Consider the following 72,089-nt stretch of genomic DNA (forward strand, 5'->3'; position numbering starts at 1 on the left):
ACAGCCACTTAAAAGCATAAGAGTGACTTCAAGCTAAAGACAAAAAATCTCTCCAGCACCAAAGACTCATCAAAAACTAGTGTGTTCTAGTTATTCGTGAACAGCACAACAGCTTTCACATGCCTTATTGACTCATCAGGAAGGACATGTAAACGTGACTGACTCATTTCTGTCCAGAAAAAAAAAGAGACTGTTGTTCTTGGATGTCACGCTACCTTTTAAGCTGAATGCTAACTAGCAGGAACAACTGCTCTGACCTTGTAGCTACGTTAAACCATTGCTGAAAAATGTAACAGCTACAGTAAAAACTTTAGGACCCAAAAGGGAGAGTATAATTGATTGACCCTACATGATGTAGTGTAGACCATCATTGTGGTTTCTGAACGATGCATAGCGTTAGCTTTAATATCATCAACCAGACAGCTACCATTATCATTATAAACTAAACTGCCATTATTGATCACAGGCCCTTCTTAGAAAATGTATTTTAGGTTGCAGTATTTTGTAATTTATTTTATACTACAGTGCTGTAGAATGCTAGGATTCTGATTGGTCAGAAGGTCGTTTTTTGGTCTTATTATCTTCAAGAAGAGCAAAGAAGAGACGCTGGTGAGGAAAAGACTGTTTATAAATGCTATAACAGGAACATGTTTCACAGACGTTCCTCAAGCTTATATAACTATAAATGGATAAAAATATAATGTGTTCTTCTGTAATAAATTAAATAAAGTATTAGCATTGGCAAGTTGCTCTGATACAAGAGGAATAAAACACTTCATAATGTCAAGTTATTGAAAAATAATCAACTTCAGGGTGGTAACAGTAACTATGCCTTACAATAGGATGCATCACTTCACCATATCGTTGATGATTTTCCTGTAACAGCACTCCGTATAGTGTTTTATTCCTTCCTTATTTCACTAACATCTGCATTTTGGGTGGTTTATCCTCTGTATCAAAATACACTTTAACATTTTTGGCCAATATTAATGTCTGGATCTGAAGTGCAGCATATGCAAAGTGAGGAAAATGTAAAACGTATTTAAAATTCCTTTCAGTTTTAAATTGTCCTTCTTTAAATCCATGTCATCCATTCCCTTCCTCCTAGTTTCACTGTGTGACTTCGATCTGTCCGTGCAGTCACCTGGAAATTGAGGATGCCATCTGCATGACCTGCACAGATACCATCGGCACGATGCCCCTGCTTGGCCCGGTGCACATATTTGTGGCAGACTAGCAGAGTTCAGCTCTAGGTTGACGTGCAGTCATTGAGCTCCGTGCAAGCGTTCGCCTGAGGACAGTATTAACAGTATTAACCTCAGCTTCCATCAGAAGCCATGTGCTCTGAGGGATTATGCTATCTTTCCTGTCCTTCACACTACAAAGTGGTGCTTCAACTTAAGCAGGCTAAGATGAAGCTGAGGATGCAGAACTGTCGTGCGTAAATAAGCTGCATTTAAGGTTAAGCTCAGAAAGACAGGTGAGAAGGTCATCTCTGACACCGTCAGCTCCTTAACCTCATGACTGGTGTCACTTGGAAGGTGTGGAATTTTTTTTTTTTTGAAGACTGATGTTAACTTCATAAGGTTTGCATTCCAGTTGTCAAGTAAATATTAAAAATATTTACATTTTTTTTAGATATGACATCGGTGTCTAAAACACAGAAGCACGTTCTGCTTGCTGTATATTTACAATGCCAGATGAGTCTAATTTAATAGTCTCGTGTAATATTTTGCGAATTCTAATCTTGAGCAAATTGCCTGCAATTTACACTGTCAGAAGCTCCCACTCGAAGCCGAGCTGCAGGAGTTTGGGTCGCCAGTTCAGGTTCTTGTCACCTGAAATAGTGCTCTTCGCTGAGCTGTTGTGTCAGGTGCTGTCATGCCACCCTTGCTCCGATCGGTTCCGAGCTAACCTGAAACGTGTTGGCGTCGGCCTGCCAGGATAACGGCAGTGCTGTGAAAGCAGGTAGAGTGGTGAGTCAGGGGGAGACGAGAGGAAGAGTGGGAAGGGAGGGGAGAAAAATGAGAGGAGACGTGGGGGTGAAAGAGGAGAGGAAGGAAGGGGAAAAGAGGGAAAGGATTTAAGTCATAGGTCTACATGCCTGCACTCTTAATACATAACGGTGCCAGGAAAGGTTCTTAAGAGTGACACCACAGGCGAATATGTCAAATATTTATTTATATTTTTAACATGTCAAACATTAGGCTCATTATTTAAATGTGTAATAATATTTTGGTTATTTATTAGATCCATAGAGCATTTTATTCCTGAAATTTCTGCTGGCAGAACACATTAGGCCCAAGTTGGCATTATTTATAGTCTAATTCGTTTTTCAGGTTTGGATTAAATTCCTTCAATTTAAGTGACCTGTCAAACAAGCTAATAACTATAAGAACTTAATAATACATGTAATAGCTTTGATAATGATGATTTGTGATTTCCACCACTGTCACTAAAAACAAAAGAAATACCCTCTGGCTATGCTTCACAGACCCCTGGTTTTGTAAAGATACTTTCAGTCCATGACTCACTCACCTTCAGTAAATGTTATCCTGGGAACACTGTAATCCATTGCAGGGCATCATGCACACATTCACAGCTGAGGGAAATTTAGAAGAGCCAGTTCACCTACTGGTATGTATCAGAAGTGGGAGAAAACCAGATAACCCAGAGGAAGCCCACATGGAGAACATGCACAGAAACTTTACACTGACAGTAGCCACAGCTCAGGATCGAACTGGCGACCCCACAGCTGTGAAGCTGCAACGCTACCCAGTGTACCACCATGCTGCCAGTCCAGACCTCTTAAACCATTTTTAGTTTTGCCTCAATAGAGTGATTGGTCTGCCAATTATTCACTAACGAAATCCATCCACATATCAGTAACAATTATCGTAGGATTTTGTTTTGTTTTATTTTGTTTTTTGTGGCATCAACCAAAATGGTTAAAGATCCATCGATTAGCAGGTTCTTTAGGAAAATAAAAGTGCTTGTTGTATTCACTCTAAAAAGTTTTCTGCCCTTTTAAGATGGCAGGGGTGTAACCAGGCTTGCTTCTCATTCAGATAATGATTATAGATACATTTCCTATTTCAGGTGGTTAAAGTGGTGTTCAGGTGGTTGATGATCTCATCTGGGCTTGTATGAATTGACTCAAGACCTCCTACTGTATTAATTGAAGACTTATTCAGATTTTTTTGCATACATTTAAATTAAATAAATTATACATTTAGCTTCAACTCCACACCTGATTTAATTAACATATGCTTCACCTAAAGATTTGAAGATTGAAGTGTATTAAAATACTTTATTGTAGTGGTTATATTAAAATCAGTTATGATAAAATACATTTGTTTCTATTTCTCAAGCGACTTTCCATCATCTTTTACTAATATATACAAAAAATGTGTTGTTAATGATTGAAATATTTTTATGTATACTAAATCAAATCGATTGTTGTCACATGCAGAGATTAATCAGTACTTGTCAGATATTCCTGCAGCTCCTTTAACATTACCGTAGATCTCTTGGCAGCCTCCCTGGTAAGTTTTTGTCTTGTCCTTTCGTAAATTTTGGAGGGATCTCCTGTTCTTGGTAATGTCACTGTGGTACCCCATTTTCTCCACTTGTTGATGATGGTGTTCACAGTGTTCCAGCTAATGTTTTGGAAAGTCTTTTATACCCCTGTCTTGATCTATACCTTTCGATAAGTGAGATAGTGTACGTGCTTTGTAAGCTCTTTGCGGACCATAGCTTCAGCAGTCGGATGAAACCAAGAAGATGTGAAGAAAATCCTACAGAAACAGCTGATCTTTATTTGGGGTTAATCAGAATAATTTCATTGATGACAGCTATATGATAATTACTTTTGGACATGAGCTTGAATGTGATTGGTTCATTCTGAACACAGCCACACCCCCAGTTATAAAAGGGTGAGCAAGCTTATGCAACCAGGTTATTGTAACTTTTTTTTTATTTTTCCTATTTTCCCTAAAATGTTTCTGATTGTTTTTCACTTAATTTTTAAATGTTGAGGGTGGAAAAAGTTCTGACATGATTTATCTTGGTTTCATTTTTTTACATCACAAAAACCTGCCATTTTAACTGGAGTGAGTAGACTTTTTATATCCATTGTATGTATATACTCGTGTCTGATGGAGGGTTAGATATTATTTTGTCTGAATCCTGCCCGGACTAACTGCTAATCTCTGCTCCGTATTCAGAGGGGGGAAGTCCAGAGGTTGGCGTTTTGATCCGGACCCATAGAGCGGCGTAGCCAGGAGCGATTCCTGCTTTGTCTCCGCTGGCATTCCTCTTAAAAATAACTTTCCCACAGCTCGTGTCCTGGCCAAGGCCTTGTCTGTTTTTGTTGAGCAAGAGATTTGGAGCTGAGTCGGGGTGTTCGGGGACGTGGAGCGGTGATAGCATCATCTCATAGGAATGTGAAGAGAAATGTTGGCAAATTAGTCAGATTGACTGGTTGAGGGTTTTTCTGCCTGTAAGTCTGAAAAAAGATGTGTTTGATTCTCTTGACTTTCATTTAACCTGGAAGGATTTTATCAGATTTTATGTATGACAGTTAAATTTAGAGAATATCAGGCCTATCACTCCTATCACTGTGATATTATCTAATTACTAAGTATCTATAAAATGGAGTGTTGTCACAATCACAGCAAAGACCAGCTAAACACTAGGCTTCAATTTATTTGCCTATACAGTGTATCTATAAAAATGTGCGAATTAACAAAGTGCTGAATTTCACAAATGGGTTAAAAGATGTCATTTTATAATACAAGCATAAATGTTTACTCTATTTTTATCATTTTATTCTGGTGTCCAATTCATTCAGTATCTAAAAATACTGTAAATCATTTAATCAGTTCTACTCATTTAATTGGTTGTAACTGGAATAAGTTTTAATCAGCAGCTTTTACTAGCAATAATAATAATAATAATAATAATAATAATAATAATAATAATAATTCTACATTTTGCAATTTTTGTTTAATATCTCTAAGTGTGTTACATGTAAGAAGATCAGAAGGTCAAAAAATTATTTAGAATTAACTACATTTATACATATTAATGAACTCACTAGTACACTACAGCTGTTGAGTATAGAGCATTTCTAATGGTCTCTGGAACACTATTTCCCAATTTAGGGACAAATTAATTAGAGGAAAAGTTATTATAATCTCTATAATATGTCTGTTTTCGTTGTCCTTCTATTATCACACAGCAGAAATAATGCTAATTCACACTTATTTTTGATGTGCAAAGAAAAAAAAAACACACTCGAGGTTGACTCCATTATGTTTGCACAACACAGTTTACCAGACTTTAATTAAAGCCCCTGCCATTACAGAAACATCAGGGGCTCCAGTGAAGGACGTGGTATAGATCCCATCGCCTCGTCCTTCTGCCTCACAGGTAGTCATTCAGCTCAGCTTCATAGAGACGTAGTAGAGCACAGATAACACGTATTGATCACCAAAGAATGTACTTTATTGTCATGAAAAGATTGTTCTTGGTCGGGGGCATAAAGAGTAACACTACTTCAAAAAAGAGCGCCTATGTAAGTAGATCCGCCTTCCATTTTGTGGCAGATTTTTGAGCTCCATTGTAAGCAGAGGATGATTTTAAATGTGTGGCTAAGATAAACTTTCCCATTGTCATTAATGAGACGAGCTAATGCTGAGTGACAAGTGCATTGGGAGAGGGAGAAAAAAAGAGCTGTTAAATTTGTCAAAGCAGATCATTTCTGCTGAGCAAACTCAGGGCCTTTTTTTTTCCAGAAAAGGCGATTTGTTTTTTATTGGCATGAGTTTTAGCCTAGAACCATGAAGATAAATAAATAAATAAATAAATAAAAGCTATAGCCTGGTTTACTTATATATAAAATAATAAGAATGTAATTTTCAAATAATAAAATATTATGCCCATAATAATATTATGGGAAATATATATTTTTTATTTGAAAATTACATTCTTATTATTTTATAATAAGAATACTGGCACTAAATCAATGTACACACACCTTATTATCAGTATTTTGACTGTATAAACTGCAACTTGGCCAAATGCTAAAATAATAATAATAATAACATTTAAAGCAATAGTTTGGCAAAAAAAAATAATTTTTACCTGGTCCATTAACCAAGACACAATTCATATGTGCTTCTTTTGCTTTGTACTGAAGTTACTAGGCTAACATACTTAACATGTACACATATGGGTTCTTAAAGTGGTTCTAGTTCAACTGGTTCTAAGGGTTCTTAGCTTCCCAAAAAGAGTTCTTTGTGGATATTAAGGATTCACTCTTTTGTTCTATGTAAAGTTCTACATACAAATGTTAAGGATTCCCCCAGAGGGTCAATCGATGATCCATATAAGTGTTCTAGAAAAGAGATCGTGAGTTTGAATCTGGATGATGCCACAGCCATCCTTGCCTGGGAGCCAAGAGAGTAAAATTGGCTGTGATCTCTGGGTGGTGGGGTGTTTGTTGGGGGGTGGAACTCTCTCGCTCTCTCTATCTCCTGCCAGTAGGAGCGGCACTAGCCAATCACGGGTGTCTATGAACTCATGTATGTGGAAGAGGGTAGATAGTGCTTTCCTCCAAGTGTGTTGGGCCTTTCAGACAGGCCTACAAGGTGGAACCATACCAAACTGCACTAAGGAAGAAAAGATTCTTGTTTCCAAGATGGCTGCATCCATACAATATCATGGCTGATCAACTAGATTTGGGGTTAACTGAGTCAATTTCTTTTTTTTGCTAAACTATTCATCTAATGTGAACAGGGGATTTCATCACAAGGTCATGATGTAATTCTTATTCTTGTGCTCTTGAACTACCCAGTGTTCATACCCCCCCCAGTTCCTCTTATGTTAATTATGATGTATGAACTCACTGTACATTATTTTTCCTCATGGCTGCTCACTTTTTTTCACCACAGACATGTACAGAGCGGATTCTTAATATTAAGACACATTCATTACTGCTGTGCTTACGGCCATAACCTTGCACATACAAGTCTTTTTTTAAACACCACAGCCTTTTAGACGAGAGCACACACACACTTAGATGGCAGTCTGTAACACAGACACACCACAATTCCTGTCAGATGCTGCTTGTAAAAAATTCATCCAACCAGCATTGTACATTTGTGCTCTCGCCTCATGCTTCACACACCTGCAGCGACACAAACCAATGAATACCAAACAGATCCTCCTAATGGAGAAAACTTCCACTGTCCGAGTCATTTCTGATCTGGCTGGAGTTTAAATGAACGCCCAGAGAGAGTTAAATTCACTCCTGTAGAGCTGAATTTCACTTTGACCTCAGCAGGGGGCCATTCAGCCCCAGTGATTTTGACTATGAGGCACTAGTCTTCAATGCCATCCAAAAAGCAAGCTTTCGAGTATTATTTTGTTGTTTGCAAAGACTGTATTGCATCCAGTGGTGTGTATTTTACTCAGATATGCCTTAAGCAGACACCTATCAACTTTATACCTTATTTGTGACTAATCATTCTCTTACTAGTCATTTAGCTGCCAGCCCGAGTTCATCTTATACAGCTGACCAAGTCCCAAAAATAAAGACAAGCAAAGGCAGGTGTTGAAATTTCACCTAGTCTTCTTGAAATTTTTTAATTTACACTGTTTTTAGACATTAGCAAATGATAAGAAATTAAAAGAAAACCTAAATAAATAAATAAATAAGCAGCAGCTCAAGTACAGGTTTGGGATTTAAGACATTTTCTATAGTAAGCAAGGATAAAACATGAGTAATGTGACTCAACGTGATTTAGTTACCACCCTAAAGTTAACTATTTTCCTATAACAGCACATCCCCAAAGTGTTTCATTCCTCATATACGACAGAAATTTGCTACTGATTACAAGTTTCTATTCATAAACAAATAACACATTCTACATTATAACCATTTATAGTTATGTTTAATGTTATGGAACGTCAGTGAAACGAGTTAGTTCCTGTTATCACTTTCGTTACAACAGCTATAAACAGGTTCAGCTCCTGTTTCTTTCCATGTGGAAGTTTGCATTTTCTCGCTGTGTCCACAGGGAATTCGGTTTCCTCTCACCTCCCAAAAACATGCCGGAAGGTAGATTGGCTACTCTAAATTGCCCCTAGGTGTGTATGAAATGGACTGGCGTCCCATCCAGGGTGTATTCCCGCCTTACTCCCCAGCGTTCCTGGAATAGACTCCAGTTTCACAATGACTGTGAGCAGGATAAAGTGCTTCCTGAAGATGAATGAATACATTTCTTTTTTGTTCTGGTTATTTTCCCCTTTTTTCACCACTTAAAGAAAAACATGTGGTTTGGTGTGTGTGAGCCCATCAACTGCTGTTCTGTGAGTATTCTAAAGAACGGGCAACAAGATCATCTTGTCAAAACAGCACAAAGCAATCAGATAAAGTTATGGAGAAACAGGAACCCACACTCTCCACGTCATCAATTATTCAAATAATCTGTTTTCTGATATTGTGTGATGGTGGTGCAGTAGATACACTGCTGCCTTACAGTCCAGAGTCCCTAGTTTGAACCTGTGCTCAGGTTAATGGCTGTGTGGAGTTTTGCATGTTCTCCATATCTGTGTGGGTTTTCTCTGGGCTCTCCATTTTCCTCCCAACTCTCAAAAATGGTAGGTGGATTGGTGACTCCAGATTGCCCCTGCTATGAAAGAGTGTGTGCATGGATCCCCTATGATTTGTTTTTAATCTTACCATTAATTTCTAAATTTGTTCAAGTTCAAACCCTGCATAAAAAAGCAGATGAACAGAAATAAACTTATGAGCAACTCTCACTTCTTAAACACTGTGTCTTCCAACCAGTCCCTTCTTTCTCCCTGTCCACTCTGTGCTCTGTCTCATGGCTCTCGGCCTGATGCTTCCCGCTGACACTATTGGCTAGTTTACCCCAGTCGAACCGAAACAGATGCTAATGCGAAAGCCGCCGAGACGCTTCCAGTCTCCCTCTGTCACATTTCAGCAGCTCCCGAGTGTCTTTTCTCCACGTCTGTGCTGTCCTCGCATGCCAAATCCTTTATGCGACTTCTGTCTCAAGGCGTTGAGCAGTGAGAGAGCTGCTGCAAGGCATCATGTTTCGCATGGCGTTAATCAGTTCCTCCTGTCTAAACGAATAAACAAACAATGACAGGCACAAAAACAAAAATAAACAAAAAAAACCCATTGTTTTGTCTGGATTTTAGAAAGTGAACTGAAATGAACAAACCAGTTCATAGCACCAAACCAGCACCCTTATTCATAGTTACAACTTATCTATTTTCTTTGGATTTAAATCATATATAGCATGTAAAAAAAAATCTGTATTACCTGTGAAAAAAAAAAAAAAAAAAAAAAATATATATATATATATATATATATATATATATATATATATATATATATATATATATTCTTCTGCTCTCACATAGAGGACAATTTCATAGAATCAAATAAGGCTTAGTCTTAAAAATCCCAAATATGTTAATAACCTCCACTTGTAATTTAGACCAGAGACTAGGATTAATGTGTCCTGTTGTGCTTTATGATCTTTATGCCACTTCCTTCACATTCTCCAGGCCTTCCATTTCTCAGCGCAGTAAATTGATGCTTGTTTTATGGCAGATGCCAAAGCTCTTAGCCGACACATTGTGCAGGGTAATATGACAGGTCTTAATTAACAGTAATGAAGCAAGAATAAGCTGCTCACTTAGATATAATATGCTAAACGACCTTTTGGGGGCTAGGAGCGATGATTAAAGGTATCCGTTTCATGAATCATGCCTCATTTAGCCGCTAGTCTTTTGTGCGAGCTAATGTTTGGAGGATGAGTTTTAAATTTAGACGCATAAATGGTCGGCGAGTGTATTAAACTGATTTACAATCTTGGGCGCCAGGGAAACATTATTTTAGTGCTAGCGACGTTTGCTAGCTGTCTCTTATCTGAGGGTTCGTATTAGGGTAGATAAGAAGGAATGGAGTGCCGCCGCTGCTGCTAACAGACTAGGATTAGCATGCTAGTGCACCTGCAAAAGCTTCCTGTGATGACCTGCTTTGTGCTTATTTAATGTCATTATTCAAAGATAAAAGATTTTTGAAAGTGATTCACTTTCTGTGCTATTTTTTTCTCAAAGCTATGGAGTTTTAAAGATCATGATGGGTGTTATGTTAGCAAACATGAAATCTATACTATTTGACCAAAAATGGCAAATTGATGTCTTCTCAGTTACAGACATTCTAGCCAATCAAAAATTAAACACATTAATGTGACAGAAGTACCACATGCCCATTAAAAAAAAGGATGTGTTTTGCAGTGAGGATCTGCCTTTATGGTGCACTAGTAAAGGTAAGAGGATCTTGTGTGAATCTAAAATGGCTGAAATGCTGAAATGGAGAAACACTGTACATGTTTGTGGAAGGAATGATCTGATGGAGGAAGTTTGTTCCATGACGGAGGAACCATGACTGAAGCAGCAAGATCATGCTCAAAGACTTGAAGACTTGAGCTGGCCTGAGAATATGTAACTCTGAATCAAAGTATGTAGGAAATGTATGTAGGAAACTCTGAATCAAAGTATGTAGGTGGTTCTTTCAGGCCTGGAATGCAAGAAGTCTGTGACCCAGCGGAAATCTCATGAGAAAACATTGGAGGTTACAAACCAAAGGATTGTGGACAGCTGACCATCACAGCCATACATTATGTGGTTCTTCCCCAAACTGTTGGCACAAAGTTGGAAGCACACAATTGTACAGAATGTCTTCGTATGCTGTGGCATTCCAATTTCCCTTCACTGGAATTAAGGGACCCAAATATATGGCAATGCATGACAGTGTATGACAATGCCCATGTGCACAAAGCGAGCTCCATGAAGACATGGTGTAAAAAGGGTGGAGTGGAAAAACTCGAGTATCCTACACAGAGCCCTGACCTCAACCCCACTGAGCACCTTCGAAGAACTGGAACACCAACTGCACCAGATCTGCCTGTGGGTAATAAAAAAATCTTTCAGTACTGAAAAGACCTGGCTACTCATATAACCGCATACTGAGTTATAAACATATAACCGCATACTGAGTACCGGCCCACTTCACGAACTGACTGACATTAAAAAAAGAGCTTATGGCAGATCTTGTATATCTGTAGCACTGCATGGTTCTTTGTTTTCATGCCCTTAAACCACTCATTCAACCTTTTATTAAATAAATCATTTCTTTTATAGCAGGTGAAACACCTTGTCATGGTTTATCACTGGAACTGAGGACTTCTTTCTTTGTTTGCTTTCGGTTTTGGCAGGGAATCACATTTTAAAATGCTCCTTAGGCATGGTGTTTCTTTAAACTGTTCTTCATATTATGATTTCTATAAGATTTTTTACGTTAATGCAATGTTGATGCTCATTTAATGTCATTCAGTGCCACTATTTCTTACACTGTGTGAATAATTTCCATTTGTATCTGGTGAATATTTACAATGCTTGGATTTTAAACCTAAAAAAGAAACAACCAAGTAACTTTTCTCCAGATAACTCAAGTATATTTTCCTTTTGAATTCCCAACATTTCATTCCCCACTCAAACTTCCACATATTGCTTTGACGCCTACTCATAATAGGATGGCTTGATTAGATCCCCCAGTTGTTGGCTCTGCAGTGATATTCACTGCATTTAAACAACGCACACAAGCGCAAACAATGAGGGCCGCTTTGATTAAGATGTAAATTCTCTTTAATTAGAATGTAAATTCTTACATTTATATGAAGACATCAACTGTCAGCTGGCCATGTGATATCTGTTTTTTTCAGTCTGGCGCATGAATGAAGCCTTCATCATTCATTTGTGGCGCTAAAACAATTTTGCTCCAGCTTTTGTTGTGTGATTCCGGTAATATTCCCTCCCCATGTTCCCTTTTCATATTCACTTTTGTTTGTGTTGCGTGCCTGGGGACTCGGAGGAAACTCGGAATGAAAATTGAGTTCATTCAGTGCGCACCAATTACTTCAGCTGAATTTTCCTCAATGCAAATCAAGCTGGCGCTCATAAAGGGTCCACGTGTATTTGAAATAATTAATTTTCTCCTCTGTGAAAAGCTAGACGTTGTTTTATGGTGTTCCCCCCCTCCACCCAGCCCCTATCCGCCTCAAACACTCTTTGGCAGCAATTTAAATACTGCCCTTGTCCGTCTACTTCATTTCCATTTTTAATTGAGGCTGCAGCTCATACACTAAACATTAAACACCGAGGTGAAATTGGCCTGAGCCGTGTCCGAGCTGGCCTGCTTTATCCTCAACTGCTGCATGTGTGCTGTATGTGGGTGAGTTCACTGATGATGTTTGGCCCAGGCCGAGCTTTGTGTGCGTGTGCGTGTGTGTGTTTGTGTGTGAGGAGTGTGTGTGTACTCACTCTCTTGTTGAACTCTTCATGCTGGAGGAGCAGAGCTGACGGGTCCATCAGGGTTAATCTGGGCCTTCTAGCATCCTAGAGCTGACAGGCTGAACGCTAAATAGTTTCCCTCTCTTGTTTACTCTTCATTGCTTTCTTTTTTTTTCTCTTTTGAACATGTAGGTTTTTTCTTTTTCTTTTTTTTGGTGTTTGTATATTTGAGCAGTTGTAATACTACAGTCAGTATGTCAGTCCTTTAGTAACGTTTGATATTATTACAGTATTATTATGTATGCTGTATATAAAATTGTGATACTGTGATATAACGTTGCTTTTTGATGTGTCAGTCATGAAGGAATTTGAGTGACAAGATGGTGTGATGTGGACCGACACGAAGAGGAGTTATTTAAGGTGTTACCATGCCTAAGTTGATTATTTTCTTATGACAGCACATATATATATTTTAAATATTTTAAACCTCGCCAGAAATTTGCACTAACATTTTTAGCTCTTAAATTATGATGTTATTCTTTTTATCCTTTTTTAAGTAACTTTTAATGCTGTGGAATGTCCATGAAACGAGTTAGTTCATGTTATCACTTACATTATAGCACCTATAAACAGTCGTTCCCTCACCAGTTTCTCTTTTTTCTCTCTCTTCATGTTAATAAGACAAAAAAGATGCAGCTTGCCATGTTACAGAGAAAATGCTAAGCCCTCCATCATGTTTCAGAAAACTTACAGTTTTACTTCTGACTGTTACAAAGCACTGACACTGGAGACTCCTTCCAAAAATGTTAAATAAACATGTCCTCATAGAAAAACTTCAACGATTAGAGATCGTGAAGGTTGTAACTACAGAAATGATTATGTATTAGAACTTGTGATCTGAACTACAGTCAGAACTACTGTCTGAGCAGCTGTTATAGAAAATGAATCAACACCTACTGACCAATCAGAATTGAGAATTCAGCAGCACTTTTGTGTAATAATAATTAAATAAACTCCTGGGTTATAATTCTGTTATTTATTTTAAACCAATGAATCAGTAAGAATAATGAAACAAGATAGGTTAAGGTCTAGATCACTCAGTGTGTGTGTGTGTGTGTGTGTGTGTGTGTGTGTGTGTGTGTGTGTGTTCAACACAATCCCCTCTCCCCACATCCTCTCAAGATCCCCGGTCCTCAGAGCTAACTTGTTGACTAACACGTTGTGGCTCTTTTCTCCACTCGGCACTTGGTGCAATACAGCTACTTCATTCGAGAGGGGGACATTTATCCTGGAGGCCTCTTGAAGCTACTCGAGCAGAAAGACACAACCCCTGTCTCACTTTCTCTCTCTCTCTCTCTCTCTCTCTCTATCTCTCTCTCTGTGTCCTGTTCCACATTTTTAATGAGCTCCCTCTCAGTCAGTCTAGGCTGGCCAGCTCTGTCCTCTCTGCTGGCTGAAAGGGGATTTGTCCTCATTAAGAGGCCGCTGAGCTGTATGATAGTCCACTCAGGGTATGTATTAGATTTTAATCACTTTGCACAGGAGCAAAAATCTAAGACCGGGTCAAGATGTGGTGAAGTGGTGGAGACGGAAATAAAAGAAATGTCTCACACTTATCCTATTTCCACTAACCTAAGAATAACATAAGCCTAAATCCCTGTTGCATGGGAGTTAGTGTGGATTACAGTCTGTGTGGAGTTTCATGTGTTCTCACAGTGTCAACATGGGTTTTCTTCAGGGTTCTCCAGTTTCCTCCAACCTGCCAACATGCATGTATGTGGATTGGCACCTCTAAATAGCATTTGAAGACGATGGTGATGGAGTGGTTACTGAAGAGGAATGAATGAATAATGAGTCATAATGAGTGAAATGTAGGTGATTTTTTCCCATAAGGTTACTTTTGGCTCAAAACTATAACTCAGTGCAAACTTTAAACGCAGTTAAAGTAAAAACTTTAAACATGGCTGCTGACTGTTTGGTCACTTGCTATATCTTACCCTAGACCCTAAATCCTCTGCTATCTAGTGTCCTATATTCTCTCTCTCGTCCCTTCAGACACACTCTGAAACACGCTCATTCTTAAGATTTCATGTGCATGTTTCCAAAAGCTGTCCATTCTTTCTACAGATCAGTGCGTGATCATACACGGACGTTGTCCTTGTTCCGTCTTTGTTCTCCGCTCCAGCATTCAAAGTGTTGAGGGTTTTTTGTTGTTGTTGTTTGTGTTTTGAAGGCTACTGAAGTAAGACACGGGCCCTTGTTTGTATTCGTCTGTCTCCGTCTCACTCTTTTTCTGCTTCTCCCTCGCTCACTTCTCTCTTCATCATGAAAAGAAGCGACTCCTCCTCTGTCCTCAGCCCCCTTTGCAATTACCCCTTCGCTGCTTCTGTATGCGTTCAAGCGCCTCTGAAAAGGGCCCACTTTTCTTCTCCTTTCAAGCTATATTTCATTGTTGATGCCAGTGGGCTGTGTCTATTTATTCGGAGGGTAATTGGGGAGAGAAACAAGTAGCTGCTGAAGTGCATCCACTTATCTCACTCCTCTTTTTCGAGCGCGCCCGAGCATCTCGGTGGGCTGGACAAAATGCCCATAATGTCTATTTTATACCCAGGTACACAAACACAATGTGGGTGCTGGTTGCGCATTGTGCGTGCCGCTGTTCGAACCCGTCTCCAAACGCGGAGTTTCGCGCCAGGGCTGGCCGAGGGCCCTCTTTTTTTTTCTCTTTTCTTCACTCTTTTTTTTTTTTCTTGAAAAGCCCACCCCTCCCTCGTTTAGCACAGTATAATCTAATGATTTCTCTTACACCTCTCTTATTTAACACTGTCACAGAAAAGCAAAGAATCGGCCATTTATAATTTACATGTCATTTGCTGCCTCATATTGTGTGAAATTTAATTACAGGGCCGGAGGCTCACAATGCGGCATTGATGTGAGCCGGGCGACCGCTCCTCTTGCCGCCTTCCCTTTTTCATCTCTTCACCTTCTGCTGTACCCATCAATCCCCCCTCCTTTTTCTCCTTCTTTCACGCCTTTGTGAGGAAAATGAGAGAAGTTGACCCCTCATTTTCATTGAAAAATCTAAAAGGGGGGACATCATATAAAAGATTCCCTTCCTTTAGAGGCCATTTCATTCAGCGCTTTTATCTCAATAGAATAAACTGATATTTTTTTGGGGCTGGGTTAGCGAATTGGAAAAAGTGAATATTTCTGCTTACCACCAAGACATAGTTTATAAAAACTGAAAAAGAAAGCATTAGCATTAGCACTAATAGTCACAGGTGGTTCAGCTGCGGATCTTGTTTTTTGTGGCCCTTGATCACTAAACATCTATTGCATCGTAGAAAACGACCGTGTGTGTGTGTGTGTGTGTGTGTGTGTGTGTGTGCATGTGTGTGTATATAGGCAGGGGAGGGGGAATTTCTAAAAAGGGAGGGTTTCTTTTCAGCACCGGCCTACAGAATCTCTAATGGCGTATTATTCAACATTTTAGTCAGTTTCTGAAAGTTTCCTTTAAATCAAAGGCGCCGCCGCGGCGTAATTGCAGGCTGCTGTGCCTCCTGTGGCGCGAATCGCAGGACTGTAATCCTCCTGACAACGGCGGCTCGGCTCTCAGCCCGGCACCGGAGTCGGAATTAAGAGGATGAAGAGGATAATTATTAGATTCTGAAACAGTTTCACAGCAAAAAAAAAAAAACTGTTGTTATTCACAGCTACAAGACGTGCTTATGACTCTCGTTTAAGACCTGCCTCTGATTAATGAGTTTCTTCTGCTTTTTTTATACTGCGCTGACTAAAAGATGACAGAAAATATCAACCTGGAGTTCAGAGAGATAAGGATAAGACATTTTGATTACATCGTGTAATGTTGATGAGGAAGCACACCATTCTGTAGATTTTCTCAGACCATGACGAGACATCTGGCAGAGTGAAGGCCTGGTTTGAACAAATGTACTCACTCGGTGAGCAAAAGATTTTGTTCACTGGCCTTATGTAGCAGTGGTGTAGAACACTCGAATCTGATTGGTCAGAAGGCATTGATTCATTTTCTATAAAAGCAGCTCTGAAAGTAGTTCCAGCTGCAAGGCAAATCACAAGTTTATATTAATGTGCTCATTCTAATATGTTATTATCTCAATAATAACAATGTACACAAGGACTTCTATGGCCAGCGTGCCACATGAACAGATTAAAAAGCATGAATAATCTATCTGTATAATATGGTGAAGTGCATGTATAATCTATCATGTATAATATCTGTAAATTATGAAGTATGAAGTGTTTTGTAAGATGTTTATTTAGCATTTTTGGAAGGAGTCTCCAGTGTCAGTGCTTCATAACAGTCTCAGGTAAAGCTGTAACTTAAAAGTCTTCAGGATGGAAAGCGTTGCAATTTCTCAGTAACGTGACAAGCCGCATTTTTTAAGCTTATTAACTTCAAGAGAATGAAAAAGAAAGAGGCCGGTGAGAGGGAACAACTATTTATAGCTGTTATAACATAAGTGATAACAGGAACTAACTTGTTTTGCAATTTAGTTCCACATTAATAAATCTAAATGAATAAAAAGTTCAACATGTCGTTCTTTAGTCAATATAAAGATTGTTGGCGTTTTCAAGTTGCTGTGGTACAAGAGGAAAAAACTTGGGAATGAGGAAAACAGTCATTCATGGTGGTAAAAATAAGATAGCACTCTTTGTTGTGTTTATCCCTATTTTATAATTATGATACATGTGATATGATACATCAGTGTACGTGTTCTATAAACTTAAATATTCTTTGAGATGATTCCTGTTTACACTGTACATTAGAATGCAGAATTTCTGATTCCTCGACTGTCCGCTTCTACTCATCCTCCTCATACCTCTGTGTTGTGTGTCTCAGTCTCAATCCAAACCACTTACACACACACACACACACACACACACACAATCACACACACACACACATACAAGCATGTCACCAGCAGCTGTAGGCAACAGTCAAGAGCTACTTAGCATAACACTTGATCCTTTTGGAGAGCATGTGAAATTAACGCTGCTCTCACCAGAGCGTCCGTCTTTAAAGCTAGCAGGACGGAAGAAAGAAATTCTGGGCGTTCCACCATTTCAGACCAAGTTTCACTGTATTTTAAGGTACATTTGAGATTGATTAAAGACACATTTACGTACAGAGTTACGTAAAGGTGACCAATTTAAAAAGGCACACACGAGCCAAAGAAAACAAAAGTTTTATTCTTAGAAAACAATATTTGAATTGAGAGCATTTAGCTCCTTTCGAAAATGTCTATTAAGGTCTGAATTAATGCCAATACGTCAATCTTCCTGTGATATTTCATATATTTCATTTGTGTCTCCTTTTTTCTGATTTCTTAACCCTTCGTTATACGTATATATATATATATATATATATATATATAAATATCTCACCCCAAACCATACACTATACATCTTTTAGGCATTTGGATTATTATACCAGTCAGATGTGTGCTCCTGATTCAAATAAAAATTATTCTAATAATGGTAAACAAAAAAGTTTCCTCGGGTTACTCTAAAGCCATGGAGCTTTTGTGCACCACTTTGTGCTTTAGCTTGAAATATGAGCGTTCTTCAGTTGGCCTACTTGTTAATTACTGGCCTGTATGTGCTGCAGCTTACTCATCAACCCCTGAAATCCCCCTCATACTGCCGAGCAGCATGTGGGCAGAGTGTTTTTTGAGTCATCAATATGAACAATAAGGTTACTATCTCAAATCCGAAGGAGTCAAACTTTAAAATAAAATAAAGCCTAAAAAAGAAACATTCTTACAGAAAGTTAGGATGACAAACAGTTTCAGCATCCATGCTGTTGCTTTCATCAGGTCATGACCAATGTTTCAGCATGTCATGACCTATTTCTATTGGGCAGACCCTTCTGCCATTTGAGCAGAAATACTTCATGAACTGCACAGATTGTGACTGCAGTGCCCCTGCTAGTCTGGGAAGACGACTGTCAGCAGTACCGCTATGCTAACGAGATTTAATGGATGGTCGTCAAAGGTGTCGAGCAATTAAAATGGCTTGCTAAACTCATGTAACTAGTTATGCACAGTGGTTTACAGTGGAGTAGTGTGCAGAGTGTTTGTGCTGCCTCTTAAAATCTTAAAATGTGCGCCCTCATCCCAGCGATTAGCATGAATTCATTTCTTTCTCACAAGCATATCAGTGAGAAATGCGTGAAAGCTCAAGTACAGATGTTTGCTTGAGTTAGTTGGGCCTTTGGGGATTATTTGTGCTGCTCACCAGAACTTTTGAAACACTACTAGGTATACACCTGCATTCATAATACGCAAGTATGAAAAAGATCCATTGGCTAACATTTTTATACACAATTTTTTGCCTGCATTCTGTGTGTAGTTTAGAGGGAACAATGGTTGTGATCTTAGGGTTATAAGGTTCTATTTAGTTTAAGAATGAATGGGAGAGCTTTATAACAGTAATGTCATAGAGGTGGAATGCAATGACAGTATCGGTATCTGTATCTGTTTAGCACTCAAAATATCTGTATCTGGAGTCGGATTTAAACCTGAAGTGGGTGTGGCCTGAACCATTTTTTTTTTATAAACCCTAACAATACGTCTTCTGTAACACTGGACAATACTGGAAAATCCCAGAGGTAGAAATACCTGGTTTGTGAATTCTGGCTCTGGTAGTTCCTCAGTTTCCTGTACCTGCCTGCAATATTTTCTATTTAGTTCTATTTCCCAAAATTTAAACAAACTAGTAGTCTAATTTAAATCACAGTAGCCCTGACCAGGCAGTTACTAAGGATGAATGAACGAAAGCTGTATGTTCATGTAAATTAATGTGGTCTTTCTTTATCTAACAAGCTTCATATCTGACCGCTCATGCTCGCGTGGCATTTTTCTTGCATCCCGTGGATTCCCAGTCCTGATACACACCCCCAATCTCAACCAGATGTCCTGTGAACATTTATGACAGGCTTTCTAAAAAATATTCCTAGGTCATATTGTGTAGGTCTCGCATTGGAGCCTGAAGTGATGTTGTGAAGGACAAGATGAAGATTGCATGATGACAGTCGACCCTGCAGACAATATGGTGCTAATTGAGTAAAATGGCTGGTTGTCTCTAATGGATTCCAGTTGTTATAATTTTTTTTTATTTAATTTGATTATTATTATTATTATTATTATTATTATTTTAAAAAGACATTTTACCAAAATTTTGGTTTGTGGATAGATTGTGTGTGTTATCCCAGTGATAGCTTACAGAAAACTAAACACCTTCTGACCAATCAGATTAGAGAATTCAACATTGCCGTGGTTTGTAATTAAGCTAATTTTGGAATTGTAGTTCACCTAGCTAGCTTTCTTCTCCAGCCTAGCTAAATACAACATTGTTACTTATAGACCACGTTGTTATTTATAATATTTGTAAACAAGTACAATTATTTTGTTACCATACTTTTTAAGAATCGGTACTTTACTCAAGTTTTTCTTTCAACTAATAGTGTTAAAATTTGCTTACTACATTTCAAAGGAAAAAATCTCTACTTTCTACACGCTACATTTTCTGGAATCACTACATGACATCAAGTCATAAGGTGAATTTTTAGCATAGGTCAGCTTCCAGGAGTCAATCTAAATTCCTAACAAATGTAAACTTTAATAGATCTTACAGAATGAGACCTAGTCTCCATCACTGTAATCTAGCTGCTGCTGTATTCACTTTGCATTTATCATAACAGTTTGCATCAGTTTGACAGCTAGCTATAAGCGTTCAGCTAGTTGATATCATCAGAGTTATTATCTTGCTAGCTAACATTTCAGAGATTAGGAATAATGCTGTTGTTAGTTATTTAGCTTTTTCATGTTTGTTGGTTGCTTGGTGAAAGAGGCACTAATTTACCCTCAGTAACTAAAACCAGTGTGTGATTAGTGGCAGACGTCTTTATACTTTATAACTTTACTACTTAATGTAAATTTAAAGTTTTACTTTCTATTTTAGCTTGTGTGAAAAATTTGAAACTTCAACATTTACCATGATTTATTTGGATTTATTTAGATGCACAATTGCACTTTTACTTGAGTAAACAATTTGGTTAATTTTAATACTGGCGAAATGTAAGGTTTTGTGCTTTCTACCTGTACTTCCAGAGTAATTTTTAGATCAAGATTTGTACTTTAACTTGAGCACAGAATTGATGTTCCTCTGCCATCTCTGTGTCTGCGAGACAAGATCCTAATTTTGGTTACACACTTAACATGAATATTGTGTAAACGCAGCTACAATAGCCTTTGTGTAGCGTTCAAGTGGCGGATCAACTGCTTGCATAAACAAACATGCTTTTGCACCTTAAAGGCAGCCTCTATAGGTCTCTCTGTGTAGAAGCACTGTAACCAAACAAGCTTAGCGCGCCTCACGTCTCGTCTTGCTCTTGTGTCACTCTCAGGTCGTCAGAGCTCAGCGGCGACCTCATAAACATTAGATTAGCATTGTGTTTTACGCCCAATTAACCCCAGGCTCAAGTCTGCAGTTTTCAGATACACACACACACACACACACACACACACACACACGGTTTGTGGCTTGGGCTTTTACAACTTAGCAGCGCTGTCATTAAAAGCTGTGTTCCTGTTGCTTTCGCATGTTTAACATACATTAGCATTTATGCACACTTCTGCATCAGTGTTCATAGGACAGGCTGCCAAGTAGGACTGGTTGAAGTAATGAATATTCATTTTCCATAAACGGATGCTTGTTAATATTCATGTATTCCATTGAGTATTGGCCATTTTGTGCACCTGTTAAGCCTCATTGACATCCTGCATAAAGTGTCGCATGATTATTTACTATGCATTAATAACTATTTGCTAGTTTAATAACTATATTAATGACTCGATATTTTACACTTTTTTAAAAAATTAACTGTAGCTAGCTAGCCAGCATCCCAGAACTATTTTGGTGTTGTTATAGGAGAATAATCAACAACAGGGTGGTGTGAGGAGGAATTACTGTTACTGCAATTTGCCAACAATTATATTTTTATAAAGACTTTTAACATTTATGGTTGTGGAACATCCACAAGACACATTAGTTCCTGTTATCACTTATCTTATAGCAGCTATAAACAGTCGTTCCTGCAGTAGTGACCCTTTTTTTCCCTCTCTCTTTAAATTAATAATAAAAAAGCAGCTTGTCATGTTACTGAGAAATCCTGCCCCTCCCCCAAAATTATGGTGGTTCAGCTAGAGTTAGCATTAGCAAGGACTGTCAGAACATCACTTTTAAGCATACTCAGACATGCTTGAAAGACAAGTTACAACTCTATAAACATGCAACTTCTCTTCATAATGATTTAGGAGGATGTGAAGGAGCATTGGGGGCGTGTCTATAAAATGATTGACAAGAGGCCAATCCAAATACGAACAAACTTTCTGGACTGAAAGGCAGGTTTCCAAATTATTGTTTTTTCCCAGCTATGTAATACACTTGTTTTGAGAAAATGGCTAAAAAACTATTGATTTTTATCATTTCTACATAAATTTCCACATTATTTGTACTAGTAAGAAATGAAAATATGAAAATATTTACTATTGCACCTTTAATGAAAACTTCACCATATCAATGATTAGATGTTTTTTCTTTATTAAATAAAAAACACATTTTTTATTGTTTATTATTAAATTTAGATTATGTATTTAGATTATTAGATATAGATTGTGTAAGCTGTTGCTATAGAAAAGATATAAGCACTGTTAGAGCTGCTGCTATAGAAAAATAATTAACATCTTTTGACCAATCAGATTCAAGGATTTGAAAGAAGCTGTGTTTTGGGCTACAGTTTAACTAGCAGTGGTTAGCTACAGTCAGTTTTGTTTATTTCCATTTATTAAGGAAATCTGTGTATTTAGTTGCTAGCAGTTAGTAGAAAATTAGGCTTTAATTTCTGTGTTTGTTGTTTTGGAAACTACTTTGAGATTTGTGGAAGTAAAATGAACCGTTTTTGAATAACACTAGTAGTACTTGTGTGCTCAGTCTGTGTGTGTTTCACTGTGTGTTAGAGTGTGTGTGACAGCAGGAGTGTAATCCCCCTTCAGATATGTTGTCGTAGTACATTGTGTGTAGCATTTGTGAGGCCAGGATATTGAATGTGAAGGCACCATTTAAACAAGCTTCCCTCTGCAGTGTTTTTTTTGCATGTGTGTGCATGTGTGTGTGTGTGTGTGTGTGTGTGTGTGTGTGTGTGCACAGACCTTCTGGGGACATCTGGCTCATTCCCACTAAAAAGCTTATTTTTCATTTTGAAAAAATATATTTGAAAAAGTAATAATAATTAAGCACTTTTTGAATTGCATATAGTATATGTATATAAAATATTTTTTATTAAATTATTAAAATTATTTACTTACTTATCCAAATACCAAGCTGACCAATGCTATTAACCCCCCCAAAACCTTTGCATGCTCATTGTGTGTGTGTGTGTGTGTGTGTGTGAGCAATCCCCCAGGGCCAGGCCACACTCTCCTCAAATATTTATCACACACTGGCCTTTCTGTACCCAGGCGCACCCCAACACATCAACCATACACACAAACACACACATGCGCACACACTGTATAACACACAGACTCATATAATCACAGATACACAGATTTTGCTGATTATATTAATACTTAGTATTTACTTAGCACTACAGTTAGTCATTTCTCACTGTTGATCATTTCCTGTTTTGGGGTGTTGCATTAAGAGACCAAATGTGTGAGTTGTTAAAATTCAGTTCATAAAGTCACATTACTTGTAACATTTGGTGAGATTGTGGCCTTTACGTTTGACAAAAGCAGGTTGCTTGGTAATACTACACAAAATCCAGACTACATTAATTTTCTAGACTTTTACAATGCACTTTTGCAATTAAAAAGCACTTTCTCTCTTTCTCTCTCTCTCTCTCTCTCTCTCTCACACACACACACACACACACACACATCATTGTTACTTTTGTTGGAAATGTTGTTGTGTTGGTTTCTTTGCAAACTTCCTTTCAGTTTCATTTAAACCTTAGATAACACCCTGAGGTCGAGCCCTTGTTCAGAAAGGTTTCGAGTTACGGAATATAGAAAACCAATATCAAAACAGAGACGGAACCAAAGAAAAGAATTTAAAGCTTAGAAATTAAAACATGCAAATAGTCTGATACTAAATAACATGTATAGCTTTATGGTAATTTGCCATGTTTGACGGGCTTTTAACAAAATAATTATGTAGAACATACACAGGGTGATTCCATGATTGGGGTAATGCCTTTGTATCTCATAAAATATCAACTTTTCTCTCTTTTGTAATTTCATCTACACTTTAACCATTCAAATATTTAACCATTCAGACATGTTAACCCATCTCAGACAACAATATCTATTTTTTACAAGGTTTTCTTTGTGGACAGGCTGCATTTTGCACTTAAATTGTTTGTTTGTGTGTGTGTGTGTGTGTGCGTGTGTGTATAATCAGCAAATGCACAAAATGTGGAGACATTCTAATGATTTACTTTTTTATCTATAATTTAGGTAAGAGAGTTGTACTTCCAAAGTAACTTCATCTGACAATATCACAATATCAGTGAAAAAAAAAAAAGTAAGCTCATATGAGAGCCCGTACTTTTCTTCTTCCCATGATCTTCAGGAAATTCGACATGACGCAACATTCCTGTTAAACACGTGACTTTTAGTGGAATATTCTTAATTTTGTAGGAGTGAATGTGTTCAGGTAAGAGAGCTGAGTGAATGCCCTTAAATACATTTTTAACCTGTAATGGGTGTGTTGTGGAAAATGATCTTTCACGGAAATGTATTGACACAATAATGCAGAAATAATACAAATCTTGAAGCATTTTAATGATTTTGAGGTAAAAATGTAGTGTAGTTACAGTATAGTAGGCTGGGACAGGCAAAAAATGCTGTAGGTTTTCTTAAAGTTTTAAATTATTTGTCTTCATATAGGTTGTTGTGAAGGATACTTCCTGTATTTGAATGTATTGTAACTTTATTTTACATATACAGTTGTAATGTAATGTAATATCTGGGACACGTAACCAGGTTTATAATGAGATATTTAAATACTTATACATACATATACTGTATATGAATGGAAGATTTTGCTGTCTTTCTCGTTCACCTGAACTGTATAGTTTAGCTCAGACTTGTGTAAAAGTGTAAACGTGTAAACAACTGTAGATCCATCGGGTGCTCCTCCAAAACAGCTGCTGTGACCAGAGCGTGGGTGAAGGGGACAAATCCGTTGAAAAGTCCCAGAACAATGCGCCGTAACCTTAGATGACCGGGCCTTTACACAGAAGGAGTGATTTTGAGTTCTTTAACAGCGGGGTTGAATTTCACTCGGGGATAATTAACAGATAGAAGCAGTCGGTTTAGGTGCAGGGGTAGGATTGCTGAGAAGCTGAGAAACAAGTTTCCCCCGTCCTTCAAAGGAAATCTAAGGTGTTGTGCAGATGTCCTGAAGAATTTAGCATAACGTAGAGCACAGGAAGGCTAAACTAAACCCAGATTCAGACCTGGTATGAAAATTGCCCTTTCTTTGCCCTCAGTTTCAAGTCCTGGCTTGCTTTAGTGACAGCTTTACCAATCAGATCCTTCTGAACTGGAAACGAAACTTACGTACCTTCACCTTTGAGCTTGTTGTCAGCAAATGAATTGACCTTGTCATTTTCCTTATCTGTTTTTTTTTTCTTTCACAGAACAATTTCTGCACTTCCTTGGTTCCTGTAGCTCTTTCCCAGCTTGCTTATTGAAAATGTGTGTGGAAAAAAAAGCTCCCAGGAAAAAAGTGTCAAGTTGAATTAGCACCTAATGCTTGTGTCATTAGCAGTCCTCAACAGAGCGCTGGAATTCCTTTCATGCCTTTCTTATAGCGAGGGCTACTTAGCTAATCTTTGTTTGGGGAAATGATGGTTTTTCGGTCACAAAATATTCCCTCACGCTAACGATATAAACCTAGCTAAAGCTGGGTAAAGATGGATCTCGCTCTCTCTCTACCGTCGCCGCATTGCTTACTTGTGAGATTGCAGGGGTTTTCACAGTGTTTGAGCTTAGTTATATGATGAAAATGTAAATATCATAATATTTGAAAACAGGATAATATCATGATACATGCGTGGAGATACAGTATGCATTGTGTTTGCTGTTTTGCTTAGGTTTGATAAAAAGTTACAAAGGGCAGAATACACCACAAATAAACCAATAGACCAGTAGACCAGCAGCACGACATTTTTTTTAAAATAATAAAGCTATTTTAAAACTATTTGAGAACAAAATGATTAAAATTGGTATTAAAAAAAGAGACTTAATGATATAATGGGTGAATATCAAGACAGTTATTGTGCAGTTTAATTTAAATTAACTAAATTTTATAGAATGTGTTGAATTTTTAATATTTTCTTGGGGAAAATGTATCTTTTTTTCCATTGTGCAGACTGCAAAACAAGTGAAAAAGAATCTGAAAATCTCACAGGAAAATCTCAGTTAGAGTTGAAAATGGTGGTAGCTCAGTGGTTAAGATGTCGGATTGGAAGGTTGAGAGTTCAAATCCCAGCACCACCAAGCTGCTCACTGCTGGGCCCTTGAGCAAGGCCCTTAACCCTCAACTGCTCAGTTATATAAATGAGATAATTATAAGTCGCTCTGGATAAGGGTGTCTGCCAAATGATGTAAATGTGACTAAGTGTTATTGCATCATAAAATATAAGAGCCAATCATGTTCCACTATGTAAATACAAGCTATGCAACACCAGTTTACCAAGGAAAAAGGGGGTGGTGAGTATAGGTTTTTGGGGCGTTTCCAATTTACATATGCATAGAATTTCTTGATAAGGGTAAACACAGTAGCATCTGTGCATTTTTTATGTTCTCCCAACTTTTTTTTTTTTTTTAATTTCTAATTCAACATTGTTGTTAAACAAGGTCTCAGTGAATTTATCATCACTTTTGGTTAATGATAATTGTATGATGCTCATTATTTGCTCTCATGATGTCATTTATCATAATAACAATAGCGTATTTGTCAAGCTGTCCACTTCTAGGCATGAACAGGACACATGCTCATGTTACTGTACTCATTAATCCTAGCAGTCAGAAATACACACACAGTAAATGAGACAGAGACGAACCCAAAAACGTGACCAGAACTGAAAAGGAAGATGAATTTTGATCCCAAAAACACAGATTGATGCACATTATTCGATATTTGCATTGATTTTCAGCTACATAAAATAACAGAACTAATTTAAACTTCTCTGAATTGGTGAACTTTATAAATCAGTTACTGGTGATGGGTTTCACGTAGTATTTGGTGTCAGGGTGTGTGTGTGTGTGTGTGTGCGTTTCAGGGCGTGTGAGGCGAGTGAGAGAGGTTGGGGGTGTTTGGGATGTGGAGAGGGCACGCTGGCACGCTGCCTGCTCTCCGGTGAGCTCTGGCTCTGAGGACTGTGCTCGCTCTCTGTCTGTCTCTCCACAGAGGGAGTCCACACACGCTCCAAAAAACGAGGAGATGGAGGTGAGGTGAGCAGGCTACATCGCTTCTCCATCTGCTGTGTGCACACGTTTTTTTGTGTCTCTGAATCTCCACAGTAGACTTTGTTGGTTGTGGTTCTGTTTTATATTTGTGTGTTTGTGTCTATAACACATATGCATCACTGTGTTTTGTGTATTCATATATTTTATTATGGTTTATTATGGGATATGTATGCATGCAAGCTCTATTTCCAGTTTTCAGTCCTGCTATCTGCTAAAACCTGGCCTTACTGTCTCATTTATAAATTAAAGATTAAAAACTATGATTAAACACCATCACTACTCCGCCTCTAGGATATTACCCAAATCCTCACGCTTCTTCCATAATGAAATCATCATGGATGGGACAACATTGGCCAAGGTCACTGTTTTACAAAGTGTAGCCACTGTTTCAACACATTTCGACCACAGGACCACAGAACTGAAAAAATCATCACTGTTCCAACACACTGAATGTCGTTAAATCTGTTAAACTGCATTGACTTACATGGTTGAACCAGAAAAAAAACACCAGCCTAGCTAATAGCGAATGCTATCAGAACATTCAGGAATGCAAAAACAACATTACTAACATTAAAGGAAGGTTTTGTCAATGTTTCTACAGTTAAAACTGTTAACATTATGTAAAAATATTCATACAGCATGCAGAAAACATTCTGTTAACTTCAAATTGTTAGCTAGGTGATTCTCAGAAGGTTTGGCTATAACATAGGAATTAAAACCCTTAGGACTTGCTATTATAGGAAAATAATCAACGATGGAGTGGTGTGATGTGGCCCAGCATGAAGTGGAGTTACCTTTGCCACCAGAAAGTTGATTGAAGTGTTTTTCCCTCTTATACAAAAGCAATTTGTCAACTATTAATTTTTTTTATTTATAAAACACTGATGCATCATACTTTTTGTCTGTTTATAGTTACATTTAATATTATTAAATCTTCTCAAAACATTACTTCCTGTTTTTTCTTATGTTAAAACAGCTATAAAATGATTCCCTCAGCTGTCTCAATTTTTATTTCTCTCTTAAAGTTAATAAGACAAAAAAACACAGCTTGTTACCAAACCATAAAAAAAACCAAAATTCTCTGTCCTGAAGACTTTCTTGTGACAGAAAACTTAGAAAACTATTATAAAGCACTGCCACTGCAGACTCCTTCCATAAATGTTCAATAACGACACAATTTTTAACCCATTTTTTTGTAATCAGGACTAGAGTATATGAAGAGCCTGCCATACAAGTCCTTGTATGCCATACAAGTATAATGTGTTACTATAGAAACGATAACATGTTAGAACAAGTGCAAATGCTTTTGGAACCTGAGAAAAGAATTTGACAAATGCGCATTACATTTTGATATGTTAGTGGACTCAGATGTTTGAGACCTACTGTAGATATAATATATCTTAGATATATCTTTAGGCTGCCATTAATTAGCCTGTTTCTTTAAACTCTCTTTATATTAGCCCATTTTTGTGATATTTTATCTGCTTTCAGTTCACACCCTTGTAGATGATCTCTCATGAACATCAACAGTCATGAGGTTGGGAGTCTGTACATTCACGACTAGACAATCAGATGCTTAGTTCAAGCACGTGGAAGCTGAAGTGCACGCTTTCATCTCTTGACTGGAAACTGAAGTGCGTTTTAAGCTCTCGACTTTCTCCTGCGTTAGATTTCAGTCCTGCTGGGTCATTAGGGCACAGAGCACCATCAGCACGTGGACTCAAGGGCTCTTCTGGAATGGGAAGGATGGATCAAGAGGCCCTTACTGCAAATTAGGCCCCTCTGAGTGAAGTGCTGGAGGGCAGGGAGCACACACACACACACACACACACACACATATACACACACACTCTTCACTTCCTCTCGTATCTCTCAATCTCTTCCTCTATTTATCTGGCTGTCCCTCATTCTCTATCACTTTCTCTCACTCTGTCATGCTCTCAGTTGGCTACTTCTCCTATAAAGCATTGTTCACCAAGTACCACTCAAAGTCTTAACCCCATTTAACACGTCATAATAGCAGCTTTTTGGAAACGTTCGCACTGTGAAAATTAACTATCGCTGTAAACCTCAGAAGAGAAATAAGTGTGAATCTTATAGGGATACTTGGCCACAATTAAAAAAAATGTCTTCAAAGTGAAATTTCTCACTTGAGCAACAGGAACAGGAGGTGAACGTGAAGTCTGAAGGACTACAAACGCTTTGAGGATGAGCTGTTTGGAGGTTTTTTTAATTTATTTGTTTTTTTTTTATTTGAGAACCTTCAAGAACATAATAATAAATTAAACCTAAAGGTTCACGTATTCTCTATAATGATCTTGTGGTGATATTAGAAACATTGGTGATTTTTAGAAAGTTCTACAAACAGTAATGTACTTTGTAATTTGTACGAAATTTGCATGGATTTGAACAGGTGAGGGTGATGTACAGTAGGTAGATTTGTTCAGTTTCATACGAACATCACAATTTCATACTTTCATACTTAGCATAGTTTTCTTTCAAACTGAATCATATAAATTTTTCTATGTAAGATTATGTTGCAAAGTGACAAATGAATTATTGTCTGCACACTTTAATATATACAGTGTAAATATTTTTTCTTCAGTCTATTAACATCCTATCTAATAGCTGCTAACTACTATTTTCAATAGAGAAATATACAGACAACGAACTTAGTTTGCACCTTCTTGACACACCAGTCACATCACTTCACAGTCAGTCTACAATTCAGTTTTTATACTGTGATAAATTAAATCATTATCTTGTTCCAGTGGCCTAGGTTATTACTGAGCTATACCATAGTGCTAAGTCATAGAGAATATATTGCTATGGAGATTCCCACTTATTGCACAACATTTTAGCCCAATGCAGCTAGGTAGTTTATTAACAAAAACGTGATGGATAAATAGGATATTGCGAATTATTTCAAAATCCTGAGAGACGTAATACTGTACTACAGAATATGTATGTAATAAACACGATGGAGAGTGCTGTTATATGAAATTAATCAACAACACAGTGGTGTGATGAGGCCCAAACCCAAAGCGGAGTTAGTGTTACCACTCCAAAGTTGATTATTTTCCAATAACAGCACATCTTTGAGTGTTTTATTCCTCAAGTACTACAGCAATGTACCAATTCTAACTATAACCGGATAAAAGAAAGACATGGTTCTTTAATAAATAAGATTTGTTATAATGTTTTGGAATATCTCAAAACAAGTCACTTCCTATCATCACTTAAGTTATAGCAGCTCACCAGGCTCTGGCTGTCCATGTCAGGAAACTTACAGCTGTTACAAAAACTGACACTGGAGACTCCTTCCATAAATGTTAAGTAAACATCTCCTCACAGAAAACATCACCATTTTAACAATTTTTAACAGTTTTTAAACTCATCTACGTGTCACATCATACAAGTCCCGGTGTAAGTTGGTACAATAGAAACTATAACATATAGACATATATATATATATATATATCAGAACGAGTGCAATAATATAAACCTGTCATTTGCCTTGCAGCTGGAACTATCTTTAGAAAATTATTCAACACCTTCTGGCCAATCAGAATCGATAATTCAACAGCACTGTGGTATAATACATAACATGGCATAACATATTAAACAATTGTTATGTCTCTCTCTTTTACACACACTCTCTCTCACCCTTATTCTCTTATGATGTCTCTCACCCCTCCTCACTATCTCTCTCCTTCTCTATCTGCCAGGAGGACTAATTTGTATAATGAAACGGAAAGAGACGCAGAATCCTGTTCGGGAGGCACATAGCGCTGCTCGGCAGCTCGTTTTGGAATACAGCACACGTTTGGTTCGCTCTTTCTCCCTCGTTTCCTTTGTGTGTGTCATTTCAGCCACAGCTGCATTAACTCCATTGTAGGGGTCTGGCGCGCTGACGCCTCTCCGAAAGTGTGGAATTATAGCAGCGAGCATCTGCAGCCAACAACACTGCGCAACATAATTGTGTCCTGTCATATTTAAATGCTCCTCTACTCTAGAGAAAAGGAAAGGACAATCGCTCCCCCTCTGTATGGCTCTCTCTCTCTCTCTTTCTATTTCTCTGTCTCCCTGTCTCTTGTTGCAGAGACAATGCTTTGGCCCCCCAGACTTGTCAGATACAGTGAGATGTTTGAGCAAACCGGCTGTGGCAGAATCCAGTAAAAGCTCGGCCTGATGTGGCCTGGAAGTGCTGCTCTGCTGTGCTGCTTCTTTACCCTTTTATAGATTAGACTGACTGCAAACTTTCATGCAAAACACGAGGGAAAGCATGTCAGTACCTTTTAGTACTTATACACTATTTCCAATCAACATAACATAAGGGTCATTCATTTATATCTTGGCATGAACTATACAATTGAACAACTCCTATCAGACAAGATAGAGAGCATTCATTGTTGTTGTTGTTGTTATTGTTGTTGTTTTTATTTTTTGGTGCGTGGGACAGGAAGCAACTTTCCAAATCCACATCGCTGTCATCATAAAAATAACCAATTTATAAAGCCTGTCTTGAAGAGTTTGTTGGAACCACCAAATTCATCGTTCTTCTCTACCAAGACTTGCTTCACTTTTCATCACGCAGATGCTCAACTTCTTATTCCCACCTTTGACAACACATACATCCAGATCAACTCAAACCCCAAACACCCATCTACACAGAAGGGACACATTTGGGCTTTCCATATCATCTATGTTTTTAAACCCAGCTGCTGTGAAGTGAACACGTGTCCTGTTGTTGAGTTTCTCTTGCATTGCGTGTCTGTGGTGATAAAAACGTTCTCTGACAGGACTGTACCTGAGCAGTGTTCATGCATGGCTGGGACCGGTGTGCTGGATTTAGTTGTGGTATGTTGTCAAAGGCCCAAATCTCACCCATTTCAGTGGATAATCTCTAAGATTTGTATATAAGAACTGCTGCTGTTATCATAAAGACGATGATGCTCACACTGAACATCCTTTCAACACACTTTATAGTATACAATTGTGGAAAGGTAATGATTTATAATCCCACTGTCCAATGTCATTTAGGAAAGGATGGGTTCCATTTGAGTCTGGTTTCTCTCAAGGTTTCTTCCTCATGTCATCTCACAGAGTTTTTCCACATCACTCTTGCCTCTGGCTTGTTCATTAGGATTTAAATATACATCTGGATTTTTGTAAACCTATTTACGACTTATGAATATATTACATTATTCATCATTATATGTGATAATGTCTACTGAATTGAATTGAATGAACCAAATTGAAGGTATCTGAAGTTCTCTTCTATTTCCTTTGGATTTTAATCCATGGTACCAACCCTGGTACCCATACATTTTTATGGGAACACACTAAAATTTAGAACCCTTAAGAGTTTTTAAGTTAGCACTTTTGGGGAACCCTTAAAGGTTTAATGTAGATGCCTACAACTGAGTTTTTCCCTATCAAAAAGCTTACTAAGTTTTGGAAGCTAAGAACCCTTAATTATCCAAAAACACTGAAGAATCTTTCTTACTAAGAGCGTATGCACTGACTTCAATTGTCCTTTTAATTTTGATTAGAGTGTTGGCATGTGACCCTCTGGCTTGTAGTTTTTGTCTTCCATCAGTATCATTGGTGTTGTGTACTGTATGTGGAGCATCCTATACACACACACTGCATAGATTAACCATTTAAAAATGACAATATGCATGGGCTATTTGTGCTAAGATGTATTTAAGATTATTCCTGCTAGTGAAGTATGAAGTCAGGATTTGTTCATGATATGACCTTTATATTTCTTAACACTTCAATAGAGAACAGAGAGACGTCATATTGTGTTTTTCAAAAAGACTTTACACTGATGTTATATTTCTTTGGTGCCATTCAGATTCATTATCCAAATGATTTGCATTAAGTAGCTTGAATGCAGTAATCTCTTAAGTAAGGGAAGTGTAAAAGCCATACTGGCTCAGCAGATCCAAATAAAAGATTATAAAGATCTAAACTCTACATTCTTGGTACAGATGGAAATAGACTTTAAATAGGGTCTTTTTAATGGAGGGATGTAAACAAAATAGATTTAAAATAGTCACAATAGCCTAGTGTTTGACTGTTTGAGTTTGTTTTACATAACACAATGGGATGACATATGATAATGTGTTCATAAAGTTGTACTACCTGGTCAAAAGTTTCATTATGTGGTGGCTGTTGCTTGAAAACTGTAGAAGCGGAAATAGTAAAAAAAAAAAAAAAAGAGTGAAAGGCCGTCCATAGGGATTAAAAAAAACTAGATATAGAAAAACAATTCACCAATCCCAGAAGATCATGGCCATTTTTATTTTACATTTCACAATTTAATGGTGCTATATTGTTATCTGGGGTCACCTACAAGAGGATGGGTTCCCTTTTAAATCTGGTTCCTCTAAAAGTTTGCCACTGTCATTTCTGGTTTGTTCATTAGGGATCTAAATCTACAACCAGATTTCTGTAAAGCTGCACTGTGATGATTTTTTTTTTTTTTGTTAAAAGTGATATGCAAATAAAATTGAATTGAGTTCAATTGAATTTATTGATGTATCAGTAAAACTACTCTACCTGGAACTGTAAAAGTAGTTTTTCTGTTGAACAAGTTTCTTGTGCTGCCCTGTTGATTTGTCCTGGCTTTTATGTGTATTTTTACTGAATAAATGCAATTTATTTGAGAAAAGACATCATGCTTTCTGGTCACCTTATGAGGGTGAGGTGGATAATTCATTCAATTTCATACAAGTGCAGTTAAAAAACTTTAAGATTTGTATCTTTTCATAGAACTTAAGTTGTGAAAATTGTTACAATTTATGCTTAAGGCATAAATATTTGCAAAGTTGTTCCTCAGAAATCAATAAACTAGTCAATGAATCCAGTTAATGCTTGGCAAAATCGAGGTTTCTCTAATATGGGTTTAAAATTTGTTTAGAAAAGTAGTGTTATAACAGTGCTCTGATGTTGTAACAGCCCATAAGTAGCCTTTTAAACGGACTTTAGTTAATAAGTCTGGGTTTGTGTTTAAGGGTTATTTCCAACAAGATTGAACCCTTCACACATTTTACACAGGAGTTGGTAAATTGACTCTGGTCATAACAAATTTAATACCTAATATACTAAGATAAAATAAAATTTAAAAAAAAAAGGAAATTAAACATGTTTTAAAGTCAATAGTAAGTTCTTATTTTTGGCTGTAAATCAGTAGGCAGTTCTTATGTCAACATAGTTCTTTTAGTAACATAGTGATACTGCAGACAGGTGAAATGTGTCATTGAACAAAAAAAGAGCTAATTTATGTACTCAGAATATTCAGATAATTATAAATGAAATTTATTTTATTATAGAAATTGTTCTGAGAGACCTCTAGGGAAGACAAATACTTACATTTCGACATGAAACAAAACTGAATTATATCCAAGACACAATCTACTGTTTTAACCAAAAGTTACCAAAAGGTTTTTTTTTTGTTTGTTTGTTTTTTTCTTTTTCATTTCTGATTCAGCATTCAAAGCGTTCCACATATACTTTTTTTTCTGTCAGCAAGCTTTGGAAACGAATGAATTGGCTTCTTGTAAACTGTGTGTAGTCATGGTTGCCTTGGAACAAAACTGTTGTTACTACAGGTCCACAATCATTACAAAGACGTTCAGAAGTCCTTGATATAAACTGATAATGGAACAAAAGAAGCACGGCAGAAATGCTCGCGTGAATGTCGCTCCTTCCACGGATGTGAAACAACTTGGTTCGACAGTCCATCCACAGCTGTTCATTTCTTTTTATGTCATAACATACAATTGGCCATTTACAAATACATCAAAATGACTGGAAACTGAAAAGAGATTTTTGTTCCATTTTTTAAACGATATAACACAGGGCACTTTACACAGAGTCCGTTCTCTTTCGGTGCTTCTTCGAGTCTTTCTGTCCAGAGAACGTTAGAGAAGTGGCACTATCCCCGTACAAAAGAACACAGGTCCTTTTTAGAGCCGCTTCTCTGTTGTGTAGTGAAATACTGCTGAACCGCTTCGCCTTGCAGCTGAGAGAGGCCAGGAGGTCGCGTCTGTTTCTCTGCACTCCTCAGCTCCCTTCACTGTAGCCTGGGCCAATATTGGGACATGTCAGGTTCACTGCCTGGCACTTGTACCGGTACAGACACTCCAGGCGAGATTAGACCTGCAACACCAACAAAATAAAGGAGAAGGTGAGAAACGGTATTCAAGTATGTTCATGCCCAAGCAACTGGAATAACTCAGAGTTCTATTTATTATGTACAATTGGCATCTAGATCATTCTAAAAAAAATACCTGCTGCCATCCAGAACTACATAGAGAAATCTATAACCATCATGAAGTAAGGAATAAAACACAACAAGGCATGCTGTCATAGAAAAATAATGTGCAATAGCGATGTGGTTACGTAAAGTGGAGGGACATTAACCCCCGGGAAGTTGATTATTTTCCTCTAACAGCATGTCCTGATGTTTATTATTGCTTTTATAACATGTATAAAAGCATTTTTATACATTTTATACCACAACATGTAATTTTTATCCTTTTATGGTTACATTTAATGATGTGGAAAGTCCATGAAACACGTTGCTTCCTATTGTCACTTACGCTGTAGTAGCTATAAACAGTCATTCCCTAACTGGCCCCTTTTTTTTCTCTTGAAGCTCGTCATGTTACTGTTACTCTGTATTGAACACTCTCAAGTGGCGGAAAACTTACTGACTGTTACAAACTGACACTGACAGTGCAGACTCCCCTAATGTTAAATAAACATCTCCTCATAGAAAACCTCTCAGTGTTAATGATTATATGTTAAATAATAAGTTTTTTTATCCGTTTATTATTATAAATGGATTATCTGAAACATCCAGGTTCATGTAAATTAGCTGTTAAAGCACTTGGGATATATTATATAATGGGATATATTTAATTCAACTGGTAACACTGCATGGCCATAAATAACAGTATTTGTCATTTTTGTTATCATATCATCCCTACTGTATTCACATAATTAAGGAAAAGTGATGAAATCTTTTTTGAGTTTCATGATTAATAAACATGAAATCAGTTCTTGGTAGTGCCAGATGCTTTACTGATACAGCTAGATGCTTTACGCAACTGTACCATAATAATTAAGTCTATTTCCAACAGTTTTCTGGAGTTCCTACCCAAAACGCATTATTGATGCTAGCCTCCTCCATTTTGAATTCTGATCATTTTTCACTCTCATTCAGTAGAGGAGGAACACTTTGAGCTTACCCGTCGAGGTTGTGCCCGAGGTGGCCATCGATTGGCTGTTCATGTGTGCCTGCATGTGAGGGGGTGTATATGCATCGTAGCTCCGCCCATTCACTGAAGGACTGGTGGGCAGCATGCAGGAGTAGGATGAGGTCTGGCTTGCCTGGAGGAGAGAGATAGAAAAAGAGATAAACCTATGTGTCAAAAACACTTATACCTCAATTCATCAACCGAACCTGAGAATGAAATGGACGTTGCATAAGACTTCAATTAAGGCAGATTACTGCACTCAGACTATTAAGCTCTCGCTTTACATGCGCAGTGTTTGAGAACAGAGTGAGACCTACTTGCATAGGCAGGTTGTTGGCCATTGTGAAGCTTGGCATTGGTGGAAGGGCGCTGTACGTGTTGGTGAGCGCCGTGTCTGACCGTCCCAACATGGAGCCTGATGTAAAGGACACTATTTAAATAATCAGAAAAGAGCAATTTTAAGTAACATGTTATGGTGTCCATAAGGAGTGTGAGTGTGAATTCACACAATATTGTCGATATGATCAAACTCAAACGCCAATATAATGTATACCTGGCGTTGTCGGCTGGGGGATTGGCTGATAGACGCTTGTGCTAAAGCTGCTACTGATAGGTATGTGACTGGTGGAGTTACTGGCTTGTCGTCTCTGATTCCTCAGTTTTTCCTCCCTCCTCCATTTTGCTCTTCTGTTTGAGAACCATACCTAGAAAAGTGATAATTATCAATTAGTCTGTCCTGCAACATCATCACATTTAATTTAATGATGATGTATCTCCGTGGCTTACCTGTATTCTGGCCTCTGGTAAGTCGATTTTCGCCGCAAGTCTCTCTCGGGCAAAAACGTCCGGATAATGCGTTCTTTCAAACTCTGAAACACAACATTAATAGCATGCATTATTATCAATTTATTCTTTTAATTTTAAGTAGTGATTAACAACAAAGGTGACATGGAAATGCATCCTAAGTGTGTTTAGCGTACCTTTCTCAAGTGCCTCTATCTGCTCTTGGGTGAAAGATGTGCGGTTCCTTTGCAGTTTTCTCTTTAACTGGAGTCGCATCTGGGCCTCGTCTGAGTCTTCCCCGTTGGAGCTGATCGAGTTTGTGTTCTCACCACCTCCATCTGACTGCTGACAGCCTTCTACCGAAAGAAAAACAAAGAGAGCTCGGTCTATAAAATCAATTGGCTGAAATACATATTCATTAGCATGTGTTTCTTTTGCAATTACATAGGTCCTAATGCAACGTTTTGCATATTATATGCTCGGCAGATCTATTTACAGCTCCTCTCATACTCTGAAACATACTAAGCACCCAGATCTTTTCATGCTGTCAGAACACAATCTGAAACTCTAGAGGAATTGAAAAGGGGTGTTTAATTTACAAAACATTGTCCTTAGCAAAATGAAAAGTTGTAAAACTTTTAAAACTTTCTCCTATTTCATTCACCAAGTTTCTCCAATTATGGCAACATACCATATGGACATTTTGAAGGCCCATTGAGGTATAACCACCAATGCTTGAATGGAAGGGCATGCTTTCAGAGCAAGACAATGCCCCAAAGAGAGTTTAGAGAGTGTTAAATGCGCTCTCTGGATTGCAAACTTTCTTCGTGCTTGGAATTTTGAAGGAGGCAACAATTGAAGGAAGGCAACAAAAGGATTCTCTCGAACCACCCCCCCTCCTTCATTGTAAGCAGGAGGATTTCAGTCAACAGACCCTTTTCAGCTCGGTGTGTTAACCTTTATGCACGAGCATCATTAATCACTGTCCCTGAGGCCGCCCCGTTCAGCCTCGCATAGGATTTATGCCTTCTATAGGCAGTGGGAGAAAAAGCACTGGGGGCCCACCATGAAGGAAGCGGCTCAATGACGCAGAGTGTGTTAGCAAAAAGAAAAAAAAAGGGGGGACAGGGGAGCCAACTGTGAGTCGATATGCTTTAACCTGCTGCGCTGTTTGGAAACTAATGTAACCTTGCTGCGCTCAATTAAAAGCGTTACGTTATGCAGTGATGGCTTTGGTTTGCTAAAAGGTCAGGGCTGAATTGGACACGTTAGCTGCACTGAAGCAAACCAACATTATGGCCTGTCTGATATACTTGGCCTTTATACAAAAAAAAAAAAAAAAACTAGAAATTATCAGCCACTTGAACTTTTAAAAGTCCTAACGTAGCATGTGTGAAGTGTATTAGGAATTCATACTACTCTCACAACCCTTACTAAACTAAATATGAGACTCTAATTACAATTATATGAGTGAGTTTCATTTCATATACGGCAACAATGAACAAAACAGATGAATTTAAAACAAATATTAAAACTTAAAAAGCAAAACACAGGGATAGTTTACCATTATATTGTTTCATATGGTAACACCTTATTATTCAATTATAAATACATTAAAAATAATTTTATATTTAGCATTATATTTAGCCCATACTAGGTATATACTATAGGATCAGTAGCCTTGCTGTTTATTCCTAGGCCATTGCTCACAATAAGTTGTTATTTTCATAGCTGTGCTTTTATACTTTTATTTAAAAAAAAAAAAAGTTAGTTAAAACATTAAAAAGTGATGGGAAATAAAACATTGTTGTTACACATTCTTTTTTGCTCCCACTTAGAGCCTGAATAATGAATGATGAATAAAAATGATTATTTTGTTGCACAAATTGAGCAAGTAACAAACTTTCATTGATGCAATTAACAAACTTTCACTGACTTAATCTAGACACCTAATCCAGTTAACGTCTTGAGAATTAATTGAGGAGTTGAATCATTTATTTTAGAAGCAGGTAAAACCTAAAAGCTAGTTGTCCGAGTTTATTACATGGTTTTTGGTGGTTTTGACTGGTGGCTATTTGTCACATGTGCACAAATTATTGATTCAAACTAGCAATACTGCTCAGCTAAAAGCATGATAAAGGTGAAAGCTCAAATTGTAAACTGTGCTTGGGTATTACGAGTAGAAGAGGCCTATTTAACAAACAAACTTTAATGCTAATGTGAAAATGAGCATGAATTTACAAGCAACTTTAAAGCAACTACCAATAGAAACTGAGCATTTAAATATATTTACCTAAAATGATTGTCAATGACATAATGACAGGAATGCTCAGATTTTGCAGGAAAATGCAGTCTCATCGAATTTTTTGACGTGGCTTAATTTATTTAAAAGTTGAAATAATTCAGTGAATTAAGCTACTGGTATTCCAAAATGACTCTTGAGTAAGGTCGTGGAAGACTCATGCTCAGTCACTCAGCAAGACAATGTTAAGTCCACTATTAATAGTGAGCTTGTCTACTTAGGATACTATTCAGATGAATCCACTGATTTATCCAGTGATGGGTAGGACAGTGATCAGATGGAAGCCATGTTAAATTGTCGTCTGAGACCTTTTCAGCTTTTAGTAGATTGAAATGAGGAATAAAATCCTTTTAAAATGACCTGCAAAACCTTGACTTGTTAAGAATAATGCGTAACGTGTTGCACCAAATACATACTTGGTCTTACTGCATGTTATGTCTGGGACATAAGCTATGTGAATCAGTTCAGATTAATGAGTCTATATTGATTTGAAATCACTAAATACAAATCAAGTGTTGGATGACACACAATTAAAGCCAAGTGTCATACAAGTGGCCTGAGAATTCAAATCATGTCACATGTGTTTATCAGGATTAGACTATGAAACTATCAGGATTAGACTATGAAATATATCAAATATAAGTACGTAATAATCGTTAAACCATGATGTTGTGTGTAAGAAATATATTCTTCTGTAAAGTTTCTATCAAAAAGCTTTACAAGCTCTGAAGGCTTGCTGTTGTATTAATGGGTTGCCACTACAAGTGAGTCGCTCATGGTTTTAATATATCTAGATGTTATGTGAAAAGCAGTGAGCGTCTGCGTTTATAGTGTCCGTCCTGAACTGTGCCATGCTCTTAAAAGTGACATGTCTAATTGGTAAGAGGTGCCACTTTGGTGTCCAGGCCTGCAGGAACATTTTCTACAGCTGCCTCTCTCCGGCTAGACGCTCATTCATGTCGCCTTTAATGAGATACAAAACGTCCTCTAATGAGCCATTACACACAGAGACAGCGCTGTTCCCATAACACATTCATGCGCGTGACGGAAAACATCCCCCTTTTGTACAGAGTATCCCACGTGTTATGTGTGTGTGTGTTTTTTTTAACCTCGCTTGCCCCATACAGACAGGTTGAGAAGGACGAAGTGACAAAAATGCACAAGGCTACATTTGTGTAAAATCTTTTTTTTTTTTTTTTTTAAACAGTGCAAAACAAAAAGGCTGACTAATTGGAATATTGGTTATATATTGGTGTCTTGTCTTTCTGTCAGACAATCCTGACCTTTTGCTGTGGACATATTTATAATCAGAGGATAGCACTGTAGTATATAATAATAATAATAATAATAATAATAATAATAATGTAAATAATTTCAAATTATATGCAAATGTTTACAGATAATACTAACACTACTACTATTACTACTAATAATAATAATAATAATAATAATAATAATAATTATTATTATTATTATTATTATTATTATTGTTGTTGTTGTTGTTGTTGTTGTTGTTGTTAACTGTATGGTACCCTTGTCTTTTGTACCTTTATCTTTTACCTCCAAATGTGGATATAGTTACCTTTTAAAAAAATAAATTTAATACATTATTAGACTGTAATTATATTTTAGAATAAAGCTTTAATGAAACTCTATGCACCTTTCAAACTCAAGCATACTAAAGGTACAAAAGATGCACCCTTGATGGTACCACCCCAGTGACAAGGACTGGTACAGTTTAGTACCCTTTTGTTCTGAGAGTGAAAAACAGCCCACAGAGCCACAATCTACTCTTCCATTTCTAATGTCTTGCTCTCCAGCCCAGTCCTCTATAGCTGATTAAAGACAAGCTTGCAGTACCTTGGTTCTGCTGTCCTGGCACCGATGATCCGGGGTACCAGCCCGGCCGGGTCCCCCACGCTCCCGTCTGTCCGTTCAGCATCCTCAGCTTCTCATACATGCCATCTGCTCCCATCTGTTGCTTCTCGCTAGCCAGGTTGCGCAGCACTCGGTTTATGGACGACACCTGAAAAGACCAAAACCCCAAAGATGCGGCACATTTTAATTAAAAGTGCGCGTCCTCGAGAATATTTTTTGGCATTTCTGGCCTCGATGTTACACACAGGCGATTGATTTTAGGCTGAATCTCAAATTGGTCATACAGTGCACTACACAGAGAGTGGAATTATTTCATTCCTGCATGTAGTGCACTTAATACGGACATGATTCAGCCTTATGTCTGCGTTCTGGCTGTGTTGGTGTCCTGGCAGCCATTACGCACGACCTTGTGTTTTACAGAAGAAAATATTTACAGAAGAAAAAAAATGTTTTACCCTGATTATGTACATGTAGGTTTGTAGACTACACTTCTCAGTGTTTTAAATTGCTAGTGAGTGGAAAAAAAGTTTAGGACCGCGATTAAAAACCATTTTTCTGCTTTTTTTTTTTTTGTATCCAAAACAACACTAATAGCCTGTGACAAAATATCAAACAAGTCTATTAGTTTATAATTATGATTTTTAGCAAGTACAGTATACTAACATGTGTGTTATATGAGGGCTGAATCTTTTATACTGTATTCTTTGATGCTTTTATTTGAATTGTATTACTCATATGTCAGTCGTTTAAACGCAGTTAAGGGGCTATCTCTATCTCTCTATCTCTCTATCTCTTTATCTCTATCTCTCTATGTTTATCTCTATCTGTGTTTTTCCTTGATTTGTTCTCGCACTTAATTTGAACATAATGGCTTGGTGTTAGAGGCTACTTTGTTGACATAATGAGATCATCTTTTCAATTCCCTGTAAATTTACAATGCTAATGTTAATCTACAGCTAATGAGTGTTTGGAGGACTTGGTTGTGTTGCATGACCTTGACCCGCTTTGGGTCTAAGATCTGCATAAAAAGGCAGAAATCTAATCCTAGATCATGAACCTCCTTAAACTGAGCTTATTGCTCAGTATCAGCTGTGCATTCCTCAATATATTTTTTTTAGGATTCACTGACTGAGATTTGATCATGAATGTCAGCAAAACAGCTCTAAAAATAGCTAACCCTGCCACGCCTTGGCTTGTGGTGCATCCCTGCAGTGTCATTTACATATTATAAGACTAACTGCTTGTAGGAGCTGAAGGTCAGGCTCATGACAGTGTGGACAGGTATGCGAGTCACACGGTTAGATTACTCAGATATGGGTGCAGACTTCTTTTGCACTCACGCTCGGTATGTTGTCGTTCGTGCAGATGCCCTCGGAGAGCAGTCTGTCCCGGATTTCCCACGCGAAAATGGACGGGCACTCCCTCTTAAACTGGGCGATTTTGCTGACCACCTCAGGTGTGGCCACTCGCGGTTTACTTCCGCCGATCGCGCGCGGTCTGATCGAGCCTGTTTCGTAGTACCTGCCCAAGATCTTACTCACACATCCATTGGACACCTGGACACAAAACGAGAGACACAAATCACACACATTATTTAAACAAGGCGTGAAATGTTACGTGCATGAGTCCGAACATTGATAAGCTTACGTTTTCATTGTCCAGCACTTGGACTTTTGCATCGGCATGGGTCTATAACACAAGAAATATACCTTCAGTGGTACAAGAAACTCTTTATGCAGTCCTTTTCTTTTGTTATCATCTCCATTAACCGATTATATTAGGGACAGTTAATTTGAATTTGCCTGGAAATCAATTGAATTTTTTGTTTGCTTGTTTGTTTGTTTATTTGTTTGCACTTTGGTTCGCAGTTTTGTCAGTTACAGTAAGTTAAATATGAGAAAACTGGGGTGTTGATATTATCCAAGGTAACAAATAAAGGCCTATAAATGAGTGCAGACTGATGAGTTAATACTGTTTAGCCAACCAATCCGGACATTAAAACCAATTCTCATGTTTTTCTAACGAGTAAAACAAAAACAATGACGCAAGAACAAACCATTTCTGCATTAGTAATTTTGTGCATTTTAATTAGATGGCGTGCAAAAGGAAGCGAGGAAGCTTTCATGCATTGCATGTCATCAGCTCACCTGCAGAATCCGGGATATGTCGCAGGGGCGGGCGCCGCTGTGCGCGAGCTCCACGATTTTCTGTCTGGTGGAATCGGGCAGCGGTCTGCCGTTAACGAACACGCCGCCGAGCTGGTTCACCCCGCTGTGACCTGGACGGAGCAAGAAACAGCGTGAGAGTGCTGTCTACCCAAGCCAGAAAATAAGAAAGTAACAATAATAATAATAATAATAATAATAATAATAATAGTAATAATAATAATAATCAAGAGAACAGATTGCACAGTGTCCTGAATGCACGAGTTAAAATCATACTGTGCACAAAATAAGAAAATATCATGCATTAAAGTTTATTGTTCCAGTGTAAAATGTATTTCCCAGAATCAGTGCATCAGTGATTTTGCCAACAAAAGCGTCATCAGACCAAAAAAAAAAAAAAAAAAAAAAAGTCAACCTTATTGACATTATTAACTTCTAAACATTGCTGGTTAATCTTCCATTTATTCGCGACTGGTGTTCCTCCAGATGTGCTCTTCATGTCGTGTTCTTCTAACGCAATTGTGTTATTATAACACCTGCACAACACATGCTCCGGAGATTTGCGCATCTTTGCAAAAAAAAAAAAAAAACGGATCAGATGGCGTAATGCTATTTCTAGTTTGGCGAATTAGACAGTAATACTCCTTAAACACTGCACAGGATTACAGCCATGCATATTATACAGGTAGAGCCATTTAAATCGCACCCTTTTACAGCTCACCTAAAGCAAGTCACTTCAAGCTAGGTATATCAGTCATATCCATAAATGCAAAAGAGCAACGAAAAAGATGATCAAATGCACCAAACCTGTACCCAGACGGACAAAAGAGCCCTTCCTGTATTCTGGTTTTCCTTTACTTCTTTACTTCTTTGCTCTCTTCCCTTCCCCTGCGGAGCCTCCAGTTAAATTGAGTCCAAGAGCACGAGCTCCTTAGCAATAAATAAGCTCCAAATTTAGAAGAGGGGGGGAGAAACAAATATGATGAGCCTGCCTGACATTTTGTCTTTAAAATAAAGCTAAGCTAAGCTGCACGTCAAGTTTGAGCTTAATATCTGGAAATGGGCGGAATAAGTCGCTCCGGATCATGCATGGGAAGGCTAATTGGAAAAGATCAAGCTTGGAGCACTTGTGGCAGGCGATGTCACTTTATGACAAAGCTTTGCGTTTGAACGTTGCATCGTCACGACAAAAAAAAAGGAGCATGATAAAAAAAAAAGAAGAAGAAGAGGAACAAATGCAGACGACGACCCTTTCTGTCTGCATTTTGGATATCACCCTGAATAAATAGGACTCTGCTCATTTAGCCTTCAAGGGAAGCTTCATTTTAAGGTGGCCAGGGGGGAAACTATGCGCGTGCACATTCACGTGGATGCGCGTTGCTTTTAAGTATATTAAAAGTGGCATTTTTTTGTCAAGCGACAATCTTTACATAGTCTACAATCTACACAAGTGGGAACGAATATCTGCAGGATTTTGCGCTATTGGATTTCTACAAGACTACACAGACAGTAAATATGAAAACAACAACAATAATAATAATAATGCAATAAATAAACAATGCAAAAAATAAAACAGCCCATGCAGTGTAAATACTCTTAAACGTGAATGCCACACATTTTATAGTACATGGTCTCTGTGAAATGATTCAGCTATCTGATATAATTATAAAGGTGTAAGAGAAAGATGAGAAGGAAAGTCCATCACCATGTCGTTTTAGAGGCTTAATTCACAGGATTAGAGTAAATCAATCAACAGTCTTTTGCACAGAGGTCAGCGCGGATGAGCATATTGAAGATTTATTGGCTTTGGGATTAAGTCCCTTATGGCCCCCAAAAAAATCCCAAACCCCAGTTGACAGAGCCAGAACACAGACCGGAATATAAAATCAAAGTTTTCTCTTGAAAGGTTAAATCGTCATCATTATGAGTCCCTAGGGCCAATAATTATGCGCGTTGTAGCCTATTCTACCTCTAATCAAATTAATAGCAAGACATATGGTGTCAATTTTCTATATTACACCCAGGACTTATTTAGCATTAAAAAGCTTGGAGAGCCTCTAAACAATCCATCGCCTGCTTACAACACCACAACATAATAATAATAATAATAATAATAATAATAATAATAATAATAATAATAATAATAATAATAATAATTATAATAATAATAATAATAATAATAATAACGCACATTGTGTTTATTTACTTAACTGCACTTTAATTTTATAATCATATTTAATGAAGTCATGTTTTATTATATTTTATATTTTAAGTTAAATATGATTTTTTTTCCTTCTTCTAATTTTCTATTTAATTATTTGTCCTACTTCTCTGTTGGAATCTAGCAAGTCGTTTATAAGATACAAAAAAATATGACAGGACATCATTCAACACACCTTCTTTACAGATGTCAGATACCTCTGGTCCAGCATTAAGAGAGAAAATATGTCTGGTTTATTATAATTATTCTTTCCAAGAAGTTGAGACTCATAATCATAATCATGATCATAATCATAGCTGCACAATATCACATGTGTTTTGAACAATCAAGTTAATGTAGTTTGCTAGTTTCTCTCTCTCTCTCTCTCTCTCTCTCTCTCTCTTTCAGGGAAATTTCAGCCAAATGGAGCGTGTCAAGTGCATTCATGCTTCCTCATAATGCATGTTTCTCAGCATAGCTCTTTTTTCTGGTTAATATAAGGGGATTGGCAGCGAGGGGTAACATTAATGGAGGTTGTTTTTAGCAGAATACACACATATAGGTCTATTAAGCTCTCTCATACACGTGCTGTCTTCCTCTGGCTTTGCTTTTAAGTAGGTTCACATGCATCTGCTAATTTCCATCTGATTATATACAACGCAGTTCAACCATAATATTAAAGTAATAAATGTATAATAATGTGAATGTAGTAATAAAATAATGTAGTCTAATATAACCTATAGTTAGTTCTTTGCTTGCATTAAATGATTTTATGAATTCTGTCACAACATATTTGTTTAGCATTTAATACACCACCAGAAAACTTGTGTCAGGTTTTTGTTCAAATCTTCACATGCAATCATGTTCACGTCAAAGCATACTGGAAGAAAAATTTAAAAGAGATAGAGAGTGTTAGAGAGAGAGAGAGAGAGAGAGAGAGAGAGAGAGAAAACTCCACTTACTGTTTTGCATCATGGACGCTACACCAGACTCCCACGTGGTCCGGTTATAGTACTCTATTAGTCATAAAGAAACAATAATCATGGTCAGTTTTTTATTATTCATTTTTTTATTTTTAAAGATCAACATGCAGTATTTTGCAGTGCAGTGATTTGTTTGTTTGTTACGGGCATTACTGTGCAGGGTGGTGAATAAAAAGTTACTGATTCGTGCAATAAAAAAGTGAGAGCACACTACTGTCTCCATAATTTGTTTTAAATTATCCAGCGTTTAAACTTGCCTGGAAACAGTTGACTGTCCGCTTATAACAATTTATAGACTCTCATCTGCGTCACACTAGTTAATAATTCCCTATAGGACAAAGCAAAACATTATTAGTATCACCTAATACACCTAGCCATTATTATTTCTTAATGCATTATAGCTGAAACGTATTGCATGATTATTTCCTATTCCTCACATTACACTGAAAATTCGGGTTTTCTGCTAAATTAGTAACTAAATGATATATTCTAGCTAATATAACTGTGTGTAGGTGCAGCTTCGCTTTTACTAACCATGTCAAAATATATATATATTATAGAAATATATATATATATATATATATATATATATATATGGTATAATGTTGACCAATAATATTTTTGCCAATATTTATAGTCAAATTTGGATTCATCATTATTGTAACATTGTTTTCGTGTTTATGTAAAATTTTTATATCAATAATTTGTACTATAAATTTAAAGGAGTGTACTCCTTTCTAACTATTTTAAATGTTATTATTATTATTATTATTATTATTATTATTATTATTATTATTATTAAATCTGATTAGCAGTTGAACACTAAAATCCCGACAGTAAAATCCGATCCTCCTCAACAACTAAACAACCCTAAGAAACATTAAAAAAAAAAAAAAAAAAAAAGAGCTGAAAAAGATCCTCCCTCCTTTTCCCCCCTACACCCATCTCAAGTAATTTCTTATTATAAGTATTTGGACGTTAATTGTGTTACTGGTGTGTGTCGTTATAGGAACTGGAGTTTAAAAAAAGAGAAGATACACAACAGCGCAGTGGGGAGCTCAATTTGGCAAAAGACAATTGTATTAAAAAAGAGCCCATTCAGTTTCATTTACCCAAAAGGAAAAGGGGGCCATTGAAGAAATAGGCCGAGCTTTGATTTTCTTCCTTTTTTAGCTATTTTCCCTTTTTTTACGTTGATGGACTGGGTGTGTGCACGTTCAGGAGCGCGCGCGTGTGTGTGCGTATGTGTGTGTGTGTGTATTTTGTGTGTGTGTGTTTACGGTGTGGTTTTACAAATAAATGTATACAGCCATATGGATCGTTTACGTGCTCAGTAATATCATTTTATAACATTCATATTTAATTAAACATTTTTAAAAAATAACACCAGTCTATACACACTGTTAGCTTTTACTTTTCATTCAAGATTGTCTGCGTGCATTAAAAGTTTAAGTAAATATTAATCGTTACAAGGCCCCAACTACCCTAAACTTGCTTTGGGTCTTAAAAAAAGTGTTGTATGGGGTATTTTTTGTCCCTCATGCTCTCAGAGAAGTGGTGCCTCTGGTTTAATGATTAGTGTTTTAATAGTGCCTCATCTGCATTTTACACTTCTTAATGTGCAACACAAAGCCTTTAGTCTTCCAACATGCCTATTCTGTCTGTTTGTCAGCCTTCTAGGAAGTCTATACTGACATGCAGAAATGTGAGTCGAAAAACAAGTGAAGATAACTATAAGCCTGCTCTAAATAAAAGCAGATGAAATTAATCTTTGGGCCAGTACAGACCATTTTATTACAGTCCATAATTCAGGGTAAATAACATACTAAAATATTTTTTAAAGATATTACCCCTACAATGAAGTCCTCGTACCATTTTTAAAATTGTTGCTGTAACAGTGCTTTCATTTTTGTGATGGCTGTGCAGTCAGTTTCTCCTCCTTGAGGTAAACATGTCCATATATATACACATATACATATATATATATTTTTTTTTAAATCGTAAAATTTTTTTGCGATTTAATTTAAAAAAAAAAAAAAAAAAAAGCAAAACGTTCTCAAGTTCAAGTGATTTTTTTTTTTGGTGTGTGTGTGTGTGTGTGTGTGTGTGCATGAACCAAACTGACACCCTCCTCACCGCTTCATCGCGTCTCTCTGTTTTCCGCCGCGATTTCACTGTTTTCTGTCATAAAATTGCGATTTGGCGTAAAGAACAAAAAATTTTACGATTTAAGCGAAATGGGTAATAAAATACAGCCTATACAAACTCCCTCATATTTAAAAAAAAAAGTTAAAACTTATCCTACTTGTTAATGCAAATGAGGTTGAAACGTTTCCTTACACGGCGCATCAAACCTCCTCTTTCTGTGTGTTAAGGATTTTAGTGTTGTTACGAAATAACGCTAGTTAAAAAGCAAAAGTCGCCAAATTGTCATGTTTTGATTTCAAGAGTTCAGTTCAAAACAGTGCTGATTTTAGCTCCAGAAGTGTTTCTGTTCAGCTGGACTTTAAGAAACATTGCGTTTTCTGTCCAAACGGATTTAAGTTTCCCTATGCATCTAGTGCATAAAAAAGGAAAATATTTTTACTCACCTTTTTGAGGCATTGTTTTTTTTTTTTTTTTGGTTTTGTTTTGTTTTTTCCTGCAGCTCGTCACTCGGCTGGAGCTTCTTGCCAAATTAGCAGGCGACGTCGAAGAGAAGTGAAATATTTCTCCTGTAGTTTTGTCTTTCCTTTTATAGTTTCCAAGTGGCTGGTAGAAAATAGAAATCCCTGCGAGACACAGAGGAAACAGAGGGGTTTGACAAAATAAAGTGGAATGCAACTCCGCAGGAGCGCGTGAGCTTGAAACAAATAAATGAAGAGAGAGAGAGAGAGAGAGAGAGAGAGAGAGAGAGAGAGAGAGCATGCACCTATGCTGACGGTACTCTAGTGTATGTAATGTATGTGTTTCTGCTCTGTGCCTCCTCTTCAGTGGCCCCATTAGCGGATCCTGACCTCTGTCATCATCTTCAAGTAAAAAGAAAAGAAATGAAAGGGAAAAAAGAAAACACACTCATGCACACACTCATACACACACACATACACACATACACACACACTTCCTCGTGCCCCCTTGTGTGTCTGAGCGGGAAACCGGCGGAGAAGCTAGCTGTTGAAAACTCACTAATCACTCCGCCGCGCACATGCAAATAGCAAAATGCTCCCCTCTCCCGCGCGCACCAAGTACTGCTGCCATAATGCGCTGCTCGCCGTTTTTTCTTTCACGCGCGCGCTGCCTATTGGACGACGCGCGGCAGGAGTTGTTGCTATAGAAACCATAGCCATAGAGACTCCACCAAATGTGGGAAATGTGGAAACACGCTCCAGGAAAAGGTTCCTGCGAGATCTTTTAAGGGTTCTCCTGATTGTCCGAAAATAAGTATACTCCGAGCCCAAACAATTTCCATTAAAACTCAAACAATGTTTATTTATCAAGTGTCTGATTTATTCAGTTCTAAACACAATTATTTTTAAACTCTTGATTGCACATAGTGGAGTAGATCATGCAGATTGCAAGTTTTTAAGATGTTGTTGTTTTCATGAAGTCAAGCTGTGATTCACTCCCGGACCTGATCTGAGGCGGATCCGGTTTTCTCCTGAGCCATGCTCGGTTGTCAGCTGTGAAACCAGCTCGGCTTCCTTTCCAGTGAAACGGTAGTCAGAGAAATCAAACCCTCAACCGAGATTCAGAGGTTGTAATGCGAGCCTCCAGGCTTGTCAGGTAAAGCAGAAGTTACACACACCGTGCTGCGACTTCTCACATGGCCAGTTACATCTCTATGGATTACTGAAGCGGAAAAAATACCAAAAGCACTCTGGCCTTTGATTGATATGCAGCCTATGGCGGGGTGTTCAGGCAGAATTTATTCTCTCTGTCCAAATATTTAGTCTTTAAACCATGTTTCATTCTTGTTCTTTTTAAAAAAAAAAACACACTTACTAACCATACTCTGAAGAAGCAACGAGTGGAGGCTGGTGCCCTTGTTATGTGTCTGTCACCAGGAAATGTTGATATAGCATACCTTTACAATGATCTAAGACACATAAATGGACCCTAATCAGATTTTTAGAGTGAACCCGACATGCACATAGTCCTAGCCTACTAAAGGGACACAAGGTGGTACCACCTCAGCAATGAAAGGTACAGTTAGTACCCTTTTTCTCAGAGTGTACTAGGTATTGATGTTATAACCTGCCTTTTCAGAAATGAAGGTACCAGATTGCACAATTCCTTGTGCACCATCAAAGGGACATGACACCTTGAGTTTGCATATATTATTTACCTGCAAACATGTAAAAATAATAATTTAAGGTACATAATTGAACCTTAAGAACCACTGCTGTGAAGTGTACTTATGGTATATCACGTGCACTTTGCTAGATAAAAGATGCGCACCAAAAGTATAAAACATGCACCCTTAAAACAAGCATGTTTTTTTTTTCACTTTAGGAAATAAGAATTAAAAAAAAAAAAAGACAAATATGTTGTCAGAAGATTGTAGGCCCAGTTGCATGATGAGACTGAAACACGCCACATGTTGCTGCTTGCTTTGGGCATTAGTGAACAGCGCACAGTGCAAAAGCGTGTGTTTGGTGCTGCACTTCTCACTCCTGTGCTGTTTCACTCCTCTGCTGGAGTGAGGAAGAGAGTCCGGGGTCGAGGGAATGTGAAATGGAGTCATGGAGGAGGCAGAGAGGGAGTAAGGGAGGGAGGGAGGGAGTAAGGGAGCACGGCGGGGTAGTTTAGAAATGGGGACTGAACGTGTTTGGGACACTCAGAGTCCAAAATAAAGTTGTGGTTGCATATGTAGGCTGCACTCGACTCGACTTTTGACATGTGCTTGGAAAAAAAAAACGCGGGGAGCTCATCAATAAACTATGGTGAAAGTGAATAAGGGCCCTGACAAGCATCGCATTCCCCCCACTAAGGCACAAAATGAGGAGACAAACGACGCTGCCAAACAGTTTGCAAATCGCACTGAAAGGAAACGGGATAATGAGCTGCAGTGGCATCTCGGTCGGGTGGTGCTGCAAAACCCCCTCCCTTTCTATATTACCAAGGTTGTGCCACTTCCCCCCTGTGTTTCACTGTGTGTGTCTGTGTGTGTGTGTGTGTGTGTGTGTGTGGACAAATATTTCCGAATTTCCCTATGTATTTATTTGCTAATTTATCTATTCATTTCTTTTGCACTTTTGTATATAAAAATAGATTGATCACATATTTATTCATTCATTTATTTATGATTTATTTGCCTCTCTCATTACGATGTGCATAAATCTATTTTTAAATACTTTTTTTTAAAGATCAGGCAAGCCTAAATTAGGCCCAAACGTGATATTTAAGAGCAAATTAAAAGGAGATTAGCTCTTTCCTTTGGGAAATGTGATCTCTCATTGCTCTTACCTGTAATTCTGCTTAATAGTGTGTAATTTTACACACAGTCCTAACAGGGCACGGGCTAATTGTTTTTTTTTCTCTCTCTCTCTCTTTCATAGGTAATTAATCCACTGTTATAATTTTCTTGTTTTTCACTTCATTGACTGAGATGATTTATAGTAACCTGTTGTTTATACAATGTTTTTAAAAAAAAAAAAAAAAAAAAAAAAAAAGTACCTGTAATATATTTGCAGTTTAGAAAGATCTGCTATACCCTGATCCTCTCTCTCTCTCTCTCTCTCTCTCTCTCTAACATTAAATCATATGCACATGCAACATTTTTATAGGCGAGTTAACAAGGTCCAGGTTTTTTTTTTTTTTTTTTTTAATTTCAGTGTTCACATGGCTTTTCTGAGGTCTGTCAATTAGCCCAATTCGGATTAGCACTGAGCCCTGTTCGGCACTGAGAAGAAAAAGACCCTAATCTTGTCGCTATTTTCCCTAAGGGCAAAATTGTCTCAGGGCGCCCCTCTCTCTCTCTCTCTAAAGTTTTTTTAGAAAAGAAAAAAATAATAAGGGGAGGGGAGAGGAGTGAATGCATCTGACGTCATTCTTGGAAACAGAGAGAGAGAGAGAGAGAGAGAGAGAGAGAGACTAGGAAATATAACAAACCATAGAGTGCCACTAATGTATAACGTGAAAGGGAGATAAAGGGGGGCAAGAGAATAAAGAGAGAGAGAGCCAATAGAAAGAAAAAAAGAGCTTTATCGTCTCACTGTTCTGTAATTGTAGAGTTGGCCAGTGCTTTGCTATTAACACATGCAGTGACTGTGTTGGAGGGAAGGAACTGCCAAACATTATTATTATTTTTTCTGGTGGGCGGTTTTGCTCAGTGGCACCTTGCCTGTAACCCTATAGGCGCCATGATCTCTGTCCATTTACCCAAAAAGGAGCAAGTCACACATTATTCCATTTCATTAGGCCCTAAAAGTGGAGAGATGGAGGCTAGTGGAGTAATAGATTTTAATCACTCCTCTTCTTTTCCTGTGGTGTAGGCTACACCATCGTCACATGGCAGTGAAGGACTGCTCTCTGGTGCTGCATTCATTGCCGAGTGGCCAGGAGAGATGTTAGATTTATCCTAATAATTCCGACATGTTGCACTTGGTACACTGTTTATCTGTGGGCCGTGTAATCTGCATTTACGGGCAAAGTTTATGACGAAAACTACTTACTGCTTTAAGTTATATCCACTGGCAAAAATATCCCGATATGTTATTTATGGATATTAAAAAGTCTGTAAAGTTTACATCAAAATAAGTGAGCATAGCTATTAAGACGCTGAATGTATTTATTATTATTATTATTATTATTATTATTATTATTATTATTATTATTAGACATGTCTCTCTTAATCTGTGATTTTTTTTTTAGACAAATATTACCAGTCACAGGTGAATAAGTTGTTGAGAGAAACAAGTGAATGGTCGCTAGACTGGTTTGGAGATTATTGAGGAGGGTTGTTATTTCACACCTCCAGATTTTTCTTTTTTTTTTTTTCTCAGCAAACGCCACCAAAGTCACTCCGACAGAACTGTCTTATTTGCATGCATTTGCAAGCATCAATTTTGTGTTATTGTCGAGCAAATCAGAGCATGACTGAGTCTCATTTCCAAGCTTACTGCTTATCAGTGGTGGTGGTGGTGATTATGCATTTATTTACAGTGCATTTATTTTATACTATTTTTTTTTTAAAATCGGAAACATTTTAATCTGACGTGTAAATACGCCAAGCTCATGCAAGCAAACAGGCTGCACCAGGTACAGAGTGGGTCATTTATAAACTCACCTCAAGTTTTCTCCGATGGTTGAGTCCGGCTGTCTGATCATACACAGCTGAGTCGTGATTAGATGCCCGAGCCCAAAGCCATTGGGGTGCGGTAAAGGATGCGTGAAGAAAATCAAAACACCCCCTCTGAATCGATCTCACAAAACTATTTCCAAAAGTCGATAATATCCAGTCCAGCGAGCTGTGAAGGTAAACTTCTCGTGATTTTAAAAGCCTTGTTGAGCTGCTAAAAGTCAAAAATAAAAATCTACCTATAGGATAGAAAACTGTCCGACACTTCCACTTGCTTCTTTCTATATTTTTTTGTATTTTATTTAAACGCAAATCTTTGTGAAATGCGGAATTCCTTTCCGCAGCACATTAAACACCGACAGAAAGTAAAATAATATTAAAAAGAAAAACAGACGGCCTCCGTTCTTACACTCAACTTTCGCCTTAATATTCTCCTCGTCTTGAAGAGGATTGGCTGGGATGACGGGATACGTCACAATGGGCGCCATTTGGCACGCCCCCAAACCGGGAAGTTGGAAGCGCACAGTCTCCAGGAAAATGTCTGTGTGCCCACATGACCCCATTAGAGGCTATTTTAACTTCTTTTCAAAGTCTGGCTTGTGTGATTTGATGAGCAAACAACCACCACAATGAAAAAAAGGCTAGTTTTTCATAATCCAAATCCCCACGAGTTATTATTATTAAATAACCTACTAATGTGTTCCTTATTTCCACTCTGACAAATAAAGGCATAGTTGGTGTAAGCTTAGGTCATATCACAACCAACAGCCTTATAATGCAATATTTACATACTGTACTTTACCTTGATGCTACCATCAAGGGGGCATGTTTTGTATTTTTAGTGTGTATCTTTTACCTGGGAAAGTGCATGTGGTGTATCTTTGATTAGCTTTTAGAGTACTGGTTATGAATGTATCTTATTATGTACCTTACTTTTTTTTTTTTTTTAAAGATTTCCAGCTTAAAAAAATATAAATACTAAAGACAGACTGGTACCTTTCTTTCTGAGAGTGTGTAAATATACCAGTATAAGCCTACTGGCTGTAATATGATCCAACCATAATCTAAACATAGTGGTTTTGTGCCCCATTATTTTCTTTATTAACATACAGTTTTGCACTCCCATTTAAATTCTGCTTTGCCCATTTTTTTTCTAGTTAACTGCATTCACTAGCCTATTTATTTATGTTATTTCAGACAGTGTCAGTGATCAGACATGACGTTTAGAGTTCTCTGCTATTGTGCACATGTTCACATGTTTAGTTTTTTTTTTTTTTTTTTTTTTTTTTTTTTAGAAAATGGCCTAACCCCGGAATGCATTCTTGAAATCCTTTATAGACCCTCAATTGTTCTGCAGCTTCTTGGTGATGTAAATGATCCAGGCTGCTCTTGGGTCTCTCCTCGTGGTCGCTCTCCTTCCTTCCCTTGCCAAAATGCCACTCACTTCCCAAACCTAATGCCAACAAGTTTGCACTGGGATCTCACGAATAAAAATTTATTGTCGGGTTTTTATTTAAGTGAATAATGATTTGATGTATTTGTTTGTACTATTCAGCATGTTGATTATATATCTATATATACACTATACATTATATATCTATATCTATATCTATCTATCTATATATATATATATATATATATATATATATATATATATATACATATATATATATATATACATATATATATATATATATATATATATATATATATATATATATATAAACTGCATTATAGAATATAGATATATAAAGCCAGTTGCTGAATGAGGCTGAATGAGCTGCTATCATTGTGCGTCAAACAGCTAATGTCAATTTTACACGGAGACTGCACACGGTAAATACGCAACCGTGTGTGTGCGCGTCTCTCAGGAAGTGTACAGAGAGATATGGGATGCTTTTAAAGGAGAGATAGGAGAGCTGGACTCGGACTGATTGCAGAGAGCTGCCGCCATTAGACACACAGGCTGTGTTCCGATTTGTGATCTGTCTCCTGCAGGTACACTCCAGGTACACTCGAGCACTGTTATAGAATAATAAAACCAAAAATAAAGCACTTTTACATCATCATTGCCGAATTTGGCTTGTTTGTTTTTTTGTTGCGAACTAAACCTAAATAATCTGTAAAACGAATGCAACCTTTTTCCACCTGAGAGCGTTTTTTTTTTTCTTCTTCTTCCCAATTCTATCCAACACTGAAAGCTCCCAGAAGCAGATGAATGGAAATGAACTGTGAGGTTGTGCTCCTGAACGTGGAGAGTTGTGTTCCTCGGTTGTTTTAAAACCTGGTTAATGGAAATGCACTGCGCTAATTTCGTTCCTCCAAACAGGCTCCACTAATGTAAATGTGTCAAACTTATGTTGGCCCACTAATGCCCTGGAAGACGAGCTCAGCGCCCCAGTTAGCACACTAGTCCGCAGATTGGAGCGCAGCCGCAGTGAAACCGCGCAGCGCTGCAGGGGCTCTTGAGAGTCTCCGCTGGAAACCGCACGGCCTCGGAGCGCTTATCGGGCTCTCAGTAAACCGAGACAGGACGCTAAAGCCGGGACAGGTGCTGCCTTTCCCTTTCTCGGCTATAACCCCACTCTTCAGTGCGTGATCAGGCGTGAACGCAAATCTGTCCAGCCAGCTTTCAGCCCTACGCCGGCCCTCTGTTTCCAAGTGCGCGTGGGTGTGTGTGTAAATAAGTGAGACAGAAGGAGGGGAATGGAGCCCCCTATGACACACATAGCCAATTTAGAGAGAGATCAACCACCGAGCACCTAGCTTTGTCAGATAGAGATCACTAAATATTGCTTACTAAAAGAAAAGATGGCATTTACGATCACTATACCTCACCTACATACATTCATTACTACTACTACTCCTAATAATAATAATAATAATAATAATAATAATAATAATAATAATAATAATACAAGGCTTAAATTATTATTATTATTATTATTATTATTATTATTATTATTATTATTATTATTATTATTATTATTATATTACCGATTACATTTGGCATTACATTTAGTAAGTTATTGCTAAGTAAACTTCTCTAAAACAAATAACTAAGTCTTATCTGAGATATTGTGAAGCCTTTTGCAAACAAACCAACAAACCAACAAACAAACAAACAAACACCATAACTGTTTCTGCTATGTCTGGCTTCTTAACCTTAATTTATATTCATCAACTGATCTGATTTTCCAAGATCGAATTTTTTACAAAATCCTAACAACCTTCATTATTCTACTCATTAATTTAAACTTTCAAAAATAATGACACATTTATGATTTAATTATACGTGTTTTAATTTTAATTGTAACTTAAGATCGTTTATACCCCTGAACAAAACACGATATTTATTTAATGACGCGCGTCTCATTATTATCTCATAACAACATGTTTTCTTTATTATTGGTTTATGATTATTGGTCTTATATTATTTATATTTTTCATATTGTCAGCCAGGTATATTTTGACATGCGGATTTTTGGGTTATTTTACTGTCTTGTAAGCATCAGGTCATTGAGACTGATACATCTGTTTTCAGGGATCGTTTCTACTAAAGAAGTTTTCGTAATATTTCTAAAAAAAAATTACTCTCTAAAAAGATATTGTTATTAATAAGAAAAATTCAGCGACTTTGAGAACAACTGGGGGGAAAAGCTGTATGTATATTAGGCTGGTCCACAAGTGGCTATATAAGGAAAAAAAAAAAAAAAAGAAAGAAAGCAAGAAAGACAGAAAAAGAAAAGAAAAAGCAAGATGTGGACCGTCCACAGGGTTTTTGCTCTTATTCCCTGACCCTTATGATAAGATTAAGTAGGCCATAGTGGGGGAAAGAAAAAGGCACAGATTGACACCTGCCAACTTGACTGCGATGGGATTGGATCTGACGCGTCGTGCTGGCAACAATAAGGCAAACAAATCGCATGGATAAGAATAAGAATAATAATAACGAGGCTAAATTTGTCAGGAGGAGAGTTGCTGTGTACGTGGGCAAGCTGGGAGCTGACAGCGGGGAAAATGCGAGCTAACGAGCACATCAGACATGCTGACAAATGACAGCTAGGCTAAATGAAAGAGCCTCGGCGAAAATGCGCAACAGCAACACTCACACACTCCTGTTTGGGCCAATAATATAGACTAATTATACACACGCTGACATTTAATGGCCTTAGTAGGCCTACAGTAATTACTCAGATTCATAACTACATTATGGCACACGCTTTTAAAAATCTAAATATTTAGTTTTAAGGTTGAGGATTAAACTTAGCACCCTATATTATGATACCTGTGTTATAACAGACATAATACTGTTTATTAAATGCCATAAGCAATGTTGTTGTAATGATATGACCCGAAGTGTTGATTTAAATGATCTTTGGTTTACTTCTAGCACCTGCATTTAACAAAAAATCAAAAATATTCATTTTAAACATTGAAGATTACACTTGGAACAGGATGCTTGTGCTACACACAAGTTTTAAAAGTATTTAGTGTTTCATGAAGCCTTGTCCTCTGATTCAAAGTGTAGTTTTAAATGCAGTGTAGTTTATTTTACTTGGATGGACATGACTCTTCTGGTCAGCCTGAGAGATCACTTTTAATGGACTGCTCATATTCAAATCACTACATTTACACCTTTTTTTTTTAAAGAAAATATTTAATGTAAACATCGACTATTAAACTTATTATCCTATGACTTACAGACTTAATAACAGTCTTGAGTTATTAAGTATGGTATTTACTGTTTCATTAAATACCACAGACAGTGTTTTATTTATTTATTTATTTATTTATTTTTGACTAAAAGTGTTGGATTCAATGATTTTTGGTTTTCAACAGAAAAATGGCTCCTCTTGTCATCCAATAAGATCACATTTAATGTTTTTAAGAACAGTAACTACTCAAATTCAAGTCACTACATTATAGCACACATAAAATATTCAATTTTTAAGGTTGAACTTGCAGTCCTGTGATAGGATACTCGTGCTGCAGGCATAATAACAGACATCATACTGTTTAAAGTATGTTTTTTAATCTGATTAAAAGTGTGTTTTTAAATGATGTTTGGTTTAGGCTGCTTTTACTACATGAACATGTGATAAGTGATAAGCCTAGGTACACTAATTAACAACCTATGCTGTTACTGATGTGGTCATTTTACTACCATAATAAATGTCGAAATGCTATAATCACCGATTGACCAATCCTTTTTTGCTCATCCAATCTTTTTTTTCTTGAAATCCTGAGTGTTGCAATTCTTAAACCTGCTCATATAACAATAATTTTTCATGCATAAAGATTAAACTACTCATTGAAGTGCTTTTTTGGTTTTATTATTCTATAAATTTGCTAAATTTACGTGAATATATTGAACAAAGTATCTCAGAAATGTGAAGTGGATATGCTCCACTGGTTACCTCTTAATGGTAATGACATTTGACGTGTTGCTTTTTATTGATATCTCGTGACATAGGGAATGTTTTTCTCTCATACCTTTCTTTAGTACAGCACTAATGCTAGTGTCTTTATTTATATTAATTTTACACAATCACTTGCATCTGATCTAAGCCATGCTTTTTTTGCATTTTTGCTAAAGTGTGTGTGTGTGTGTGTGTGTGTGTCTGTGTGTGTGGTTATAATGTCAGCTGCTCTCTCTTCAGCTGTGTATACACAAGCAAATATTCAAAATGACCAATATCTGATTTACATAGTAGTTCACTTAAAAGGCTAAAGGAAAAATAACATTTGTATTTTTGTACAGTGTAAAAATGAAGGAAGTGTCATTTCACTTGTTACGCATGTTAGATTTGAGTCAATATAATTTACAAAAAATAAAAATAAATAAAGACAGGGATTTAACAGAATGCTTCATTTGCTCAATTACAGTTAAAAAAAAAAGTTCCAGACTTGTGCAGTAAATCCTATCATATGACTGTGAGGAAAGGGAATAAATACATAGAATCCAGCAAATTCGCCTTTTCCAAAATATCTTACTTGGCTAATGAGAGACTAATGATGGCCAACAATTCAGTCGAGCATTCCTTGGCCATAAATGGCCTTGTAGTGCTTCCACAGCTGGAAAATACATGCACTTCCTCTCTTTAGATCATCCTTTAATCACATCTATGTTTTTGCTCACCATTTATGGTGAAGCAAATAGGCACTTCTGATCTTTTTTACTAATGCTTATACTGATAAATGAATGCTCTTATTGAATACATTAGTGATTTATACAGTGTACTAGTACACTTTTTAGAGCTTAAACTTGACTGTGTGTGTAAAGAAATACCTGTCAAGTGTGTAAGAATCAATTCAAGTTATAGTCTTTAAATAGAGACTAATACGCAAAACTGAACTGTATGTAAAGAGCTGTGGTACATGTTTGTTGTACAATATAACATAAAAAAACAGCTGTTTTGTCTGTGGTCACCAACAAACTGAGTGAAATATGGACGTTGGTAGAAGGCGAGCATGCTGGAGCCAGGCATCTGTCCCTGCGCTTGGATGCCACCCAAGTTCCCAGGCAGTCAAGTACAGAGTAATAATGTGCATGGTGTCATAATTGCCTGTAATTTAATCATATCCTCCATCTCTCGTGCAAATATGATGGCTGGCTGAAGCAGGTTGTAGCATACGAGTTCCTTCACCAGGAGTTGATTCAGAGCGTAACTTTTAAACCTTCAATATCATGAAGAAAGTGAAGTATGACAGAGAAAATCATTGTTTAAGTTAATGAATATTGACATCATTATCTTATTGTTTGCTAACTAACACCAGATCAGCAGCTTTAAACTCCATCTGTTGATGGAGTGATGGTTCATACTGCTCCCCCAGACCACCTGTACACACCATCCAAGTGTTCTTGATCCAAATCTCCGCTCCAACGTATGATCCCATTGTCCTAAATTAAGCTAAGAATCAGACTAGTGTGTGTGACACAGAGCCCACTAGTGAATTGTATTTTTTTCTTCTTAGCCTTCCCTCCCTGGTGACTCTTTCCATTAACATTATAATTTCAGACACTGCTTTGCTCCATGTTACACTCCATTGTTAGAGAATCAGTGCATTCGGAGGTCCACTGGGGATGCTGACCCATTGGCAATTTTGTTGAAAGTGTAATTATCTACCCGCAGCTCACCAAGATTTAAAAAGATTGCATTTCCACTAAACCCATATCAATGCTAATTTAGCTGTGCTGTTCCAGGTGCCTCGGTCCAAGCCTGTGCACTGGGGAAAGCTGCCTGTCCACAGGGAGGCCTATAAGGACCAATACGCACCAAAATTATAGTTATTTCTCTCTGTCAGGAATCAGCTTTACACTATAGGACACACTGAACAAAGAAGGCATGCAAGATTGGAGTTAAACAAACATGACTAATGCCCCCCCACTCTCTCACTCTCAGCTTCCCAGTAGCTGCGAGGCTGCAAGCTAATAATCTAGCAAGAAATGGAATATAAAGCGGTCACTGAAAGGGAAAAAGCAATGCTCATGCTGAACTGCATGTCTGATTAATAATGAATGCATTCATATTGGAGTGGGTCAGTACATTTCAATTGTGGATGGAGTTGTGTAAGGAGATTGTGGCTGTCTTTGCATGATTGATGACTGTCTTTGGACATCAAGTGAAGACCTGGAGCACACCGGTGTGTTTCTCAGCTCAATTAGATTTCTAAATTTTTTTGTGCCAAGACAGGATACCTCAGACAGTGTGTGTGTGTGTGTGTGTGTGTGCGTTTATAGGTGTGTGCATGTTGCGCATGCTTCCGGATTCTACGCGCGTGCATGTGTGTATGTGTACCTTCGAAGAAAAAGCACTTGTTAGGTTTGTACTTGTGTCTCTTTATTGTTTTATGACTTATGATCTAGAAATAACGATCTAGAATAACAGGAAAATGGAAACAGGAACGACTGTTTTATGGCTGCAGCATGCATATTCAGAAGAAGAAAATATTATTTCTATATATATGTATAGTAGAAGTAAACAGGACTGCAGAATTCCCAAAGAAGCGCAAACATAAATAAATATAAAACCTACAATGCAAATGATACATTCAGTGATTTTAGTAAGATTTGATCGAATTTGAATAAAATGCAAGCAACAGAAATTCAGAAATATGCAAGCAACAGCAGCACTAACCCGCAGTGGATTCATTTCAAATCATTTTTAAAGATGTTTAAAGAGAATTGTTTTTATTACCACGTGATCTAAATGAAAGAACAGCCAACAAAAAGTAAATAATAATTTCCTGTCCTCAAATCACAATTTGAATTCGATCTTAATGCGATATTTGAATGTACAACGTCAAGAAATTCAATGTTCATACAAATGAGTTCACACTTGAATTTGTTTTGTGCGGTTATGTCATGTTAATATCATTCATTTCAATGAATGCAAATCAATTTCAGTTCATTGTTTTGCGACAGTGATTTAGATTATTTTCATATTCATAGTTTGTGATGTTAGATTTATTTAGGTGGATTTTACATTTAATATTCAGATTTGATTTTACTGTCTAAATTCGTTTTAATGGCCTATGTAAAATAATTCGCGTTTGAAAAAAATGAATTATTATTATTATTATTATTATTGTTGTTGTTGTTGTTGTTGTTGTTGTTGATCAGATAAAAAAATATTTAATAAATGTTTTTTCAGTAGAAATCTGCTCTGTGTAAGTAGCCTATACACACACTGATTTTTTTTGTTTGTTTGTTTGTTTAACGTTCTCAATTTTTTTTTATTTATTTATTTATTTATTTATTTATTTATTTATTTATTTATGTATTAGAATAATGAAAGCCGACGAGCTTCTTGTTTTGGCTGTATTTTATTCTAAAGAGACACACAGCTCTGTCAGCTTCAAGGCTCCAGAGAAAGCTCAGTGATCAGCTCACACTGCTGACACAAAACCATCTGCTTCAAAGCTCTTGGCCGAGACACAACCTTAAATATGGCTTTAATTAAAAGACGCTTCATTCATAGCCCGAGACCACATGATGGGCAATAATTACAAATAAGGCTACAGATGTGACAGATAGGCGCTTCTGGGGGGATAGAAAGCTAGAGGAAGTACAGTAGCACCTGAATTCATCTCTCTGATATCTGCTACACCGGGATTATCCGGACAAAGAGCAAGAACTTCACTTCCACATCTGAATTAACACCTACAGAAATAAAAACACTCACAGTCTTCATCTGTGTCCAGCTGGACTTTTATTCTAAGTGACATGGCCACAGTAGATAGAGCTGATATGACGACATCCAGTGGTTACATCCTCACATTTATCGCTATAAATAAAATAATAAAATTAATTACAGAGAAGTTTAGCTGCCAGGGTTAAAAAACCGGAAGTTGGAGTGGTTTATATTTTAAAGATGTAATTTGAACTACATACGAAGAAGACATATTGATTTACATCTATTGAGTATTCAGAAATATAGAAATATAGTCTACATCCTGCAAAGAGAGAAATTAGATCCTGAAATGCTAACATACTGACTAAAAAAAAAAAAAAGATAAATGAAAAAAATCAAACAATCTTTTCTTTTCTTCAGTTGCTTAACAAATAATGCCTAATTATTTACGCATTTTAAGCAGTCAACCAATCTATCTATCTATCTATCTATCTATCTATCTATCTATCTCTGTTTAAGATTCTTTATATTTGTTTCATTTCAATAGTATATTAGAAGCAAAATAAGTTATTCCTGGTGAGTGTGGTTTAGGACATCTATCTATCTATCTATCTATCTATCTATCTATCTATCTATCTATCTATCTAATAAATAAATTTATCAGTCTATTCGTGTATTCATTTGTTTATTCATTCACTTACTAACTGAACATGTATCAGACTAAGTGAAGGAGGTAATTCTTTCTTCTTTTTTTCCTCCAGTCTTTTTATGTATTTATTTATTTTTTTGTGTGAAATCTTGGAGACAAGCTACAAAACCAGCAGTGCTAAAAATTAACACCTTCATGCAGTGTGTATCCTAATCTTCCAGACCTTTAGAAATACACAGTGTTGCTAAACGTTAGAGCAGTTTAACGCTGCATGTGTTAAATGATGCTCGGTGATTTGAGGGAAACGTGCCGATATACTGGAAGAGGAAAATCACTTTGTCTAGTGCACTTGACCTGTGTGTTTACAGGCTGTAAAAACACAACACTGATCTACATCCGGTTACCTGCATATGACCCACAGCACGTGCACAGACTTGTGTGTTCTTCCAACATCCCGTGGTTATACTGCACAGTGTGTAAGAAAACAACACACACACACACACACACACACACACACACACACACATGAAGTATCTGAACATCTTTAAAAAAAGAAAAATTTAAACCCTAAGAAGTGCAAAGTTTTTTTTTTTATGCTGATCTCCATTTTGGATTTAGGTTATATATGCTCACTCAGGTGTAGTCCACCCCCAAGCTATTGTTTGTCTTTTGAGATCATGTTTGGAAATCTCCTTTTAAACCAAAATACAGGACTAATCAAGCAAATGTGATGAGTATTGAACTGAGGAGCATTGCTCTGTATTTATGCTCCGTGAAGTCTTTTCTCAGCTCACTAAAATAAAACCCACGGTGCTCCATCGCCCTCTAGCGGAATATATTTACAGAAATAAATACACCTGCAAAAAGAAAAAAAAAAAAGGCAGAAAGAGAACAGACCTCAGTAGGAAAAGATATAGAAGATTACTTGGTAACTAGAACAACAAACACTCCATTAGGGTAGATGTTATTATTATTTAGTCTATTAATTTATTATAGGCTATATTAAAATTAATTTAGTTTAGCTCCAGAAACAAAGGCTTGTATATCGTTGCTGGGGTGGTTTTCTCAAGGATACACCTTTTGTACCTTTATTATGAATCTTTTACCTGGAAAGGTGCATATAGTGTATTTTTAAAGCTTTACTCTAAAGCCTAAGGTACAATGTGTACGTTAAAGCAAGGTACATGTTAGAAGGCTACTGTTGTTTTCTGAGCGTGTATAATGGCTCCAGAACGAACATCAGTGCAAAAAGAAGTATACATACATACACACACACACAATGTATATATATATATATATATATATATATATATATATATATATATATATATAGGGTTTTATCTAATTGTTACAGAAATTAATTAGACTCTTATATTTATACAAGATATCTGGTTTCTGCAAATCTTTACTTTAACATATAATTTAACATATTGGCCTTGTTTCTTCATCAGTTCCCAAAGTGTGTGTATTTCACCAAAAAATGAAAATCCAGATTCCAAGGAATAGGGCTATGGGGCCATGAAACAAGGGGTTTCCCTTCCAGAAAAGGTTTCAACCAGAACCTTACCAACTAGAAAAAACCTGAAGCTGATTTTAAGAATGCAATCTGCAGCATTAGAAGAGTAAACTCTACATCAACTAAAATCTGTGAAGGTCCAGCTGCAAAAAATCCTGATACACACCTAATATGTACCTTTAAATGCTTAACCATTACAGATTAGTTCATGTCTATAAATAATACATTTAAAGTGATTAAATGTTTTGTTTCTCACTGGCGCTTCACGTTACCACTTTGGACTCTGAACAGATGAGACATCTATTGTGAACTTGGAGCCCCACCCACCTATCCATCTACATAGTAAGTGGTGTTGTAGGTGGTGCTGAATGGACAGCTCCAGTTCAATCAGTATCACTAAAGCAGGGGTTCTCAAACTCATTTCATCCAAGGAACCCTCTAAACTCACTTAGTTATCATAGCTAGTACACCTAGGAGGACATGAGGAGAACATGCACAGAAACTCAGCACAGACGGCGACCCAAGCTCAGGATCGAACCTGGGACCCTGAAGCTGGAGTACTTCTAAACTGTAAAATAAAGTTCACAAACCCCTCCAGACACAATCCCACGGAAAGTACTCAGATATTATGCTCATTATTAAAATTTTTACAATTATATTTTGCCTATTTATTGGAGCATTTAATTCCTGAATGTCTACCAACATAACACTTTAGATTCAATTTGACATTATTTATACGCTGATTTGAAATGGGAAGCTATTGGGAAGGAATTCTGTACTTTAGTCTTGGGCAGTGGTAGATCCATGGCGACTGACTGGAAGGTCATAAGTTCAAATCTCAGCACTGCCAAGCTGCCACTGTTGGGCTCTCAGCTCCTTGACTGCTCAGGTGTATTGTATCCTGTCTCAACTGTAAGCTGCTTTGGATAAAACCTTCAGCCAAATGAATAAAATTTAAATGTATGTGTTTTTTTTTTTTTTTTTTTTTTAGTTATTGGGGGTTGGATTAGCCCCATTGAATTGTGATGTGCCCAGTCAAACAGGCTATTAGATCTCAGTAATAAATATAACTTTCATAATAATGGATTCTGGTTTCCATTCTGGTTTGGATTCTGTATAAAAAATAAAAAATCAATCAATCAATCAATCAATCAATCAATCAATCACAGACTGCCTGGTTATGCTTCACAGACCCAGGATGTCCCTGGACCCTACTGGGAGACCCACTAAAGGAAATGCCACTTTCATTTGTACATAGTGTCAACCTTATATTTCCTCATACAAACTGGTATTTTTCTGTATCTCATGAATGATTTTGGTGCTAATATGCAAACTAAATTAAATCATATGACCTCTAAGGTAAAAAAAAAAAAAAACCCTGAATTTAAAAATCTTTTAAGATGTGTTGTTGCACAAGACATTGGCCTGTAAAAACGACCATGGTAAACATGTATGTGCTGTGTGGCCATTTGGATGGTAATGCCCAGTCAATTACATTTCCTTCAAGGTCATTAAGCACAAACCTGGCTTGTCCTTTAACAAGGCGTGCCTGTGTGTTTAATGAGGGTCGGAGGAGGCTAGAGCTGCTTTAATGGACTCGTGTTGTGCGGCTCTGCGCTGCTCTCTTGGTTGTTCTCAAAATCCTCTTCTTGCCATCTGTAGGCCTCGCTCCAATCTGCATTACTCCACTCGTTCACTTCATGTTTGCAAACCTCAAGGAAAAATAAATAAGCTGACTGCAAATGGTGCCTCAAAGCCACAGCAAATTGTCACCTCAGTGAGAATATTTAGTCATCTAGATGACATATCACCTATGGCATTTCACTAATATTTTTTTTTAAATAAATATTCACATGTGCATATTGTCCTGGAGTGATTTCTATTAAATGTTCAGAAACACACAAGTTTTACACGGCAGCTACACATGCATATAAACATATTGTAGAGTAATGTAGTCACGATGGATAACGGAGTTACACCTGAGGTCTGGATTTATTTCATGATTCACTGATGCAGTGAAATGACATGCGTATAATATTGCATTCCCAGTGCTGACAGACAGCAGTGTTTAAAACAACATCAGTTTTGAACATTTAGTCTAATTGTTAAAGTAGCAAAGGTATGAAACTGCAAACAGTTCTACTATAAGAGAATAAAAGGTGCACTATAATAACTTACTTCCTTTAGGGTGAAAGAAATATTGCACTAGCCTAAGTAAAGCGTCTGTTCCATGGTTCGGCGGTTGTTTGTGTGTGTGATGTAGTTCTGTGATGTCAGTTGCGCCATGTTTGGGTTAATCCTTTAATTGACTTTAAATTATTTTTGTTTCAGCTGTGTTTTGTTCTGCTTTGCTTTTCTAGCCACAGTTTAATTGAATCCTTATTCGTACAGCAGCACAAGCAATGTACCACACTCAGATAGCCACTAACTGCTGTAAGGATGTGTGTAGATCACACATTTTCTGCACCAATAAAAACTTTGATTGTGTGTCAAGCCCACATAAGAAAGAGATCCTCCGTGCTAAATGAGATCCTCCACGCTTGGCTAATGATACTTAATGAATTATTCAGAAAAATAAATTATTATTCAAAAAAAGAACGCCAGCAGGAGGCAAACAATTTGAAGGGTTGTAACACCCCGTAACAGTTCAACAGCCAAAGGAACAAAAGTATCACGCTGGAAATTAAACTAATGATTAAAAAATGTGAATTAATTTTGCATTTGAGGGGACAGAGAAAATGCCAGACAGTTTTGAAAGGTTAATCTTTAATTCAGCCACTAATAAACAGAGTGGGAGAGAAATTAGGAGTTTGCTCTTTAGCTGGACATAGTAAGTAATCACAGGAATTAATAACTTTCCATTTTGTTTTCTTTTCTAAAATGAAAATTCATGGCAGTAGTACAGTTCAGCCCATCACTGAGCAGGCAGCAGTGTTTCTTATTTTGGAGTGTTGTTCAATTATTCATCAGATTGCAGTTTTGACTGAATGCAAAATGTTAGACCTCAGAATAGACTGAGCTGTTGAGAGTTAAGGGGCTTGCTTGAGTGCTTTGACTGTGGCTTTCTGGAAGTCCTGGGATTTCAGGTACAGAATATCTGAACTCCCAGTTAAATTCTCATCTCTCTCTTTCTCTACAAACAATGAAGTTTTGGCACCAACCACCTCCCCATGTCTTATGCACAGAACTTCAACTGATGCTTTCCACAGTTCTCAGTTCTCCTCTTTCCACAATCACTCTTCATATTATTTAGTTTAATTTAAGCCACCACAGCCTTGTAACACTTTTACCTGCTGGGTCAAATTATTGCTGGAATTCTAGTTTGGGGGTTGCAAATAGAGGAACATCTGATGGCCAAATATCCAATGTTGCTAACATGTAAGACAATTTTAGCAAATACAAAATACCCTTTAAACTCTCAGGACCCACCACCATGTACATGGCTCGCTTTCAACTACATACAAAGACAAAAACACTTGATGGCATGCTGTTTCAGAAAAACAAGAACCATGGTGTTCTGTGATGTGGCCAGACCTGAAGCAGAATTGTTACCTGTTACCTCCCGGAAGTTGATTAAGTTGATTATTTTCCAATAACAACATGCCCCGATATTTTATTCTCCCATGTTTTCGTCTTCATGTTGTCTCAGAGTTTTTTCTTGTTTTTCTCTTGTCGTTCCTGGTTTGCTCATTAGGGATCTAAGTCTACATCCAGATTTCTGTAAAGCTGCTTTGTGACAATGTCTAACTAGTTTGGACTTACAAAGGCATTCAGAGTATATCTATATCTATATCTATATCTATCCATCAGAGAATAAATCCATTCATGCTTCTTACTTAGCTTCTCACTGACCTTTTAGCCTTTTAGATTTTATCAACATTTCAAATGACTGATGCCCAGACCTCTTTTTTATGCCTAATTTAATTTTGCTTGTGTCACCCATTCAACTACCACCAGAAACCTGTTCCAAAATTTCCAGAGACTGTGATAAATTTGGATTTTAACCCCCAGCATGGTTCTGGCAGCTTTCTCCTGACTGCATTTTGGGAACTGGAGAAGCCGAAGTGAGCCTCGAACACGCCAAAGTTATAATAGTAATCTAGTATTATGATAACACTGCCCATATCTCGTGTCTCAAATGCCCTGCCTCTGTTTACTGATCACATTAACCTGATTGGTTTAATCATCTGTGTGACAGAATAGTGGGAGAAAGTGAGAAAGAATGAGATAATATTAACACATGACTGATGTGTGTGTCTGTTACAATGCTAACACACACTTCTTCCCACAAATCTTCTCTTGTCCTGGCATGTGGTTACAGGAAAATAATCAATGAAAAGGTGGTGTGATGTGGCAGACACAAAGCAGAGTTACTGTTACCACTCCAAAGTTGATTGTTTTCCTATAACGGCACATCCCATAGTGTTTTATTCTTTTTATGCCACAGCAATTTTCCAAAAATACCATTTTTTAATCATTAAAGAATGAAACAAATACTTTATCTTTTTAAAATTACATTTAATGTAGAGAAACATCCACAAAACAAGTTAGTTCCTGTTTATACTTATGTTATAGTACCTATAAACAGTCATTTTCATTCAGCCTCTCTTTTTCTTATTTCTTTTGATGTTAAATAACCTTTACCTTTAACTGTTAGAAAGTGCTGACACTGAAGACTCCTTCCATAAATGCTAAATATACATAAATGCCTTCTTACAGAAAACTTGAACAGTTACATATTTTTAAAAATTTGTTTATGTGGAGTGGCTGGCATATAACGTATTAGAACAAGTGCATTAATATAAACCTTGCAGTCAGAGCTGCTTTTATAAAAAATTAATGAACACCTGAAGTTGAAAACTGATACTGTGATATATAAAAACTTTAATATTAGTTTGTTAGGTTTTTATTTTTCATACTGTTCCACTGCTAACACCAGATGAATATGATGTAATGAAATGAGTCCTCCAAACAAATGACTCATCAGTTATTAAATTTAAACAATTTTCTACATTTGAAAAATTTCTCTCGCTCCGTCTCAGTCCTCCTGAGCATGTCTTTCTTTGCACACTTGGGCAGAGTATCGGTTTTTTGATGTATTAGTGGGAAAAGTTTGCTCCAGGTTAACGGGCTAAGGTCATGCTAATGTTATTGAGCTCAGTGCCAGGCATGTATGCAGGGAGTGAGAGAAGGACTTGGAACAAAAGCAGATTCACCCGCTAGGCAGCATATGCCTCAGCACCGCCATTCCCTACAGGCCTGCAGCAGCTATCCAGGCAAATCTGCCGCTCTCTGCCCAAAAAAGGTGTCTTTAACTCACATACAGTACATACATGAGAACACCAAAGTAGTTCAAGTTTAGAGAATATTCTTCACAAATGTCACTGTAGGGAAGGAAGGACACAGACATCTTGGCTTGTTTAAGTGTATGCTGAAGATGAAGAGGGTTATGGGAAGGTGTATAGTTTGTTTTGTAGTTAACAGGAAGTAGATGTTTTTTTAAATGATCAAAATCTGATTTGTTAGGTGTGTGTGTGTGTGTGTGTGTGTGTGTGTGTGTGTTCATGTGTGTGGGACAGATGGATAGATGCAGGCTGGCACAGACGAGAGGTGTTCTGGCACTGTGAATGAGACTGGTGCAGCTGTGGTGGTCAACACTGTCACAGTGCCCTTTAGAAAGATCACACATGAACACACACACACGCACACACGTGTACATGTTTGCACACTGTACAGGCGAAGTGTAGAATGAAAACAAATATACACTGATTAGCGGAGTTTAAAGTGATAATTATTATGTAAGTACATACTGTTTCTATATCCATAAATGTCCAATGTCCTATTCATTTTTGTTTCTTATGGAAGTTTACTCTCCTCATTGTGTCTTATTCCTCATCTATAATTTGGCGCTCAGCTGTTCTTCACCGTACTTTTTATAACTCACTGCGATTTGGCTCTAAGGAAATGAAAGATGCTGTGTGCACCGTGCTCTGAGGTGTGACCTTACACAGGTTTTACTTTCCACCTCCAGTGCCGATTAATAACGCAGTGCTGCAATTCATCAGAGCAGACGTCATGGTTTGTGTAATCACTGAAGCAATGCGTCAGCACGATAAAGGAGTTCTGTCCAGGAGAATCCGATTCGCTTAGACTGAAAAGTTGGAAGACGTGTGAGGAATTTTGTGGCCAAGTGATATAGCACCAGATATAAATGTTGATGTGTTTGATTAATCAATATGTTAATATCCATACATCATTTTGTCATTGTGAGTCAGTATCACTAAGGCTTGATGGCATCGGTGTGTCTTACGCAATGATAACAATGGGTTAGGGTTAAGGGATGCAAGGAATTGCATGGAGTACAACACTCGGAGGCTTGCTGTTATTGGAAAATAATCAACGACGAGGAGGTGTGATCCTGTCTGTCATGAAGTGGCTTTACCGTTACCAGCCCAAATTTATATTCATTACAGAATGACACTTCACATTTTTCATTCATTTATAGTTGTGCATCCTCAGTCAACTGAAATTTATGATGAAACTCAACTGTATCCCAAATATAACCCCTTCCAAGGATTCCACATATTTAATTTCATTTATATTTACTCCTTTGGCAGACACTTTTATTCAAATAATTTACAGTGGAGACAGGATACAATAGCTCAAGGACCCAAACTTGGCAGATTGCCAGTGCTGGGATTTGAACTCATAACCTTTCAGTCGGTTGTCCAATGCCTTAACTATAGGCCATAGGATTCTTGGCAACACCTTATTGATGTGTAGCTGCACTGGGCCTTCATAACACATTCCTAAGCATTGCATAAATAATTTATAAAACAATACTGTATGACTTATGTATCTCAAAACCTGTGAGATGACAAATTTTATGAAGCATACAGCTTTGTCTTTATGTGAAAAATAGAAGAGAGAGAATGTCTGTTACT

The 72,089-nt window shown here is 37.3% G+C and overlaps 1 protein-coding gene across 9 annotated transcripts; it reads right to left on the reverse strand.

The window, feature by feature from the left end:
* Positions 1-31,449: 31,449 nt before the first annotated feature.
* pax6a (paired box 6a) lies at positions 31,450-54,257 on the reverse strand. Of its 9 annotated transcripts, none has more exons than XM_053235745.1 (15): positions 53,832-54,257; positions 49,476-49,572; positions 49,156-49,335; positions 46,544-46,597; positions 45,778-45,801; positions 43,364-43,494; positions 42,864-42,905; positions 42,557-42,772; positions 41,199-41,364; positions 37,234-37,392; positions 37,040-37,122; positions 36,807-36,957; positions 36,571-36,683; positions 36,245-36,386; positions 32,990-35,150 (listed from the first exon to the last, which is right to left on the reverse strand). In XM_053235745.1, the coding sequence occupies exons 3-15, from the start codon at positions 49,166-49,168 to the stop codon at positions 35,065-35,067; spliced, it is 1,380 nt and encodes a 459-aa protein (XP_053091720.1). In that variant the 5' UTR covers positions 49,169-49,335; positions 49,476-49,572; positions 53,832-54,257; the 3' UTR covers positions 32,990-35,064. The 9 variants fall into 9 exon arrangements, with proteins under 9 accessions (XP_053091722.1, XP_053091720.1, XP_053091724.1 ...); XM_053235749.1 differs by lacking the exon at positions 53,832-54,257 and adding an exon at positions 46,822-46,892 and having other exon boundaries at positions 49,476-50,401; XM_053235747.1 differs by lacking the exon at positions 53,832-54,257 and having other exon boundaries at positions 31,450-35,150; positions 36,571-36,668; positions 49,476-50,408.
* Positions 54,258-72,089: the final 17,832 nt, after the last annotated feature.

This window comes from Pangasianodon hypophthalmus, chromosome 7, assembly GCF_027358585.1.
Source record: "Pangasianodon hypophthalmus isolate fPanHyp1 chromosome 7, fPanHyp1.pri, whole genome shotgun sequence".
NCBI lineage: Eukaryota > Metazoa > Chordata > Actinopteri > Siluriformes > Pangasiidae > Pangasianodon > Pangasianodon hypophthalmus.

Excerpts from the sequence above, each read along its gene's own strand:
- pax6a (XM_053235744.1), bottom strand. Across the intron at positions 42,906-43,363 it reads ACATATCCCGGATTCTGCAG|ACCCATGCCGATGCAAAAGT; the intron begins GTGAGCTGATGA and ends CTTGTGTTATAG. Across the intron at positions 36,387-36,570 it reads CCAACAACCTGCCTATGCAA|GCAAGCCAGACCTCATCCTA; the intron begins GTAGGTCTCACT and ends TCTCTCCTCCAG.